Raw genomic sequence first — 72,089 nt, forward strand, 5'->3', positions numbered from 1 at the left:
TGCATGAATTATATGACAAATTGGATGATGCATGACTCATGACTTGGACTAGGACTTTGATGCACTTTGTTGCTTGATTTCAGGACAAAGGAAGCAAAGAAGAACCACGTTAGCAGTCACGTTAGTCCCACTAACGTGACCTCTAACCTGGAATGGGTGCTAACTTGCAAAGTTAATGAGAAAAGTAATCGCCAATAACCCCCTCGAAGCCATCATAAGCCCACATTAAGAGTCACGTTAACTAAGTTAACGTGAACTCTAACGTGGAAGAAGACAACAAGGCCAACGTTAGTGACACTCTCCTTTGTCACTAACGTTGGACCAAGCTCATAATTTGCCACGTTAGTTGCCACGTTAACTTAGTTAACGTGGACTCTAACGTTAAGAAGCAAAAGAGAAGCCAACGTTAGTGACATTCACCTTTGTCACTAATGTTGTCCAAGCCTCCATAAGCAACGTTAACTCCCACGTTAACTTAGTTAACGTGGAAGCTAACGTGGAGAGAGCAATTGATAGCCAACGTTAGTGACACTTACCTTTGTCACTAGCGTTGGGGTGCACCACCAAGAGCCACCATGAGCAACGTTAACTCCCACATTAATTGATGAGCGGATAATTTATACGCTTTTTGGCATTATTTTTAGTATGTTTTTAGTAGAATCTAGTTACTTTTAGGGATATTTTCATTAGTTTTTATGTTAAATTCACATTTCTGGACTTTACTATGAGTTTGTGTATTTTTCTGTGATTTCAGGTATTTTCTGGCTGAAATTGAGGGACTTGAGCAAAAATCAGATTCAGAGGTTGAAGAAGGACTGCTGATGCTGTTGGATCCTGACCTCCCTACACTCAAAGTGGATTTTCTGGAGCTAAAGAACTCAAAATGGCGCACTTCCGATTGCGTTGGAAAGTAGACATCCAGGGCTTTCCCGCAATGTATAATAGTTCATACTTTGAACGAGTTTAGATGACGTAAAAGGGCGTTGAACGCCAGTTCTACGCTGCTGTCTGGAGTTAGACGCCAGAAACACGTCACAAACCAGAGTTGAATGCCAGAAATACGTTACAACCTGGCGTTCAACTCCAGAAAGAACCTCTGCACGTGTAACATTTAAGCTCAGCCCAAGCACACACCAAGTGGGCCCCGGAAGTGGATTTATGCATCAATTACTTACTTCTGTAAACCCTAGTAGCTAGTTTATTATAAATAGGACTTTTTACTATTGTATTAGACATCTTTGGATGCCTGGTTCTTAGATCATGGGGGCTGGCCATTCGGCCATGCCTGGACCTTTCACTTATGTATTTTTAACGGTAGAGTTTCTACACTCCATATATTAAGGTGTGGAGCTCTGCTGTTCCTCAAAGATTAATGCAAAGTGCTACTGTTTTCTATTCAATTCAACTTATTCCGCTTCTAAAATATTCATTCACACTTCAACCTGAATGTGATGAACGTGACAATCATCATCATTCCCCATGAACGCGTGCCTGACAACGACTTCCGTTCTACCTTCGATTGAATGATTATCTCTTAGATCTCTTAATCAGAATCTTCGTGGTGTAAGCTAGATTGATGGCGGCATTCATGAGAATCCGGAAGGTCTAAACCTTGTCTGTGGTATTCTAAGTAGGATTCTGGGATTGAATGACTATGACGAGCTTCAAACTCGCGATTGCTGGGCGTAGTGACAGAAGCAAAAGGAGGGTGAATCCTATTCCAGCATGATCGGGAACCTCAGATGATTAGCCGTGCTGTGACAGAGCATTTGGACCATTTTCACAAGAGGAGGGGATGTAACCATTGACAACGGTGATGCCCTTGCATAAAGCCAGCCATGGAAAGGAGTAAGACTGATTGGATGAAGACAGCGGGAAAGCAGAGATTCAGAGGAACGAAAGCATCTCTACACGCTTATCTGAAATTCTCACCAATGAATTACATAAGTGTTTCTATCCCTATTTTCTGTTTAATTAGTATAATTTTCGAAAACTCCATAATCAATTATTATCCGTCTGACTGAGATTTACAAGGTGACCATAGCTTGCTTCATACCAACAATCTCTGTGGGATCGACCCTTACTCACGTAAGGTTTATTACTTGGACGACCCAGTGCACTTGCTGGTTAGTTGTATCGAAGTTGTGACAAATTATGAATTGAGATTAGAGCACCAAGTTTTTGGAGCCATTACCAGAGATCACAATTTCGTGCACCAAGTTTTTGGCACCGTTGTCGGGGATTGTTCGAGTTTGGACAACTGATGGTTCATCTTGTTGCTCAGATTAGGTAATTTTCTTTTTGTTTTATTTTCAAAAAATTTTCAAAAATCTTTCAAAAATTTCTCATCTATTTTTGAAAAAAAAAATATAATAAAAATGTTTTCAAAAATATATTTTTCTTCAGAATTTTTAAGAATGAATTCTAGTGCTTCATGAAGCATGTTGAAGCCTGGCTGGCTGTAAAGCCATGTCTAATTCTTTTGAATAGGGAATGTTAGGCGTGTCATGTCTGAGTTACATACTAAAGCTTGGCTAGCTATTAAGCCATGCCTGACCCTTTGATTGGAGCTTTAGACTAAAGAGCATAAGATTCCTGGAATTCATATTAAAAATTTTGGAATCCTTATTTTTCTTTTTTTCAAAATGATTTTCAAAAAAATTAAAAGAAAATACAAAAAAATCATAAAATCATAAAAATAAAAAAATATTTCATGTTTCTTGTTTGAGTCATGTGTCAATTGCATATTCATTTTGCATTTTTCGAAAATTCATGCATTCATAGTGTTCTTCATGATCTTCAAGTTGTTCTTGGTAAGTCTTCTTGTTTGATCTTGATGATTTCTTGTTTTGTGTCTTTTCTTGTTTTACATGTGCATTTTAGCATCCATAGAGTCTAAACATGAAAGATTTCTAAGTTTGGTGTCTTGCATGTTTTCTTTGCATATAAAAATTTTTCAAAAATAAGTTCTTGATGTTCATCTTGACATTCAAAGTGTTCTTGGTGTTCATCTTGACATTCATAGCATTCTTGCATGCATTCACGGTTTTGATCCATAAATTTCATTTTTCTTAGTTATTTTCGAAAATTATAAAAATATTTTTCAAAAATCTTTTTCTTAATTTTATATCATAATTTTCGAAAATAACATCATCAATTAATGTTTTGATTCAAAAATTTCAAGTTTGTTACTTGCTTGTTAAGAAAGATTCAAACTTTGAGTTCTAGAATCATATCTTATGATTTCTTGTGAATCAAGTCATTAATTGTGATTTTTAAAATCAAATCTTTTTCAAAATTAATTTCAATCATATCTTTTCAAAAATATATTCTTATCTTATCTTTTTCAAAAAATTTTATTTCAAAATATCTTTTCTAACTTCCTAACTTCTTATCTTTTCAAAATTTGTTTCAACTAACTAACTAACTTTTTGTTTGTTTCTTATCTTTTTCAAAACTACCTAACTAACTCTCCCTAATTTTCGAAAATATCTCTCCTCTTTTTCAAAATTTCTTTTTAAATTAACTAATTATTTTAACTTTTGATTTTAAAATTTCGAAAATTACTAACCTTTTTCAAAAACTATTTTCAAAAATCACTAACCCTTTTTCAAAAATAATTTTCGAAAATCCTTCTCCCTCATCTCCTTCTAATTATTTATTCATCTACTAACACTTCTCTTCATCTCACATCTCTGCTCTCCTCACCCTTGTGTTTCTTTCCTTACATTACATTCTTTGTCCCCTTCCTTTCTTCCACTCACACAGGGACTTCTATACTGTGGTATAAAGGATCCCTATTATTACTATTATTATTTTTTCTGTGCCCTCTTTTTTGTCATATGAGCAGGAGCAAGGACAAGAATATTCTTGTTGAAGCAGATCCAGAACCTGAAAGGACTCCGAAGAGGAAACTAAGAGAAGCTAAATTACAACAATCTAGAGAGAACCTTTCAGAAATTTTTGAACAGGAAGAGGAGATGGCAGCCGAAAATAATAATAATGCAAGGAGAATGCTTGGTGACTTTACTACACCTAATTCCAATTTACATGGAAGAAGCATCTCCATTCCTGCCATTGGAGTAAACAACTTTGAGCTGAAACCTCAGCTAGTTTCTCTGATGCAGCAGAACTGCAAGTTTCATGGACTTCCATCTGAAGATCCTTTTCAGTTCTTAACTGAATTCTTGCAGATATGTGATACTGTTAAGACTAATGGAGTAGATCCTGAAGTCTACAGGCTCATGCTTTTCCCTTTTGTTGTAAGAGACAGAGCTAGAGTATGGTTAGACTCTCAACCTAAGGATAGCCTGAACTATTGGGATAAGCTGGTCAAGGCTTTCTTAGCCAAGTTCTTTCCTCCTCAAAAGCTGAGTAAGCTTAGAGTGGATGTTCAGACCTTCAGACAGAAAGAAGGCGAATCCCTCTATGAAGCTTGGGAGAGATACAAAGGACTGACAAAAAAGTGTCCTTCTGACATGCTTTCAGAATGGACCATCCTGGATATATTCTATGATGGTCTATCTGAATTAGCTAAAATGTCAATGGACACCTCTGCAGGTGGATCCATTCACCTAAAGAAAACGCCTGCAGAAGCTCAAAAACTTGTTGACATGGTTGCTAATAACCAGTTTATGTACACTTCTGAGAGGAATCCTGTGAATAATGGGACGCCTATGAAGAAGGGAGTTCTTGAAATTGATACTCTGAATGCCATACTGGCTCAGAATAAAATATTCACTCAGCAAGTCAATATGATTTCTCAGAATCTGAATGGAATGCAAGCTGCATCCAACAGTACTCAAGAGGCATCTTCTGGAGAAGAAGCTTATGATCCTGAAAACCCTGCAATAGCAGAGGTGAATTACATGGGTGAACCATATGGAAACACCTATAATCTCTCATGGAGAAATCACCCAAATCTCTCATGGAAGGATCAATAAAAGCCTCAACAAGGCTTTAATAATGGTGGAAGAAACAGGTTTAGCAATAGCAAGCCTTTTCCATCATCCACTCAGCAACAGACAAAGAACTCTGAACAAAATACCTCTAATTTAGCAAACTTAGTCTCTGATCTATCTAAGGCCACTGTAAGTTTCATGAAAGAAACAAGGTCATCCATTAGAAATTTGGAGGCACAAGTGGGCCAGCTGAGTAAAAGAATCACTGAAATCCCTCCTAGTACTCTCCCAAGCAATACAGAAGAGAATCCAAAAGGAGAGTGCAAGGCCATTGAATTAATTACCATGGCCGAACCTGTGAAGGAAGGAGAGGACGTGAATCCCAAGGAGGAAGACCTCCTGGGACGTCTAGTGATCAATAAGGAGCTTCCCTTTGAGGAACCAAAGGAATCTGAGACTCATCTAGAGACCATAGAGATTCCATTGAACCTCCTTATGCCATTCATGAGCTCTGATGAGTATTCCTCTTCTGAAGAGAATGAGGATGTTACTGAAGAGCAAGTTACCAAATACCTTGGTGCAATCATGAAGCTAAATGCCAAATTATTTGGTGTTGAGACTTGGGAAGATGAACCTCCCTTGTTCACTAATGAACTAAGTGATCTGGATCAACTGACATTGCCTCAGAAGAAACAGGATCCTGGGAAGTTCCTACACCATGATCTTTGAAAAGGCTCTGTGTGACCTTGGGTCAGGGATAAACCTCATGTCCCTCTCTGTAATAGAGAAACTGGGAATCTATGTGGTGCAAGCTGCTAAAATCTCATTAGAGATGGCAGACAATTCAAGAAAACAGGCTTATGGACAAGTAGAGGACGTGTTAGTAAAGGTTGAAGGCCTTTACATCCCTGCTGATTTCATAGTCCTGGATACTGGGAAGTATGAGGATGAATTCATCATCCTTGGAAGACCCTTCCTAGCCACAGCAAGAGCTGTGATTGATATGGACAGAGGAGAATTGATCCTTCAAATAAATGAGGACAACCTTGTGTTTACAACTCAAGGATCTCTCTCTTCATCCATGGAGAGGAAGCATAAAAAGCTTCTCTAAGCAGAGTCAAACAAAGCCCCCACAGTCAAACTCTAAGTTTGGTGTTGGGAGGCCACAACTAAACTCTAAGTTTGGTGTCAAACCCCCATATCCAAACTCTAAGTTTGGTGTTGGGAGGTCTCAACAAAGCTCTGCACATCTGTGAGGCTCCATGAGAGCCCACTGTCAAGCTATTGACATTAAAGAAGCGCTTGTTGGGAGGCAACCCAATTTTTATTTAATTATATTTTTTATTAGTTATATGTCTTTATAGGTACATGATCATGTGGAGTCACAAAATAAATCAAAAATTTGAGAACGGAATCAAAAACAGCAGAAGAAAAATCACACCCTGGAGGAATACCTTACTGGTGTTTAAACGCCAGTAAGAAGCATGTTTTGGGCGTTCAACGCCAGAACAGAGCATGGTTCTGGTGCTGAACGCCAGAAATGGGCAGCATCTGGGCGTTTGAACGCCAGAAATGCACCCTGGAGAAGAGCTGGCACTGAACGCCCAGAACAAGCATGGTTCTGGCGTTCAACGCCAGAAATAGGCAACAAATGGGCGTTCAACACCCAAAACAAGCACCAATCTGGCGCTGAACGCCCAGAGTTGTGTGAAAGGGCATTTTGCATGCCTAATTTGGTGCAAGGTTGTAAATCCTTGAAAACCTCAGGATCTGTGGACCCCACAGGATCACCTCAGGATCTATGGACCCCACAGGATCCCCACCTACCTCCACTCACTTCTTCTCACCCCTCTTTCACACAATCCCATAAACACTCTTTCCCAAAACTATTCACCAATCACCTCAATCTCTCTTCCCTATCACCACTTCACCACTCACATCCATCCACTCTTCCCCATAAACCTACCTCATAAACACCACCTACCTTCAAAATTCAAAATCAATTTCCCTCCCAAACCCACCCTATATGGCTGAAAGCTAACCCCCCTCCCTTCCCTATATATAGCCCTCCATTCCTCCTCATTTTCCCACAACACAACCCTCTCTTCCCCTTCTTAGCCGAAACACATCTCCCTCTCCCTCTCCTCCATTTCTTCTTCTTCTTCACCCATTCTTTCTTTTCTTGCTCGAGGGCGAGCAAAATTCTAAGTTTGGTGTGTTAAAAGCATAAGCTTTTTGTTTTTCCATTACCATTGATGGCACCTAAGACTGGAGAATCCTCTAGAAAAGGGAAAGGGAAGACAAAAGCTTCCACCTTCGGGTCATGGGATATGGAAAGGTTCATCTCGAAAGCCCATCAAGACCACTTCTATGATGTTGTGGCCAAGAAGAAGGTGATCCCCGAGGTCCCTTTCAAACTCAAGAAAAATGAGTATCCGGAGATCCGACATGAAATCCAAAAAAGAGGTTGGGAAGTTCTAACAAACCCCATCCAACAAGTCGGCATCCTAATGGTTCAAGAGTTCTATGCCAATGCATGGATCACTAGGAACCATGATCAAAGTAAGAACCCGAATCCAAAGAATTATGTTACAATGGTTCGGGGGAAATACTTAGATTTTAGTCCGGAAAATTTGAGGTTGGCGTTTAACTTGCCTATGATGCAAGAAGATGCACGCCCCTACACTAGAAGGGTCAACTTTAATCAAAGGTTGGACCAAGTCCTCATGGACATATGTGTGGAAGGAGCTCAATGGAAGATTGACTCCAAAGGCAAGCCTATTCAACTAAGAAGACTGGACCTCAAGCCTGTAGCTAGAGGGTGGTTAGAGTTCATACAACGCTCCATCATCCCCACTAGCAACCGATCCGAAGTTACTGTGGATCGGGCCATCATGATTCATAGCATCATGATTGGAGAGGAAGTAGAAGTTCATGAAGTCATCTCCCTTGAACTCTACAAAATAGTCGAAAAGCCCTCCCCTGGGGCAAGGCTAGCTTTTCCTCATCTTATTTGCCATCTATGTTACTCAGCTGGAGCTTTCATAGAAGGAGACATTCACATTGAGGAAGAGAAGCCCATCACTAAGAAAAAGATGGAGCAAGCAAGAGAGCCCATTCATGGAGCTCAAGAGGCGCAGGAAGCTCATCAGCATGAGATCCCAGAGATGCCTCAAATGCATTTTCCTCCACAAAACTATTGGGAGCAAATCAACACCTCCCTAGGAGAATTAAGTTCCAACATGGGACAACTAAGGGTGGAACATCAAGAGCACTCCATCATCCTTCATGAAATTAGAGAAGATCAAAAAGCAATGAGGAAGGAGCAACAAAGACAAGGAAGAGACATAGAAGAGCTCAAGGACATCATTGGTTCCTCAAGAAGAAAACGCCACCATCACTAAGGTGGACTCATTCCTTGTTCTCACTTTCTGTTTTTCATTTTCTATGCTAAGTGCTTATCTATGTTTGTGTCTTCATCACATGATCATTAGTAGTTAGTAACTATGTCTTAAAGTTATGAATATCCTATGAATCCATCACCTATCATAAATGAAAACTGTTTTAATTCAAAAGAACAAGAAGTACATGAGTTTCGAATTTATCCTTGAACTTAGTTTAATTATATTGATGTGGTGACAATGCTTCTTGTTTTCTGAATGAATGCTTGAACAGTGCATATGTCTTTTGAAGTTGTTGTTTAAGAATGTTAAATATGTTGGCTCTTGAAAGAATGATGACTAGGAGACATGTTATTTGGTAATCTAAAAAATCATAAGAATGATTCTTGAAGCAAGAAAAAGCAGCAAAGAACAAAGCTTGCAGAAAAAAAAATATAGCGAAAAAAAATAGAAAAAAAAAGAAAAAGCAAGCAGAAAAAGCCAAAAGCTCTTAAAACCAAGAGGCAAGAGCAAAAAGCCAGTAACCCTTAAAACCAAAAGGCAAGGGCAATAAAAAAGATCCCAAGGCTTTGAGCATCAGTGGATAGGAGGGCCCCAAGGAATAAAATCCTGGCCTAAGCGGCTAAACCAAGCTGTCCCTAACCATGTGCTTGTGGCGTGAAGGTGTCAAGTGAAAACTTGAGACTGAGCGGTTAAAGTCAAGATCCAAAGCAAAAGAAGAGTGTGCTTAAGAACCTTGGACACCTCTAATTGGGGACTTTAGTAAAGCTAAGTCACAATCTGAAAAGGTTCACCCAATTATGTGTCTGTGGCATTTATACGCTTTTTGGCATTGTTTTTAGTATGTTTTTAGTAGAATCTAGTTACTTTTAGGGATGTTTTCATTAGTTTTTATGTTAAATTCACATTTCTGGACTTTACTATGAATTTGTGTTTTTTTCTGTGATTTCAGATATTTTTTGGCTGAAATTGAGGGACTTGAGCAAAAATCAGATTCAGAGGTTGAAGAAGGACTGCTGATGCTGTTGGATCCTGACCTCCCTGCACTCAAAGTGGATTTTCTGGAGCTATAGAACTCAAAATGGCGCGCTTCTAATTGCGTTGGAAAGTAGACATCCAGGGCTTTCCATCAGTGTATAATAGTTCATACTTTAAACGAGTTTAGACGACGTAAAAGGGTGTTGAACGGCAGTTCTACACTGCTGTCTGGAGTTAGACGCCAGAAACACGTCACAAACCAGAGTTGAACGCCAGAAATACGTTACAACCTGGCGTTCAACTCCAGAAAGAGCCTCTGCACGTGTAACATTTAAGCTCAGCCCAAGCACACACCAAGTGGGCCCCGGAAGTGGATTTATGCATCAATTACTTACTTCTGTAAACCCTAGTAGCTAGTTTATTATAAATAGGACTTTTTACTATTGTATTAGACATCTTTGGACGCCTGGTTCTTAGATCATGGGGGCTGGCCATTAGGCCATGCTTGGACCTTTCAATTATGTATTTTTAACGGTAGAGTTTCTACACTCCATAGATTAAGGTGTGGAGCTCTGCTGTTCCTCAAAGATTAATGCAAAGTACTACTGTTTTCTATTCAATTCAACTTATTCCGCTTCTAAGATATTCATTCGCACTTCAACTTGAATGTGATGAACGTGACAATCATCATCATTCTCCATGAACGCGTGTCTGACAACCACTTCCGTTCTACCTTCGATTGAATGATTATCTCTTAGATCTCTTAATCAGAATCTTCGTGGTGTAAACTAGATTGATGGCGGCATTCATGAGAATCCGGAAGGTCTAAACCTTGTCTGTGGTATTCTGAGTAGGATTCTGGGATTGAATGACTGTGACGAGCTTCAAACTCATGATTTCTGGGCATAGTGACAGACGCAAAAGGAGGGTGAATCCTATTCCAGCATGATCGGGAACCTCAGATGATTAGCCGTGCTGTGACAGAGCATTTGGACCATTTTCACAAGAGGAGGGGATGTAACCATTGACAACGGTGATGCCCTTGCATAAAGCCAGCCATGGAAAGGAGTAAGACTGATTGGATGAAGACAGCGGGAAAGCAGAGATTCAGAGGAACGAAAGCATCTCTACTCGCTTATCTGAAATTCTCACCAATGAATTACATAAGTGTTTCTATCCTTATTTTCTGTTTAATTAGTATAATTTTCGAAAACTCCATAATCAATTATTATCCGCCTGACTGAGATTTACAAGGTGACCATAGCTTGCTTCATACCAACAATCTCCGTGGGATCGACCCTTACTCACGTAAGGTTTATTACTTGGGCGACCCAGTGCACTTGCTGGTTAGTTGTATCGAAGTTGTGACAAATTATGAATTGAGATTAGAGCACCAAGTTTTTGGAGTCATTACCAAAGATGACAACTTCGTGCACCATTAACTTAGTTAACGTGGAAGCTAACATGGATAAAGAGATGATGAGCCAACGTTAGTGACACTCACCTTTGTCACTAACGTTGGAGATGGCTAGCATGACTACATTAGAAGCCACGTTAACTTAGTTAACGTGGACTCTAACGTGGGAAATAGGGCCACATTGGAACGTTAGTGACAAAGGTAAGTGTCACTGACGTTCTCGAAGGATTGGCATTACTACGTTAGAAGCCACGTTAACCTAGTTAACGTGGACTCTAATGTAGGGACAAGGGAGGACTTTCCACGTTATTGGGAAAGGTAAGTCCCAATAACGTGTGCGAAGGACTAAGAGGCAACGTTAGTGGTCACGTTAGTGCCACTAACGTTGAAGTCAACGTGATCATATTTGGGTTAGGAACATTAGTGAAAAAGGTGATTGTCACTAACGTTCTCGAACCCACACTTTCACTTAACGTTGACACCACTAACGTCCTGAGTCAAAGTCCCTACCTACTTCACCTTTTCTCTCTGCAAGCAAAGCTAAGCCCAATGAAAAGGATAACTGCTTCAAACTCAAGATTCAGAGGCCCATACCCAAGACTTGAAGAGCCAACTAGAAGATGAGAAGAGTAGTATATATAGGAGTAGCTTTGAATTAGTTAGGGAGTTGGAAACTTTAAGGAGCCTTTGGCATAGAACTACTCTCTGTATTTTACTTTCTCTGCACTTCTAGTTTTACTTTCATCATGTATTCTCCATCTTTGTTTTCATTTTCCAGAGCTATGAACAACTAAACCCCTTTCATTGGGTTAGGGAGCTCTGTTGTAACTTGATGGATCAATATTAGTTTTCATTCTCCTTCTTCTATCTTTTCTCTTGATTTTACTAGAAAGCTTTCGATCTTCATCCAATTGGGTAGTTATCTTGGAGAAGAAGCTATTCATACTTGGATCTCTTCTGAACCTTGAAAGAGGAATGAAGAGATCATGCTAGAAATGCTTTCTCATGCTGGACCAAATTGGGTTTTGATGGATATGTGACTATAATCCTACCAACACTTGATTTGGGAAATGCATGTGGTATAATCAGTGACCATACTTCATCTCTTCTCATGAGCAATTGACCAAGGAATTGGCTATTGATCAAGATTTGAGAGATTGAATTACCAAGAAATTGTAATTCGATCACTTAAGATTGCCAAGGAGATCAATGAATGCATTGATTGAGGAAGAGATGAAAATGAACTTGATCCGGAGAATGCAACATCTCCTCAAACCAATGAACTCCCCATTTCTGATCTTACCCAATCTCTTTAATTTCTGCCATTTACTTTTATGAGCAATTACCCCATTCCCATTTAAGATTCTGCAATTTACTTTCCGCCATTTACATTCAGCTCTTTAATTCTAGAATTTACTGTTTCTGCTATTTACTTTGCCGCCATTTAATTTTCTGCAAATATCAAATCAAGTTCTGGTGCGCTCAACTAGAACATTCCTCTAATTAAAGTTGCTTGATCAATCAATCTCTGTGGGATTCGACCTCACTCTATTGTGAGTTTTTACTGGATGACAAATTCGGTACACTTGCCGAAGAAAATTTGTTGAGAGACAAGTTTTGTGCGCATCAAGTTTATGGCGCCATTGCCGGGGATTGATTTTGTATCAAGAATGATTAAGTTGGAGGATCACTAGATTGAGCATTTGTTATTATGTTGATTTAAATTTATGTTTGAGCACTTTACTTTCGGTTTCAGTTGTTTTGTATTCCCATCCCTTTGACCCTTTTATTTCAGTTGTTTACACTCTGTTTCACTCACCCACTAACTGTTTGATATATTGCATCACTCACACTAACATCATTTTTTTAGAATAGTTTCTGGATCTATTTCCTTGCTTGTACCTTGTTGGTTGTATGATAGGGAGAAGAAACGAGGCTTCAACTTCCTTTGATTCTGAACCTGAGAGGACCTTCCTTACATTAAGGAGGGAAGCAAGAGGAAAGAGAGTAGTTGGTGCTAAGGAAGAGGAAGAGTACTTTGAACCAAATATGGAGGAGAATATGGAGAACCATCATGAAGAAGTGGCTCACAACCATGGCAGAGAAGGTCTAGCAAATCATGCTGGGCAAGAGAGAAGAGTTCCGGGTTCTTATATCAACCCAAACCCAGAAAACTGTGGAAGTAGCATCCAAAGGCCAACCATACATGCCAACAACTTTGAACTAAAGCCACAGCTCATCACCCTTGTTCAGAACAACTTTTCATTCGGAGGGAGTGTCCAAGAAGACCCCAATCAACATCTAACCACCTTCCTGAGGATATGTGATACTGTGAAGTCTAATGGTGTTCATCTTGGCACCTATAGACTACTTCTGTTCCCTTTCTCACTCAAGGACAAGGCATCTAAATGGCTGGAGTCCTTCCCAAAGGAGAGTTTAGCAACCTGGGAAGATGTGGTGAACAAATTCTTGGCAAGATTCTATCATCCTCAACGGATTAACAGACTGAGAGCTGAGGTGCAAACATTCAGGCAGCAGGATAGTGAGACTCTATATGAAGCATGGGAGAGGTTTAAGGACCTAACAAGGAGGTGTCCACCAGATATGTTCAATGAATGGGTGCAGCTACACATTTTCTATGAAGGTCTTTCTTATGAATCAAAGAAAGCAGTAGACCACTCATCCGGGGGATCTCTGAACAAGAAGAAGACCATTGAGGAGGCCATAGATGTCATTGAAACTGTAGCAGAGAATGACTACTTCTATGCCTCCGAAAGAGGGAACACTAGAGGAGTGATCGAGCTAAACAATGTAGATGCTCTGCTGGCCCAAAACAAGCTCATTACCAAGCAATTAGCTGACCTCACCAAGAAGAAGGAGAGGAACCAAGTAGCAGCAATCACCACCTCATCAACAACCCAAGAGGGAGTGAGTGCAGAGGCAGAGAGTGAGCTGGAGAAAGCCAACTACATTGGGAATTCACCTAGACAAAATCATGACCCATACTCCAAGTCCTACAACCCTGGTTGGAGGAATCACCCAAACTTTGGGTGGGGAAATCAACAAGACCAAGGCATAGATCAAAGACGTCCAAATCCCAACAATGCAGCTCACCAACAATTCACACAGATAACATATCAACACCACCATAACAACACCTCTCCACATCCATATCAAAACCAAAATAACACTCCTCATCCTTCTATCTCCAATCCCAATCTACCATCATCTGATGACAGACTCTCAAGGATTGAGAACCTGCTTGAAGGCATATGCAAAGAGATTCAAGACAACAAGGTGTTCAGGGAGACACCATCAAGAGGTTGGAATCTCAAGTGGGGTATCTCTCTAAGCAGATTCCCAAACCTACAGATGGATTCCCATGTGACACAGAAAAATCCGAGAGGTGAAACAAAGAAAGTAAAATGGAAAGATTGCAAGATGGTCACTACAAGTGATAAGGAGACTGAGGACAAGCCAAACAAGCTGCCAGAACAACCTGGAGATACCTCAGCAGAGAAGAAGGAAAAAGATCACCAAGAACTAAAAATCTCACAACAGGAGCTGCTGAGACTATATGCACCCTTTCCCCAACTACTCAATGGTGCTGTGGAGAAGAGAATATACTCAAGATTTCTAGACTTGTTTGCATCTCTGCATGTAAACATACCATTCATCAAGATCATCCAACAAATGCCTGCATACATCAAGTATATGAAGGAACTGCTTCCCAAGAAAAGCTCACTCAAGGGAGGCCAAACTATAGTGATGAACAAGGAGTGCAGCGCCCTCATTCAACCAGAGTTGCCTAAAAAAAGAAAGGACCCAAGGAGTTTCTACATTCCTTGTGCCATCGGAGAAACCATGTTTGATAAGGGACTCTGCGATTTGGGAGCAAGCATCAACTTAATGCCCTTATCCCTTATGACGAGGCTACAGATCAATGAGATAATGCCCACAGATGTAGTCATCAGGCTGGCTGATAAAACTCAAAAACAAGCAATAGGAGTGGTGGAAAATGTGTTGGTAAAGGTTGGGAAATACTTCCTCCCAACAGACTTTGTCATATTGGACATGGAAGAGAGTCACACTCACCTAATCATATTAGGAAGACCATTCCTAGCTACAGCCAGAGCACTCATAGATGTAGAGCGAGGGGAGCTAATCTTGAGGATCCATGATGAACAACTCAGCTTTAATGTCTTCAAACTCTCACAAGAAACAAATCAAGAGAATAAGGAACCAAGGAAGAATCACAGTGAGATACTAAAGGAAGAAATAAGCACTGGAGCACAACCAGCACATCTGGGAACTCCCTTGATTGATGAACAAGGCAAACAGCAATTGCCACAGCTCAAAAAAAATCAAGAGGAACCCAAACCACCAGAATTATATGAGACCAGTAATCACATTTCCTTAGAGGAGGAGGTCACAAAGAGTAAGACAACATCACAAGGAACAAAGAAGAAGGTACCAAGGAGGTGGAGGAACAAGAAGATCCCTACCGAGGACTTCTCTCCAGGGGATAAAGTGATCTCAGCTTACTTCCCAGATATCCCCCCTAATCTCCCCACTGTACCATCTCAGTTACCTAAGATCTTCACTATCAACAGAGTTCTCTCCTTGGAACATGTAGAGTTCTCTCCAGGGGATAAGTCAATATTCATGAATTCTAACCCAAACTTGACAAACACTTGGTGAAATCCTTATTATGCAATATATAGTGAAGAATAAGTGGTGTTCAAAGCATGCCAAGAAATGCATAAATGTAATTCAGAGCATGCTAGTCTTGGAGCCTTGAACAAAACTTTTTCATCACAGTGCTACAAACTAAGTTTGGTGTCACCCAAGGTGCCACCAATGTGCATATAAGGATACACAGTTAGTTAGTTAGTTGGTGTTCATGAATAAACAATCTAGTTCTTTTTCTTTATTATTCTAGCCATAAAGCTTAATTTCTCAATGATATTAATTTTTCTTATTTTATTTTTATAGAAAAAGGGAAAGGAGAATTGAAGGGGATTGATTGGACAATTAAATGAGGAAGGTTCGGATAACACAAAAGGAGAATATTTCACACGTGTCTCAAGGGGGAATGCATTGGGAATGGTTGCCATGCAACATTGGAAGAAGAACAAACTTGGAAACTGAACCAACCCCATCATAAAGTTGGTAATCCTTGTGCTTATTCCATACAAAACCCCATCCGTTCATCATACACCAACCCCATCAATCCACACCTTTCATCTCCTCCTCACTTCCCTATATAAGTGAATCCTACTCCGTACTTCCCCTTCACACCCAAAGTGCTATTTCTCACACTTGACACCTTTGGCATCCAAATTCCTTCATCACACCTTGTCCTAACCAACCAAATTCCTCATCTATCCGTACCTTCCACTCTCTTCACACAGTAACTCAAATTCATGGCAGCATTGATGAGCAGATATTTAATACATTTTTCGGGGTTAATTTCATATAGTTTTTAGTATGTTTTAGTTAGTTTTTAGTTTATTTTCATTAGTTTCTAGGCAAAATTCATATTTCTGGACTTTACTATGAGTTTGTGTGTTTTTCTATAATTTCAGGTATTTTCTGGCTGAAATTGAGGGAGCTGAGCAAAAATCTTATTCAGGCTGAAAAAGGACTGCTGATGCTGTTGGATCCTAACCTCTCTGCACTCGGAATGGAATTTCTGGAGCTACAGAAGTCCAATTGACGCGCTTCTAATTGCGTTGGAAAGTAGACATCGAGGGCTTTCCAGAAATATATAATAGTCCATACTTTGCTCAAGGATAGACAACGTAAAGTGGCGTTCAACGCTAGTTCCATATTGCAGTCTGGCGTCCAGCGCCAGAAACACGTTACAAGTTGGAGTTCAATGCCAGAAACAGGTTACAGCCTGGCGTTGAAATGCCCAAAACAGCCCAGGCACGTGAAAAGCTTTAGTCTCAGCCCCAGCACACACCAAGTGGGCCCCAAAAGTGGATTTCTGCACTATCTATCATAGTTTACTCATTTTCTGTAAACCTAGGTTACTAGTTTAGTATTTAAACAACTTTTAGAGACTTATTTTGTATCTCATGACATTTTAGATCTGAACTTTGTAATCTCTGACGGCATGAGTCTCTAAACTCCATTGTTGGGGGTGAGGAGCTCTGCTGTGTCCTGATGAATTAATGAAAGTATTTCTGTTTTCTATTCAAACATGTGTGTTCCTATCTAAGATATCCATTCACACTTCAACATGAATGTGATGAGCGTGACAATCATCATCATTCCCCCACGAATGCGTGCCTGACAACCACTTCCGTTCACCGTAGAATGAATGAATATCTCTTGGATCTCTTAATCAGAATCTTCGTGGTATAAGCTAGATTGATGGCAGCATTCAAGAGAATCCGGAAAGTCTAAACCTTGTCTGTGGTATTCCGAGTAGGATTAAGGGATTGAATGATTGTGACAAGCTTCAAACTCACGAGTGCTGGGCGTAGTGACAGACGCAAAAGGATAGTAAATCCTATTCCGGTACGATCGAGAACCTGTAGATGATTAGCCGTGCGGTGACAGCGCACCTGGACCCTTTTCACTGGAAGGATGGATGGTAGCCATTGACAATGGTGATCCACCAACACACAGCTTGCCATAGGAGGACGTGCGTGCGTGAATCAGAAAACAGAGGAAAGCAGAATTTCAGAAGACAAAGCATCTCCAAAACTCCAACATATTCTCCATTACTACATACAAGTATAATTTGTGTTCTGCCCTTCTTACTTTTTACAATTCAAATTAAGAATTATTATTGATATTATATCCTGACTAAGAGTTACGAGATAACCATAGCTTGCTTTAAGCCAACAATCTCCGTGGGATCGACCCTTACTCACGTAAGGTATTACTTGGACGACCCAGTGCACTTGCTGGTTAGTTGTGCGAAGTTGTAAAAGAGTAATGTGAACATTGACATTACAATTTCGTGCACCAAGTTTTTGGCGCCGTTGCTGGGGATTGTTTGAGTTTGAACAACTGACGGTGAATCCTGTTGCTTAGATTAGGAAAATTTTGTCTTTTGGGTCAGAGTCTTTTATATTCTTTTCAAAAAAAAATTTTATAAAAATAAAAATAAAAATAATATTTTTCTTATTTATTAAAAATATTTTTTCAAAACAAGTGTTACATTTACTGCCCATTTGGCTAGAGCGTTGGTCTGTGTTCTTGGTAAATTGGGTACCTTCTTTTTAAAATTCTTTTTCAAAAATAATTTTTACATTAAATCTTGTGCCAAACTTTAAGTTTGGTGTTTTCTTGTTGATTTTTCTTTGGTTTTCAAAAAAATTTTTAAGTTTGGTGTTCTTTCTTCATGTTCTTGTGTTCTTGTGATTCTTCAAGGTGTTCTTGAGTTTTTCTTGTGTCTTGATCTTAAAATTTTTAAGTTTGGTGTTCCTTGGTGTTTTCCCTCCAAAATTTTCGAAAACAAGGAGCATTAGATCTAAAAATTTTAAATCTTGTGCTATCTTATTGTTTTTCTCTCTCCTCTTTAAATTCAAAAATATCTTTTCTCTCTATTTTAAAGAAAATTTTCGAAATTTACCCTTAAAATTCAGATTTTTATTTCAAAATTTAAAACCTTTTTCAAAAATCACCATATCCTTTTCAAAACTTCCTAACCACTTTCTCTCTCCTCATTTTTTTGAAAATCTTCACCCATTTTTATTTATTTTATTTTAATTTATTTTATTTTCGAAATAAATAAATAAATAAATAAATAAAAATAATTTTTTATTACATCATCTCCCTTTCTCCATCATGGATCTAAGTGAAAATGAACAGTCCAGAAGGACTCTGGGGTCATATGCTAACCCCTCTACTGCTTCATATGGGAGTAGTATCTGCATACCCTCCATTGGAGTCAGTAGCTTTGAGTTGAATCCTCAGCTCATTATCATGGTGCAGTAAAGCTGCCAGTATTCCGGTCTTCCACAGGAAGAACCTACAGAGTTTCTGGCACAGTTTTTACAAATTGCTGACACAGTACATGATAAGGAAGTAGATAAGGATGTCTACAGATTATTACTGTTTCCATTTTCTGTAAAAGACCAAGCCAAGAGGTGGTTAAATAACCAACCTAAGGCTAGCATAAGGACATGGAAATAGCTGACAGAAAAATTCCTGAATCAATACTTTCCTCCAAAACGGATGACACAGCTAAGGCTGGACATCCAAGTCTTTAAACAAGGAGATAATGAATCTCTTTATGATGCCTGGGAGAGATACAGAGAGATGCTACGAAAATGCCCCTCTGAAATATTTTCAGAGTGGGTTCAGTTAGACATCTTCTATTATGGCTTACAGAAAGAGCTCAGATCTCTCTAGATTACTCAGCTGGTGGATCTATCCACATAAGAAAGACAATTGAAGAAGCTCAAGAGCTCATTGATACAGCTGCCAGAAATCAGCATCTGTACCTAAGCAGTGACCCTTCCATGAAAGAAGAGGCTAAAACAGTAACTGCTGAACTCAGTCCTGTAGAACAAGCTGCTGAATTCAATCAGCAATTGGACTTTCTAACACAACAGTTAGCCGAATTCAAAGATAGACTACAAGAGACAAGGATGGCTAATATAAATATGGAAGAACAATTGAAGCAAAAAAAATAGCAGCTGTCAAAACAAATAACAGAAGAATGCCAAGCAGTTCAATTAAGAAGTGGGAAAACATTAAATACCCCACCTCAAGGCAGCAGGAAGCCAAGAAATGAGCAAACCACCCAAAATCCATATGAGGATAGTAAGAGCCCAGAAAAAATAATTCTGGCGTTAAAACGCCAGAAATTGGGTGGAAGGCTGGCGCTGAACGCCCAGACCATGCTCAGGACTGGCGTTCAACGCCAGAAACAAGCAAGGAACTGGAGTTGAACGCCGAAAGGAAGCACAGTTTTGGCGTTCAGACGCCAGGAACAGATGAGGAATTGGCGTCTAACGTCACTCCAGCTTCTAACTCTGGCACTCAAATGCCAGAGAGGGATCAGACACACACAAGTGCTGATGACAACCCCTCTAAGAAGGCTTCTTCAACTATTTTATACGCTTTTCGGGGTTAATTTCATATAGTTTTTAGTATGATGTAGTTAGTTTTTATTATATTTGTATTAGTTTTTAAATAAAAATCATATTTCTGGACTTTACTATGAGTTTTTGTGTTTTTCTGTAATTTCAGGTATTTTCTGGCTGAAATTGAGGGAGCTGAGCAAAAATCTGATTCAGGCTGAAAAAGGACTGCAGATGCTGTTGGATTCTGATCTCCCTGCACTCGAAATGGATTTTCTGGAGCTACAAGAATCCAAATGGCGCGCTCTCAATTGCGTTGGAAAGTAGACATCCAGGGCTTTCCAGAAATATATAATAGTCCATACTTTGCTCAAGGATAAATGACGTAAACTGGCGTTCAACGCCAGTTCCATGTTGTAGTCTGGCGTCCAGCGCCAGAAACAGGTTACAGGTTGGAGTTCAACGCCAGAAACTGGTTACAGCCTGGCGTTGAACGCCCAAAACAGCCCAGGCACGTGAAAAGCTTTAGTCTCAGCCCCAGCACACACCAAGTGGGCCCCAGAAGTGGATTTCTGTACTATCTATCATAGTTTACTCATTTTCTGTAAACCTAGGTTACTAGTTTAGTATTTAAACAACTTTTAGAGACTTATTTTGTATCTCATGACATTTTAGATCTGAACTTTGTAATCTCTGACGGCATGAGTCTCTAAACTCCATTGTTGGGGGTGAGGAGCTCTGCTGTGTCCTGATGAATTAATGCAAGTATTTCTGTTTTCTATTCAAACATGTGTGTTCCTATCTAAGATATCCATTCGCACTTCAACATGAATGTGATGAGCATGACAATCATCATCATTCCCCCACAAACGCGTGCCTGACAACCACTTTCGTTCACCGTAGAATGAATGAATATCTCTTAGATCTCTTAATCAGAATCTTCGTGGTATAAGCTAGATTGATGGCAGCATTCAAGAGAATCCGGAAAGTCTAAACCTTGTCTGTGGTATTCCGAGTAGGATTCAGGGATTGAATGACTGTGACAAGCTTCAAACTCGCGAGTGCTGGGCGTAGTGATAGACGCAAAAGGATAGTAAATCCTATTCCGGAAGGATAGTAAACTCACGAGTGCTGGGCGCACCTGGACCCTTTTCACTGGAAGGATGGATGGTAGCCATTGACAACGGTGATCCACCAACACACAGCTTGCCATAGGAGGACGTGTGTGCGTGAATCAAAAAACAGAAGAAAGCAAAATTTCAGAAGACAAAGCATCTCGAAAACTCCAACATATTCTCCATTACTGCATACAAGTATAATTTGTGTTATGCCCTTCTTACTTTTTACAATTCAAATTAAGAATTATTATTGATATTATATCCTAACTAAGAGTTACGAGATAACCATAGCTTGCTTGAAGCCAATAATCTCTGTGGGATCGACCCTTACTCACGTAAGGTATTACTTGGACGACCCAGTGCACTTGCTGGTTAGTTGTGCGAAGTTTTAAGAGAGTAATGTGAACATTGACATTACAATTTTGGTGCACCAAGCATCAAGCTCCAAGAGGCAAAAGAGGAAGGAACCAATGGAGAGCATCCCTTTTGATTAGAAGAGATTCAAAACTGCGTTCCATGAGCTTGAATTTGAATGGATAAAGCTTAAGAAGATACTGCCTGAGTTAACATTCCAAATTGACGAGGATGAATGCCCACAGATTCGAGAGAAAATTGAACAAAGAGGGTGGCAAAGGCTCACGAACCCAGAAGGAAAGATCAATGCAAACCTCATCAAAGAGTTCTATGCAAACGTGGTTAGAGAAGATAAAACCAAAGCCCCAACCTTCAAAAGTTATGTAAGAGGAAAAGAGGTGGACTTCAGTCCAAATGCTATAACAAGAGCCCTTCAGCTGAAATCACCACATTTTGATGATCTTAGTTATCATGAAAGGATAAGGAAGAGCCCTGACAATGATGAACTCGAAGAAATAGTGACTGACATATGTGTCATAGGAGCTGACTGGGAAAGGTATGCAGATAAGAGACCCCGGTTCATCAAGAGGGGAGACCTTAGCTCAGAAGCCAAGGGATGGTTTGAACTGGTGAGGAGGTCTATCCTCCTAGCTGCAAATAATTCAGAGGTCAATATTAATCGAGCGATTATGGTACATTGCCTAGTACAGGGTGGAGAAATCAATGTGCATGAACTCATAGCTGAGGGCATTCAAGAGTCAGCTGAGAAGGTTGATTCGGGTGCCAGGCTTTGGTACCCCAGCACCATTCTCAGATTGTGCACAAAAGCCAAGGTAGTCTTCGAGGATAGCAATCCAAACTGGGTGAACCCTGGGAGGCTAGTTACACTCCAGCGTCTGATCTATACTATGCCCACCCAACAACAAAGAAGACCTCAAATAGGAAAGCAAAAACCAAAAGAAGGAGCCCATCAAGAAGAATCTCATCAAGAAGAATATCAACAAGAAGAACAGCATGACCCAACCAACTTGAATCTGAATCATCTTCTAAGAGCCATTGAAGACTTGGGGATGAGACATATGGAAGGACAAGAGCAAATACTAAACCTTCAGTCCAACTGGATGAGCCAACAAGAAGAGTGGCAGAAACAACAAATGGAGCAGCAACAGGAACACTACTCCTAGCTCACTCAAGCCATCAACCAAGTGACTGAAAGACAAGAGCGTCAAGATAAGCGCTTGCAAGAACTCAACCAGCGGCAGCTAGCTCAGATGAAAGCATTCAACGAGTTCAGTGTACTTAATGAAGGACGGCAACTACATAGGGAGGAGTTCAACGTAAACACTCAAGCCAAGTTGAACTACATGTCTAGTCATATGCATCATCTACACTATGCTATCCCCACATATGATGAGGTCCAAAAAGATTTTGTAGAACAAGAAGAAAGGAAGGTGAAGCAGCAGAAGGAAACACTAAAGAAGAAGATGGAAGATGGTGGTTTCTGGAAGAAGTTGATTGGAAAAAGCAAAGGGAGTGGGAGTACGAGCACTCAAGAGGGACACAAAGAGGACAAACAAGGAGGGGAGCATGGGCTTCCACATGAGTAAAAGGTGGTGGAGTTCCTTCTTTGGTCCATCTTTTTTTTCTATGCTTTAAGTAAGGAAGATCTTGTATGAAATAGAACATGCTTCCATGTTAGTTTGAACCTTTTTCAATTCTGTCTTTTAAACTTTTTGTTGATTAGGGCTGTGTTTTCTAGTTTGAATGTCATTACTGCATCATTTCCTTACTTAATTGTATGCTTGTCCTTTTGAATCAAATGAAAAGAGAATGAGTGTTTTATAAAAGACCAAAGTGGAGTTCATACTATGGAGTAAGTTCCTGAGTTTGTGGTGTGGTCATAAGTTAGCTAAGTTGGTTCAACCACAAGGTGGGAAGACAACTATCTGTCATGAATCATATGCTTGAACACACCCCATGAGACTAGATAAATAACAAGATCCTAATAAGAAAAAGGGAAAGAACAATCAAAGTTGAAGAATAAAAGAAAAATAGCAAGAAAAGAGGCTAGGCACCAAGGGTTTGAGTCTTGAGGGATGTGTCTGTGGTGTTCCTGTACCAAGGATCTGCTTGGATTATTAAGCTCTCAGGGGTGCTTTATCACCTGGTAACTTGGGTTAACTAACCCGGGATTATCAGCTGAAAGTCCACTATCAAGAGAAATCTTTGCTACAGAACATTTAGTAACCCAAAGAGGTGCTGGACACCAAGACCTCAAGGAAAGAAAATAAACAAACCATGTGCCTGTGGTGTGTATGTATGGGGGAGAGACTTGAGGAAGTAAGTCCTTAGGGGTGCTTCAACACCTAGCACCTTGAACCAACTGGTTCGGGAGTGTTGGCTGAAAGCTTATTCTAAAGAGTTGCCCCCTTACAGAGCACTTAGCCTAAGAATACAAATAAGCCCTGAAATGACAACAAAAGGATCAATGAATAAAAGTCTCATGGGATGCAATCAAGTGAGTATTCTAGAACATGATAAAGGTCTGAAAACCAGTGAAGGAATGAACCTAAGTTGCTATACATGAAACCACCATAAAACCAGGAACATGACTTCCACAAGAATGACTCATTTCTCTTGGCATTTCATTCATCATTCTCTTGTTCCAGTACTTGCTTAGGGACAAGAAAGCTTTAAGTTTGGTGTTGTGATGCCAGGGCATTTTAGCCAGTTTTACTGACCTTTTCTTTACTGTTTTTAAGGTAGTTTCATGCATTTTCTTAGAAAATAAGCTAGTTTTGGGTAGATATTCACTTACATCTTGATTCAAGCATACATTGTGCACTTTACATGATTTCATGAGAATTTTGCATGAATTATATGACAAATTAGATGATGCATGACTCATGACTTGGACTAGGACTTTGATACACTTTGTTGCTTGATTTCAGGACAAAGGAAGCAAAGAAGAACCACGTTAGCAGTCACGTTAGTCCCACTAATGTGACCTCTAACGTGGAATGGGTGCTAACTTGCAAAGTTAATGAGAAAGGTAATCGCCAATAACGCCCTCGAAGCCATCATAAGCCCACATTAAGAGTCACGTTAACTAAGTTAACGTGAACTCTAACGTGGAAGAAGACAACAAGGCCAACGTTAGTGACACTCTCCTTTGTCACTAATGTTGGACCAAGCTCATAATTGGCCACGTTAGTTGCCACGTTAACTTAGTTAACGTGGACTCTAACGTTAAGAAGCAAAAGAGAAGCCAACGTTAGTGACATTCACCTTTGTCACTAACGTTGGCCAAGCCTCCATAAGCCACGTTAACTCCCATGTTAACTTAGTTAACGTGGAAGCTAACGTGGAGAGAGCAATTGATAGCCAACGTTAGTGACACTTACCTTTGTCACTAACGTTGGGTTGCACCACCAAGAGCCACCATGAGCAACGTTAACTCCCACGTTAACTTAGTTAACGTGGAAGCTAACGTGGATAAAGAGATGATGAGCCAACGTTAGTGACACTCACCTTTGTCACTAACGTTGGAGATGGCTAGCATGACTACGTTAGAAGCCACGTTAACTTAGTTAATGTGCACTCTAACATGGGAAATAGGGGCACATTGGAACGTTAGTGACAAAGGTAAGTGTCACTAATGTTCTCGAAGGATTGGCATTACTACATTAGAAGCCACGTTAACCTAGTTAACGTGGACTCTAACGTAGGGACAAGGGAGGGCTCTCCACGTTATTGGGAAAGGTAAGTCCCAATAATGTGTGCGAAGGACTAAGAGGCAACGTTAGTGGTCACGTTAGTGCCACTAACGTTGAAGTCAACGTGATCATATTTGGTTTAGGAACGTTAGTGAAAAAGGTGATTGTCACTAACGTTCTCGAACCCACACTTTCACTTAACGTTGACACCACTAACGTCCTGAGTCAAAGTCCCTGCCTACTTCACATTTTCTCTCTGCAAGCAAAGCTAAGCCCAATGAAAAGGATAACTGCTTCAAACTCAAGATTCAGAGGCCCATACCCAAGACTTGAAGAGCCAACTAGAAGATGAGAAGAGTAGTATATATAGGAGTAGCTTTGAATTAGTTAGGGAGTTGGAAACTTTAGGGAGCCTTTGGCATAGAACTACTCTCTGTATTTTACTTTCTCTGCACTTCTAGTTTTACTTTCATCATGTATTCTCCATCTTTGTTTCATTTTCCAGAGCTATGAACAACTAAACCCCTTTCATTGGGTTAGGGAGCTCTGTTGTAATTTGATGGATCAATATTAGTTTTCATTCTCCTTCTTCTATCTTTTCTCTTGATTTTACTAGAAAGCTTTCAATCTTCATCCAATTGGGTAGTTATCTTGGAAAAGAAGCTATTCATGCTAGAAATGCTTTCTCATGCTGGACCAAATTGGGTTTGGATGGATATGTGACTATAATCCTACCAACACTTGATTTGGGAAATGCATGTGGTATAATCAGTGACCATACTTCATCTCTTCTCATGAGCAATTGACCAAAGAATTGGATATTGATCAAGATTTGAGAGATTGAATTACCAAGAAATTGGAATTCGATCACTTAAGATTGCCAAGGAGATCAATGAATGCATTGATTGAGGAAGAGATGAAAATGAACTTGATCCGGAGAATACAACATCTCCTCAGCCCAATGAACTCCCCATTTCTGATCTTACCTATTCTCTTTAATTTCTGCCATTTACTTTTATGAGCAATTACCCCATTCCCGTTTAAGATTCTGCAATTTACTTTCCGCCATTTACATTCTGCTCTTTAATTCTAGCATTTACTGTTTCTGCTATTTACTTTGCCGCCATTTAATTTTCTGCAAATCTCAAATCAAATTCTGGTACGCTCAACTAGAACATTCCTCTAATTAAAGTTGCTTGATCAATCAATCTCTGTGGGATTCGACCTCACTCTATTGTGAGTTTTTACTTGACGACAAATTCGGTACACTTGCCGAAGAAAATTTGTTGAGAGACAAGTTTTGTGCGTATCAGACTTAGCTTTTCCAATAATGTTGAGAATCCTCCCTTCCCCCTACGTTAGAGTTCACGTTAGTGTGGCTAACGTGACCTCTAACGTAGGCTTGCCAAATCTTCGAAAACGTTAGTGACACTTACCTTTGTCACTAACGTTTCAAAACGCCCCTACTTCCCATGTTAGAGTTCACGTTAACTAGGTTAACGTGGCTTCTAACGTGGGGGTGATAGCCATCTCCAACGTTAGTGACAAAGGTGAGTGTCACTAACGTTGGCTCATCATTCTTCAATCCACGTTAGCTTCCACGTTAACTAAGTTAACATGGGAGTTAACGTTGCTCATAGTGGCTCATTCCAACGTTAGTGACAAAGGTGAGTGTCACTAACGTTGGCGATTCTTGCTCCCTCCACGTTAACTAAGTTAACCTGGCAACTAACATGGCTCAAACTGGCTTAGTCCAACATTAGTGACAAAGGTGAGTGTCACTAACGTTGGCCATTCTTTTGTTTCCCCACGTTAAAGTCCACGTTAACTGAGTTAACGTGGCTCTTTAACGTGGCCAATATGAACTTGGTCCAGCGTTAGTGACAAAGGTGAGTGTCACTAACGTTGACTTCATTTTCTTCTTCCACGTTAGAGTTCACGTTAACTTAGTTAACCTGACTCTTAACGTGGGCTATGATGGCTTCGAGGACGTTATTGGGGATTACTTTTCTCATTAACGTTGCAAGCTAGCTCCCATTCCACGTTAGTGGTTACGTTAGTTAGACTAACGTGGCTGCTAACGTGGTTCTTTCTTGCTTCCTTTGTCCTGAAATCAAGCAATGGAGTGCCTCAAAGTTCTAATCCAAATGATGAGACATGCATAATCCAATTTGTCAATCAATTCTTGCATAATTCTCATGAAATCATGTAAAGTGCACAATGTTTGCTTGAATCAAGATGTAAGTGAAATTCTACCCAAAACTTGCTTATTTCCTAAGAAAATGCATGAAACAACCCTAAAACAGTAAAGAAAAGGTCAGTGAAACTGGCCAAAATGCCCTGGCATCAAGATATGGAGGTGATTGGTGAAGGGTATTTGGAGAAGAGTGTTATCAAAGGGTGTGAAGAAGAGAGAGTGAGTTGAGGTTGGTGGGGATCCTGTGGGGTCCACAGATCCTGAGAGGTCAAGGACTTAGCATCCCTACTCCATTTAGGCATGCAAAACGCCCTTAGAGTGTAATTCTGGCGTTAAACACCATGTTGCTGCTTGTTTCTGGTGTTTAACGCCAGCTTTTCTCCCCTTCTTGGCGTTTAACGCCAACTTGGTGCCCTGTTCTGGCGTTAAACGCCAGCCTGGTGCCAATTTCTGGCGTTAAACGCCCAGAATGGTACCAGACTGGGCGTTTAACGCCCATTCTACTACTCTTACTGGCGTTTAAATGCCAGTAAGCTCTTCTTCCAGGGTGAGCTGTTTTTAATACTGTTTTTCATTCTGTTTTTGATTTTTTAGTTGTTTTTGTGACTTCTCATGATCATCAACCTAAAGAAAACATCAAATGACAATGGAAAATAAATAGATATAATTAAATAACATTGGGTTGCCTCCCAATAAGCGCTTCTTCAATGTCAATAGCTTGACAGTGAGCTCTCATGGAGCCTCAAAGATAATCAGAGAAGGGTTGGGGCAATTCAACACCAAACTTAGAGTTTGGTTGTGTCCTCCCAACACCAAACTTAGAGTTTGAATGTGGGAGTTTTGTTTGACTCTGTATTAAGAGAAGCTTTTCATGCTTTCTCTCCATGGTTACAGAAGGAGAACCTTGAGTCTTGAATATAAGGTAGTCCTCATTCAACTGAACAACCAACTCTCCTCTGTCAACATCAATCACAGATTTTGCTATCGCTAGGAAGGTTCTACCAAGGATGATGGATTCATCCTCATCCTTTCCAGTGTCTAGGATTATGAAATCAGCAGGGATGTAACGGCCTTCAACCTTCACTAGCACGTCCTCTACTAGTCCATAAGCCTGTTTCAATGATTTGTCTGCCATCTCTAGTGAGATTCTTGTAGCTTGTACCTCAAAGATTCCCAGTTTCTCCATTACAGAGAGTGGCATGAGGTTTATCCCTGACCTTAGGTCACACAGAGCCTTCTCAAAGGTCATGGTGCCTATGGTACAAGGTATGAAGAATTTTCTGGGATCCGGTTTCTTCTGAGGTAATGTCTGCCTCATTAATACATTCAGTTCATTGGTGAACAAGGGGGTTCATCCTCCCAAGTCTCATTACCAAATAACTTGGCATTCAGCTTCATGATTGCTCCTAGATACTTAGCAACTTGCTCTTCAGTGATGTCTTCATCCTCTTCAGATGAAGAATATTCATCAGAGCTCATGAATGGCAGAAGAAAGTTCAATGGAATCTCTATAGTCTCTGTATGAGCCTCAGATTCCTTTGGTTCCTCAAAGGGAAACTCCTTTCTGTCCAGAGGATGTCCCATGAGGCTTTTCTCACTGGGACTCACGTCCTCCTAACTCTCTCGAGGTTCGGCCATGTTGGTCATGGTTATGGCCTTGCACCCTCTCTTGGGATTTTCTTCTATATTGCTTGGGAGAGTACTAGGAGTAATTTCAGTAATCTTCTTACTCAGCTGACCCACCTGTGCCTCCAAATTTCTAATGGAGGACCTTATTTCAGTCATGAAATTTAGTGTGGTCTTGGATAGATTAGAGACTATGGTTGCTAGGCCAGAATGGCTCTGTTCAGAATTCTCTGTCTGTTGCTGAAAAGATGCTGGAAAAGGTTTGCTATTGCTAAACCTATTTCTTCCACCATTATTGTTGAAGCCTTGTTGAGGCTTCTGTTGGTCCTTGGTGCACGAAATCATAATCACACTTTTGCAATTCCGTACAACTAACCAACAAGTGCACTGGGTCGTCCAAGTAATACCTTACGTGAGTAAGGGTCGATCCTTCGGAGATTGTCGGTTTGAAGCAAGCTATGGTTATCTTGTAATTCTTAGTCCGGATATCAATGAAAATTCCTAATTTCAATAGTAAAAAGTAAAAGAGCATCAAATAAATACTTGTTAGGAAGTAATTGAGAACAGATTGAGGTTTTGGAGATGCTTCGTCTTCTAGATCTCTGCTTTCCTCCCATCTTCTTCTTCACACACTCAAGGCTCCTTCCATGGCAAGCTGTATGTTGGTGGATCATCATTGTCAATGGCTACCATCCGTCCTCTCAATGAAAAGGGTCCATGTACATGGCTAATCATCTGTCGGTTCTCACTTGTGTTGGAATAAGATCCATTGATCCTTTTGCGTTTGTCACTACGCCCAATACTTGTGAGTTTGAAGCTCGTCACAGTCATCCCTTCCCGGATCCTACTCAGAATACCACAGACAAGGTTTAGATGTTCCGGATCTCAGAGATGCTGCCAATTGATTATAGCTTTTACCACAAAGACTCTGGATTAAGGGATTTAAACGCTCTGTTGTTAGGAGAGGCAATCAAACTCCTGAACTAGGAACACAAGAGATATATACTCAAGATATTACAGATAGAACGTAAGTGGTTGTCAGGCACGCAATCATAGGTTGAGAATGATGATGAGTGTCACGAATCATCACATTCTTCACGGGTAGGTACGAGTGAATATCTTAGAACAGAAACAAGCGTGTTGAATAGAAAATAGAAGTAATTGCATTAGTTCATCGAAACACAGCAGAGCTCCTCACCCCCAATCATGGAGTTTAGAGACTCATGCTGTAGAGATACAATGTAAAACGTGTAAATGTCATGAGATCCAAAATAAATCTCTAAAAGTAGTTTTTATACTAAGCTAGTGACCTAGGTTTACAGCAATTGAGTAGACTAAGATAGATAGTGCAGAAATCTACTTCCGGAGCCCACTTGGTGTGTGCTTGGGCTGAGCATTGAAGCTTTCATGTGTAGAGACTCTCTTTTGGAGTTAAACGCCAGGTTGTAGCCTGTTTCTGGCGTTTAACTCTGGTTTGAAACCTGTTTCTGGCGTTTAACACCAGAATAGGGTAAAGACTTGGGGTTAAACGCCAATTTGCGTCATCAAAGCTTGGGCAAAGTATGGACTATTATATATTGCTGAAAAGCCTTGGATGTCTACTTTCCAACGCAATTCAGAGCGTGCCAATTGGGCTTCTGTAGCTCCAAAAAATCCATTTCGAGTGCAGGGAGGTCAGAATCCAACAACATCTGCAGTCCTTTTTCAGCCTCTAAATCAGATTTTTGCTCAGGTCCCTCAATTTCAGCCAGAAAATACCTGAAATCACAGAAAAACACATAAACTCATAGTAAAGTCCAGAAATGTGATTTTTGCATAAAAAATATTAAAAATATACTAAAAAGTAGCTAGATCCTACTAAAAACTATATGAAAATACCCCCAAAAAGCATATAAAATGTCCGCTCATCACAACACCAAACTTAAACTATTTCTTGTCCTCAAGTAACTAGACAAATAAAACAGGATAGAAAGAAAATAAAGAGACAATAACATCTCAGAGTTTTACATGAAGCTCAAATTCTCATTAGATGAGCGGGACTAGTAGCTTTTTGCTTCTGAACAGTTTCGGTACCTCAATTTATCCTTTGAAGTTCAGAATGATTGGCATCTATAGGAACTCAAAATTCAGATAGTGTTATTGATTCTCTTAGTTTAGTATGTTGATTCTTGAACACAGCTACATTATGAGTCTTGGCCGTGGCCCTAAGCACTTTGTTTTCCAGTATTACCACCGGATACATAAATGCCACAGACATATAACTGGGTGAACCTTTTCAGATTGTAACTTAGCTTTGCTAAAGTCCCCAGTTAGAGGTGTCCAGAGTTCTTAAGCACACTCTTTTTTCTTTGGACCACGACTTTAACCACCCAGTCTCAAGTTTTTCACTTGACACCTTCACGCCACAAGCACATGGTTAGGGATAGCTTGGTTTAGCTGCTTAGGCCAGGATTTTATTCCTTTAGGCCCTCCTATCCATTAATGCTCAAAGCCTTGGATCCTTTTACCCTTGCCTTTTGGTTTAAAGAGCTTTTGGCTTTTTCTGCTTGCTTTATCTCTCTCTCTCTCTCTCTCTCTCTCTCTCTCTTTATTTTTATTTTTTTTTCGCAAGCCTTGTTCTTCACTACTTTTTCTTGCTTCAAGAATCAATTTTATGATTTTTCAGATTATCAATAACATTTCTCCTTTTTCATTATTCTTTCAAGAGCCAACAATTTTAACATTCAAAAATAACAAATTCAAAAGACATATGCACTGTTCAAGCATTCATTCAGAAGACAAAAAGTATTGCCACCACATATAAATAATGCGAATTTTTCTTATTAAGAACTTGAAAATAAAACTGCCTCCTTATTCTAAAAATCTGCTATTTTATTCATGTTTAATGATGATGAGAAAAATAAATTATAGCTTACTTGGAGATAATAAAATAAAAACTAAAAATAAAAATAAAGATATTAATTACTACTATTCAAGTGACTCCTAAGGTAGATCTCTAATAGCAAAAGTTATCACAGAGTTAAGATTAAGACCAACAACCTTTATTTTGGGAGGTGGATGCTCTTTTAATTTGTGGGGTGTTTGGCCCTTCCAGAGACAGCTTCTGACGCTTCAGCTCTTGTAGCTCACGCCCCTGCTCCACTTGTTCCTTCAGCAGTTTGCAGAGCATGCTATTTTGAACTTGCTTTTCTTCTTTCAGTTGATCCATAGCTTCTTGCAACTTCGTGATAGATGCTTCTAGGCGGTTCCAGTAGTTAATTTGAGGGATTTATGGGAGGAACTACTGTGCCCTCTTTTTGATGGAGTTATCCTGTACTTGTTGTCCCTCCATTAACTTTTTGGTGATTGGTTGCTCGACTGAGATATACTCATCCACTCCCATCTTCACCCCAGCATCTTTGCATAGCAGAGAGATTAGGTTTGGGTAAGCCAATTTGGCATCAGTGGAGTTCTTGTTTGCAACTATGTAGAGCTCACAAGAAATCAGATGATGAATCTCTACTTTATTTCCCAGCATAATGTAGTGGATCATCACTGCTCTTTTGATAGTGACTACAGAGCAGTTGCTGGTGGGCAATATAGAACGCCCAATGAAGTCCAGCCACCCCCTAGCAATTGGTTTGAGATCTCCTCTCTTGATTTGATTTGGGACACCTTTTGCATTGGTTATCCACTTGGCTCCAGGGATGCATATGTCCTCTAGAACTTGGTCTAAGCACTTATCAAATCTCACCATTCTCCTATTAAAGGATTCTGAATCATCTTGTAGTTGAGGCAGCTTGAAGACCTCTCTTATTTTGTCCTGGTGGAAGTACATAATCTTCCCTCTGACCAAGGTTCGAAAGGTATAGAAGGCGGCTCCAGTTAATCTCTGCTTATCTTCTTGCCACAGATTTGTGTAGAATTCTTGAACCATATTCCTACCCACCTTTGTCTCAGGATTAGCCAGAATTTCCCAGCCTCTATTTCGAATCTGCTCTTGGATCTCTGGATATTCGTCTCCTTTCAGATTGAATTTAACTTCCGGGATTACTAATCTTAGACCCATTATTTTGTAGTAATGGTCTGCATGTTCTTTAGTTAAGAACTTCTCTTGATTCCAAAGTGGTTTTGGAATATTCTCTTTCTTGCCTCTTGAAGTGGTTTGTTTTCCTTTAGGAGTCATGATCTTAGTGAGTCTTAGCTTAGTGATCACGAAAAGCACACCAAACTTAGAGGGTTGCTTGTCCTCAAGCAAAAGAAAGGAAAGAAGAGGAATAAAAGGAGAGACAAATTTGAATTGTGGAGGAGAGGGGGTGGCCGAATATGAATTTAAAGAGGATGGGGTGGGTTCAAAAATTTTGAAAAAGATATGCTAGAAGATATGATTTGTAAAAAGATAATTATGATATGCAAAAAATGTAGTTTTAAAATTGAAAAGATACGAGAGAGATTTGAAAAAGATAAATCTAATTTTTGAAAAGATAGTATGATGATTTAAAAAAGATTTGAAAAGAATTTAAAAAGATAGATGAGTTTTGAAAAAGATTTGAAAAGAAGTTGAAGAAGAGTGAAGAAAGAAATTTTTTTTTTTTGAAATTGAAATTGAAAGATGATAATTTGTGACATGTTTATGCAAGAAATTATAGATGAAATCATGAAAATTTGAAAAAAATTGAGTTGGAAAACAAAACTTCCTCTCCTCCACAATCCTGGCGTTAAACGCCCCATTATTGCTTGTTTTGGGCGTTTAACGCCCAGCTGACGCTGCCTTTGGGCGTTTAATGCCCAGCTGTTGCTTCTGGCTGGCGTTAAACGCCAGAAATCCTTTGTCACTGGGCGTTTTTCTAAACGCCCAGGATGCTGCAGTTCTGGCGTTAAACGCCCAGAATGGTACCCATTCTGGCGTCTAACGCCCAGAGAGGTATCCTTACTGGCGTTTTTGTGCCAGTGAGCTCCTTTTCTCTGCTTTATGCTCTGAATTCTTCTGTAACTTTGTGAACTCCTACAAATGTTAATTTAATCTTAAAGATAATTTATATCAAACTCATATAATTATTATTTGCATAATAAATAAACATTGCTAATGGCTGGGTTGCCTCCCAGCAAGCGCTTCTTTATTGTCTTTAGATGGACCTTACTGAGCTTTTAATCTAGTCTCAGCTTTGAGCATTCTTGCTCAAAATGACCTTCAAGATAATGCTTGATTCTCTGTCTATTAACAATGAACTTCTTATTAGAATCAATGTCTTGAAGCTCCACATAGCCATATGGTGACACACTTGTAATCACATATGGTCCCCTCCACCGGGATTTTAGTTTCCCGGGGAATAATCTGACCCTAGAGTTAAACAGCAGAACCTTTTGTCCTGGTTCAAATACTCTGGGTGACAGTTTCTTATCATGCCACCTTTTTGCTTTCTCCTTGTAAATTTTTGCATTCTCGAAAGCATTGAGTCTGAATTCCTCTAGCTCATTTAACTGGAGTAATCTCTTCTCTCCAGCTAACTTAGCATCCAGGTTTAGGAATCTGGTTGCCCAGTAGGCCTTATGTTCCAGTTCCATGGGCAGATGACAAGCCTTCCCATACACAAGCTAGTATGGAGAGGTTTCTATAGGAGTCTTGAATGCTGTTCTATATGGCCACAGAGCATCATCCAAGCTTTTTGCCCAATCCCTTCTACGGGTAATTACAGTCCGTTCCAGGATTTTTTTTAGTTCTCTATTAGAGACTTCATCTTGCCCATTTGTTTGTGGATGATATGGAGTTGCTACTTTGTGGCTAATTCCATATCAGACCATAGCAGAGTAAAGCTGTTTATTGCAGAAATGAGTGCCACCATCACTGATTAATGCTCTAGGGACACCAAACCTGCTGAAGATATGTTTTTGGAGAAACTTCAACACTGTCTTAGTATCATTAGTGGGTGTTGCAATTGCCTCTACCCATTTAGATACATAGTCTACTGCCACCAGAATATATGTGTTTGAGTATGATGGTGGGAAAGGCCCCATGAAGTCAATACCCCATACATCAAACAACTCAATCTCCAAGATCCCTTGTTGAGGCATGGTGTAACCATAAGGCAGATTACCAGCTCTCTGGCAACTGTCACAGTTATGTACGAACTCTCGGGAGTCTCTATAGAGAGTAGGCCAGTAGAAGCCACATTGGAGGACCTTGGTGGCTGTTCGCTCACCTCCGAAATGGCCTCCATATTATGACCCATGGCAATGCCATAAGATCTTCTGTGCATCTTCTTTGGGTATACATCTATGAATTATTCCGTTTGCACATCTCTTAAAGAGATATGATTCATCCCATAGATAGTACTTTGCATCAGAAATCAATTTCTTTATTTACTACCTACTGTACTGATGCACGGAAAACTTGTCTCGTAACAAATTTCCTTCGGCAAGTGTACCAAATTTTGTCGTCAAGTAAAAAGTCACAATAGAGTGAGGTCGAATCCCACAGAGATTGATTGATTAAGCAACTTTAATTAGAGGAATGTTCTAGTTTAGTGAATCAGAATTTGAGTTGAGAATTGCAGAAAATAAAATGGTGGGAAAGTAAATAACAGAAAAAGTAAATGCTAGAAATAAAGAGCTGAAAGTAAATGACGGAAAGTAATTTGCAGAATTGTAAATGGGAATGGGGTAACTTCTCATAAAAGTAAATGGCAGAAACTAAAGAGAATGGATAAGATCAGAAATGGGGAGTTCATTGGGCTCAGGAGATGTTGCATTCTCCGGATCAATTTCATTTTCATCTCTTCCTCAATCAATGCATTCATTGATCTCCTTGGCAATCTTAAGTGATCCAGTTACAATTCCTTGTAATTCAATCTATCAAATCTTGATCATTAGCCAATTCCTTGGTCAATTGCTCATGAGAAGAGATGAAGTATGGTCACTAATTATACCACATGCATTTCCCAAATCAAGTATTGAGAGGATTATAGTCACATATCCATCCAAACCCAATTTGGTCCAGCATGAGAAAGCATTTCTAGCATGATCTCTTCCTTCCTCTTTCAAGGTTCAGAAGAGATCCAAGTTTGAATAGCTTCTTTTCCAAGATAACTATCCAATTGGATGAAGATCAAAAGCTTTCAAGTAAAATCAAGAAAACAGATAGAAGAAGAATAATGAAAACTAGTATTGATCCATCAAATTACAACAGAGCTCCCTAACCCAATGAAAGGGGTTTAGTTGTTCATAGCTCTGGAAAATAAAAGCAAAGATGGAGAATACATCATGAAAACAAAACTAGAAGTGCAGAGAATCGCAAAATACAGAGAGTAGTTTTCCCCCAAATTCCAACTCCTATTTTAATTCAAAGCTACTCCTATATATACTACTCTTCTGATCTTCTAGTTGGCTCTTCAAGTCTTGGGTATGGGCCTTTGGATCTTGAGTTTGAAGCAGTTATCTTCTTCATTGGGCTTAGTTTTACTTGCAGAGAGAAAGTGTGAAGTGGGCAGAGACTTTAGCTCAGGACGTTAGTGGTGTTAACGTTTAAGTGGAAATGTGGGTTCGAGAACGTTAGTGACAATCACCTTTTTCACTAACGTTCCTCACCAAAGTAAGAGCCACGTTAACTCCAACGTTAGTGGCACAAACGTTGCTACTAACGTTGCCTCTTTGTCCTTCGCACACGTTATTGGGACTTACCTTTCCCAATAACGTTGAGAAGTCTCCCCCTTTCCTACGTTAGAGTCCACGTTAACTTAGTTAACATGGCTCTTTTAACGTAGGCTTGCCAACCTTCGAGAACGTTAGTGACACTTACCTTTGTCACTAACGTTCCAATGTGCCCCTATTTCTCACGTTAGAGTCCACGTTAACTAGGTTAACGTGAGTGTCACTAACGTTGGCTCATCATTCCCTTGTCCACATTAGCTTCCACGTTAACTAAGTTAACGTGGGAGTTAACGTGGCTCATAATGGCTTGTATGGGTTCATTCCAACGTTAGTGACAATGTTAGGTGTCACTAACGTTGGCGATTACATTCTTGCTTCACGTTAACTTCCACGTTAACTAAGTTATCGTGGGAGTTAATGTGGCTTATGGTGGCTTGGCCAACGTTAGTGACAAAGGTGAATGTCACTAACGTTGGTTTCTCTCTTGCTTCTTAACGTTAGAGCCCACGTTAACTAAGTTAACGTGGCTCTTAACGTGGCCACTTATGAGCTTGGTCCAACGTTAGTGACAAAGGTAAGTGTCACTAACGTTGGCTCCATTTCCTTTCCTCCACGTTAGAGTTCACGTTAACTTAGTTAACGTGACTCTTAACGTGGCAATGATGGCTTCGAGAGCGTTATTGGCGATTACTTTTCTCATTAACTTTGCAAGTTACTCCCATTCCACGTTAGGAGTTATGTTAATTAGATTAACGTGGCTGCTAACGTGGTTCTTCCTTGCTTCCTTTGTCCTGAAATCAAGCAATAGAGTGCATCAAAGTTCTAGTCCAAGTCATGGGAAGTACAACATCCAATTTGTCATTAAATTCATGCAAAATCCTCATGAAATCCTGTAAAGTGCACAATGTATGCTTGAATCAAGATGTAAGTGAATATCTACCTAAAACTAGCTTATTTTCTAAGGAAATGCATGAAACTACCCTAAAAACTATAAAGAAAAGGTCAGTGAAACTGGCCAAAATGCCCTAGCATCATGTACTCTTTGGGTATGAATCTTACAGCTTTATAGTTTGTAATATCTGCAAACCAAGGTGTTTCCTGAATGGAAAACAATTGCTCATCCGGAACGGTTTCAGAGATCTCAATAGAAGGGGGACGCCCCTTCTACTGGTTCTATCTGGGACAGATGATCTGCCACTTGATTCTCTTTCCCTTTTCTGTCTCTTATTTCTATATCAAACTCTTGCAGAAGCAACACCCATCTTATGAGCCTGGGTTTTGAATCCTGCTTTGTAAGTAGATATTTAAGAGCAGCATGGTCAGTGTACACAATCATTTTTAATCCTACTAAGTATGATCTAAACTTGTCAATGGCATGAACCACTGCAAGCAATTCTTTTTCTGTGGTTGTGTAATTTTTCTGGGCATCATTTAAAACACGGCTAGCATAATAAATGACATACAGAAGCTTGTTATGCCTAAGTCCCAGTACTGCACCAATGGCATGGTCACTAGCATCACACATTAGTTCAAATGGTAATGTCCAGTCCGGTGCAGAAATAACTGGTACTGTGACCAGCTTAGCTTTCAGGGTTTCAAACGCCTGCAGACACTCTGTGTCAAACACAAATAGCGTGTCAGCAGCTAGCAGATTGCTCAGAGGTTTTGCAATTTTTGAAAAATCCTTTATAAACCTCCTATAGAATCCTGCATGCCCAGAAAGCTTCTGATTGCCTTAACATTGGCAGGTGGTGGTAATTTTTCAATTACTTCCACTTTAGCTTGATCTACCTCTATTCCCTTGTTTGAAATTTTATGCCCAAGGACAATTCCTTCAGTCACCATAAAGTGACATTTTTGCCAGTTTAAAACTAGGTTGGTCTATTGGCATCTTTTCAGAACAAGTGCTAAATGGTCAAGCCAGGAGCTGAATGAGTCTCCAAACACTGAAAAGTCATCCATGAAGACTTCCAGAAATTTTTCTACCATATCAGAGAAAATAGAGAGCATGCACCTCTAAAAGGTTGCAGGTGCATTGCACAGACCAAAAGGCATCCTTCTGTAGGCAAACACTCCAGAAGGACATGTGAATGCTATTTTCTCTTAGTCCTGAGGATCTACTGCAATTTGGTTGTAACCTAAATAACCATCCAAAAAGCAGTAATATTCATGACCTGCTAGTCTTTCTAGCATCTGGTCTATGAATGGTAAATGAAAGTGATCCTTCCTGGTGGCTGTATTGAGCCTTCTGTAGTCAATACACATACGCCACCCTGTAACTGTTCTTGTAGGAACCAGTTCATTCTTTTCATTATGAACCACTGTCATGCCTCCCTTCTTGGGGACAACTTGGACAGGGCTCACCCAAGGGCTGTCAGAAATAGGATAAATAATCCCAGCCTCCAGTATCTTGGTGACCTCTTTCTGCACCACCTCCTTCATGGCTGGATTCGGCCGCCTCTGTGGTTGAACCATTGGCTTAGCATCGTCCTCCAATAGGATCTTGTGCATGCATCTTGCTGGGCTGATGCCCTTAAGTTCACTTATGGACCACCCAAGAGCTGTCTTGTGTGTCCTTAGCACTTGAAGTAGTGCTTTCTCTTCCTGTGGATTTAAAGCGGAGCTTATAATCACCGGAAAAGTGTCACCTTCTCCCAGAAATGCATATTTCAGGGATGGTGGTAGTGGTTTGAGCTCGGGTTTAGGAGGTTTCTCCTCTTCCTGAAGAATTTTCAGAGGATCTTTTATTTCCTCTGATTCCTCCAGATCAGGATGGAAATCTTTAAAGATGTCTTCTAGCTCTGATTCGAGACTCTCAGCCATGTTAATCTCCTCTACCAGGGAGTTAATAATATCAACACTCATGCAGTCTTTTGATGTGTCTGGATGCTTCATTGCCTCAACAGCATTCAGCTTGAACTCATCCTCATTGACTCTCAAGGTCACTTCCCCTTTTTGGACATCAATGAGGGTTCGTCCAGTTGCTAGGAAAGGTCTTCCTAGAATGAGAGTTACACTCTTATTCTCCTCTATTTCCAGCACTACAAAGTCAGTGGGAAAGGCAAATGGCCCAACCTTGACAATCATGTCCTCAATTATGCCTGATGGATATTTAATGGAACCATCAGTAAGTTGAAGACATATCTGGGTTGGTTTGACGTCTTCAGTCAAGCCAAGCTTTCTGATAGTGGATACAGCGATTAGATTGATACTTGCCCCAAGGTCACATAAAGCTGTCTTGGTGCAAGTACCCTCTAATGTGCATGGTATCATAAAGCTTCTGTGATCCTTAAGCTTTTCTGGTAAGCTTGTTAGGATGACTGCACTGCATTCTTCAGTGAGAAACACTTTTTCTGTTTCTCTCCAATCCTTCTTATGACTTAAGATCTCTTTCATGAACTTAGCATAAGAGGGTATTTGCTCAAGTGCCTCTGCAAACGGAATCTTTATTTCAAGAGTCCTGAGATATTCTAAAAAGCGGGCAAATTGTTTATCCTATTTCGCTTGGCGGAGTTTCTGAGGATAAGGCATTTTGGCTTTATATTTTTCAACCTTAGTTGCTGCAGGTTTATTTCCTACAGAGGCAGGTTGAGAAGCCTTCTTGAGGGAGTTATTATCAGCACTTGTAGGTGTCTGATCCCTCACTGGCGTTTGAACGCCAGGATTGGACGTGGATTGGGCATTTAACGCCAGATTCCTACCCTTTTCTGGCGTTTGAACGCCAGAACTAGACATGGATTGGGCGTTTAACGCCAGCTTTTCACCCTTTTCTGGTGTTTGAACGCCAGACTTATTCCTCTCTGGGCTCTTACTGTCCTCAGAGGGATTTTGGGGAGCAGGTTGCTCATCCTCTATCAGCTGTTCTTTTCTTGGCTTTCTGCTGCTTTGAGTTGAGGTATTTAACATTTTTCCACTTCTTAATTGAACTGCTTGGCATTCTTCTGTTATCTATTTTGATAACTGCTGTTTTGTCTGATTCAGTTGTAATTCCATATCCTTGTTAGCAATTTTGGTTTCTTATAGCATCTCCTTAAATTCTGCTAACTGCCTTGTTATAGAAGATAGTTGCTGATTGAGTTCAGCAACTTGTTCCTGAGGACTAAAGTCAGTTGATACTGCCTTAGCTTCTTCTTTCATGGAGGACTCATTACTTATGTACAGATGCTAATTTCTAGCAACTATATCAATAAGCTCTTGAGCCTCTTCAATAGTTTTCCTCATGTGTATAGATCCACCAGCTGAGCGGTCTAGAGATATCTGAGCTTTTTCTGTAAGCCTATAGTAGAAGATGTCTAACTGCACCCATTCTGAAAACATTTCAGATCGGCATTTCTTTAGCATCCCTTTGTACCTCTCCCAGGCATTATAAAGGGGTTCATTATCCTCTTGTTTAAAGCCTTGGATGTCCAGCCTTAGTTGTGTCATCCTTTTTGGAGGGAAATATTGATTCAGGAATTTGTCTGATAACTGTTTCTATGTTCTTATGCTTGCTATGGGTTGGTTATTTAACCACCTCTTAGCTTGATCTTTTACAGCGAACACAAACAGTAACAGCCTGTATACGTCCTGATCTACCTCCTTGTCATGCACTGTGTCAGCAATTTGCAAGAACTGCGCTAGAAACTCAGTAGGTACTTCCTGTGGAAGACTGGAATACTGGCAATTTTGCTGCACCATGACAATGAGCTGAGGATTTAGCTCAAAACTGCTTGCTTTGATGGGAGGTATGCAGATGCTACTCCCATATGCAACAGTAATGGGGTTAGCATATGACCCCAGAGTCCTTTTGGACTGTTTATTTCCAATTAGGTCCATGATGGATAAAATGGGATTGATATGAATTGCAAATAAAATATATTTTATTTTATTTTATTTTTTGTTTTTATTTTATTTAAGTAGAAATAAACCGAATAATTAAAAATAAATAAAAATAATAAAAAAAATAAAATAATTAGAAATTAAAATGTAAATTTCGAAAACTAAGAGAAAAATAAATCTGAAAACTAAAATAATTACTTGATTAAGAAGATTTGAAAAACTGTGGATATGATTTTTGAAAAAGATTTCGAATTTTGAAATTTCAAAACTAAGATAAGATAGAATATAAAGTTTTAAAATAGAAATCTGATTTTTTTAAAGGAAATTTTGAAAATCAATTAAAATAAAGAAAAAAGATATTTTTGAATTTAATGAAGAAAGAGAAAAACAATAAAAATGACACCAAACTTAAATTTTTAGATCAAAACAAAAGAAACAAACAGGAAAACCTTGAATATCACGATGAACGCTAAGAACAACTTTTGAAAAATTTTTAAGAAAACAGAAACACAAAGGACACCAAACTTAAAAATTTTTATATTATGAGCACTAATAATTCGAAAAAAAATTGAAAGAAAAATAAAATCATGCAATTGACACCAAACTTAAAATATGAAACTAAACTCAAACAGAAAAACTCAATTATTTGTTTATAAAAATTTTCGAAAAATTTAAAAAGAGAACATAAGGATTTTAAAAAAAAGTTTCAACCAAAAACAATAATAGAAGATGCAATTTTAGTGACTCTAAACTAAAAAGGATAATTTTTTCCTAATCTAAGCAACAAAATAAACCGTCAGTTGCCCAAACTCGAACAATTTCTGGGAACGGCGCCAAAAACTTGGTGCACGAAATCACAATCACACTTTTGCAATTCCGTACAACTAACCAGCAAGTGCACTGGGTCGTCCAAGTAATACCTTACGTGAGTAAGGGTCGATCCTACGGAGATTGCCGGTTTGAATCAAGCTATGGTTATCTTGTAATTCTTAGTTAGGATATAAATGATAATTCTTAACTTCAACAGTAAAAAGTAAAAGAGCATCAAATAAATACTTGTTATGCAGTAATTGAGAACAGATTGAGGTTTTGGAGATGCTTCGTCTTCTGGATCTCTGCTTTCCTCCCATCTTCTTCTTCACACACGCAAGGCTCCTTCCATGGCAAGCTGTATGTTGGTGGATCACCATTGTCAATGGCTACCATCCGTCCTCTCAGTGAAAAGGGTCCATATACATGGCTAATCATCTGTCGGTTCTCACTTGTGTTGGAATAAGATCCATTGATCCTTTTGCGTCTGTCACTACGCCCAATACTTGTGAGTTTGAAGCTCGTCACAGTCATCCCTTCCCGGATCCTACTCAGAATACCACAGTCAAGGTTTAGACATTCCGGATCTCAGAGATGCTGCCAATTGATTCTAGCTTTTACCACGAAGACTCTGGATTAAGGGATTTGAACGCTCTGTTGTCAGGAGAGGCAATCAAACTCCTGAACCAGGAACCCAAGAGATATACACTCAAGTTATTACAGATAGAACGTAAGTGCTTGTCAGGCACACGTTCATAGGTTGAGAATGATGATGAGTGTCACGGATCATCACATTCTTCACGGTTAGGTACGAGTGAATATCTTAGAACAGAAACAAGCGTGTTGAATAGAAAATAGAAGTAATTGCATTAATTCATCGAGACACAGTAGAGCTCCTCACCCCAACCATGGAGTTTAGAGATTCATGCTGTAGAGATACATTGTAAAATGTGTAAATGTCATGAGATCCAAAATAAATCTCTAAAAGTAGTTTTTATACTAAGCTAGTGACCTAGGTTTACAGCAATTGAGTAAACTAAGATAGATAGTGTAGAAATCCAGTTCCGGGGCCCACTTGGTGTGTGCTTGGGCTGAGCATTGAAGCTTTCATATGTAGAAGCTTTTTTGGAGTTAAACACCAGGTTGTAGCCTGTTTTTGGCGTTTAACTCTGGTTTGCAACCTGTTTCTGGCGTTTAACGCCAGAACATGGTAAAGACTTGGCGTTAAACGCCAATTTGCATCATCAAAGCTTGGGCAAAGTATGGACTATTATATATTGCTAGAAAGCCCTGGATGTCTACTTTCCAACGCAATTCAGAGCGCGCCAATTGGGCTTTTGAAGCTCCAGAAAATCCATTTTGAGTGCAGGGAGGTCAGAATCCAACAGCATCTGTAGTCCTTTCTCAGCCTCTGAATCAGATTTTTGCTCAGGTCCCTCAATTTCAGCCAGAAAATACCTGAAATCACAGAAAAATACACAAACTCATAGTAAAGTCTAGAAATGTGATTTTTGCATAAAAACTAATAAAAATATACTAAAAAGTAGCTAGATCCTTCTAAAAACTATATGAAAATACCCCCAAAAAGCATATAAAATATCCACTCATCAGTCATTCCATGAGAAATTTGGATGATTTCTCCATGAAGGATTATAGTTATTTCCATAGGGTTCTCCCATGTAATTCACCTCTGCCATTGCAGGGTTCTCAGGATCATAAGCTTCTTCTTCAGAAGATGCTTCTTTAGTACTGTTGGATGCAGCTTGCAATCCATTCAGACTCTGAGAAATCATATTGACTTACTGAGTCAATATTTTATTCTGAGCCAATATGGCATTTACTGAGTCAATTTCAAGAACTCCCTTCTTTTGAGGCATCCCATTATTCACAGGACTCCTCTCAAAGGTGTACCTGAACTGGTTATTTGCAACCATTTCAATGAGTTCCTGAGCTTCTGCAGGGGTTTTCAGATGAAGAGATCCTCCTGCAGAATGGTCCAATGACATTTTTGACAACTCAGACAGACCATTATAGAATATACATATGATGCTCCATTCTGGAAGCATGTCAGAAGGACACCTTTTGATCAATTGCTTATATCTTTCCCAAGCTTCATAGAGGGACTCACCTTCCTTCTGCCTGAAGGTTTGGATTTCCACTCTAAGCTTGCTCATCTTTTGAGGTGGAAAGAACTTGGCCAGGAAAGCACTGACCAGCTTTTCCCAAGAGTTCAGGCTTTCCTTAGGTTGTGAATCCAACCATGTTCTTGCTCTGTCTCTTACAGCAAAAGGGAAAAGCATAAGCTTGTAGACCTCGGGATCAACTCCAATGGTCTTGACAGTGTCACAGATTTGCAAGAATTTAGCTAAGAACTGATGGGGATTTTCTAATGGAAGTCCATGAAACTTGCAATTTTGTTGCATTAGAGAAACTAATTGAGGCTTAAGCTCAAAGTTGTTTGCTCCAATGGCAGGAATTGAGATGCTTCTTCCATAGAAGTTGGAAGAGGGTGCAATAAAGTCACCAAGCATCTTTCTTACATCTCCACCAATGTTTTTGGGTTCGTCCATGTCTCCTTCTTTTTCAAAAATTTCTGTCAGGTCCTCTCCAGAGGGTTGTGCTTTAGCTTCTCTTAGTTTCCTCTTAAGAATCCTTTCAGGTTCAAGATCAGCTTCAACAAGAATGTCTTTATCCCTGTTCCTTCTCATATGAAAAAGAAGAGAATAGAAAAGAAGAGGAATCCTCTATGTCACAGTATAGAGATTCCTTTATGTTAGTAGAAGAAGAGAAGAATAGAAGAAGGAGAAGAGAAAAATTCGAACACAGAGAAAAAGAGGGGGTTCGAATTATGAGTAGAAGAGGAGTGTTAGTAGATAAATAAATAAATAGAGAGATATGAGAGGGAGAGTTTTCGAAAATAATTAAAAAGAAAAGGAAAATATTTTTGTTTTTATTTAAAAATCAGTTATAATTCAAAAATTAAAAAGAGAAACAAAATAAAATTTGAAAACTAAATAAATTACTTAATTAAAAAGAATTTTGAGAAAGTGGTTAGTGATTTTCGAAAATCTGAGAGAGGAAAGTAGTTAGATGGTTTAAAAAAAGATAAGAATTTTTAAAATCAAACAAAAAGTTAGGTGGTTGGTATGCGAAATTGTTACTCTGAGGTTGTAAAATTAGTTGTTCGTTCTCTTCCTGGTAATGGCGCCAACAAACTGGTGCACAATACCATGGTCCAAGCATAACTTCACAACTTCGCACAACTAACTAGCAAGTGTACTGGGTCGTCCAAGTAATAAACCTTACGTGAGTAAGGGTCGATCCCACGGAGATTGTTGGTATGAAGCAAGCTATGGTCACCTTGTAAATCTCAGTCAGGCGGATATCAAATTGTTATAGAGTTTTCGAATAAAAATAATTAATAAACAGAAAATAAAGATAGAAATACTTATGCATATCATTGGTTAGAATTTCAGATAAGCGTATGGAGATGCTTTCGTTCCTCTGAATCTCTGCTTTCCCGCTGTCTTCATCCAATCAGTCCTACTCCTTTCCATGGCTGGCTTTATGTAAGGGCATCACCGTTGTCAATGGCTACTTTTCATCCTCTCTGTGAAAATGGTCCGATGCGCTGTCACTGCATGGCTAATCATCTGGAGGCATCACCGTTGTCAATGGCTACATCCCATCCTCTTGTGAAAATGGTCCAAATGCTCTGTCACGGCATGGCTAATCATCTGAGGTTCTCGATCATACTGGAATAGGATTCACCCTCCTTTTGCGTTTGTCACTACGCCCAGCACTTGCGAGTTTGAAGTTTGTCACAGTCATTCAATCCCAGAATCCTACTAGGAATACCACAGACAAGGTTTAGACTTTTCGGATTCTCATGAATGCCACCATCAATTTAGCTTATACCACGAAGATTCTGATTAAGAGATCCAAGAGATAATCATCCAATCTAAGGTGGAACGGAAGTGGTTGTCAGGCACGCGTTCGTGGGGGAATGATGATGATTGTCACGTTCATCACATTCATGTTGAAGTGCGAATGAATATCTTAGAAGCGGAATAAGTTGAATTGAATAGAAAAACAGGAGTACTTTGCATTAATTCATGAGGAACAGCAGAGCTCCACACCTTAATCTATGAAGTGCAAAAACTCTACCGTTTGAAAATACATAAGTGAAAGGTTCAGGCATGGCCGAATGGCCAGTCCCCATGATCTAAGAACCAGACGTCCCAAGATGTCTAATACAATAGTAAAAAGTCCTATTTATACTAAACTAGTTACTAGGGTTTACAGAAGTAAGTAATTGATGCATAAATCCACTTCAGGGGCCCACTTGGTGTGTGCTTGGGCTGAGCTTGAAGTTTACACATGGAGAGGTCATTCTTGGAGTTGAACGCCAGTTTGTAACGTGTTTCTGGCGTTCAACTCTGGCTTGTGACGTGTTTCTGGCGTTTAACTCCAGACTACAGTGTAAAACTAGCGTTCAACGCCCTTTTGCGTCGTCTAAACCCGGCCAAAGTATGGACTATTATATATTGCTGGAAATCCTTGGATGTCTACTTTCCAACGCAATTAGAAGCGCGCCATTTTGAGTTCTGTAGCTCCAGAAAATCCACTTTGAGTGCAGGGAGGCCAGAATCCAACACCATGAGCAGTCCTTCTTGAACCTCTGAATCTGATTTTTGCTCAAGTCCCTCAATTTCAGCCAGAAAATACCTGAAATCACAGAAAAACACACAAACTCATAGTAAAGTCCAGAAATGTGAATTTAACATAAAAACTACTAAAAACATCCCTAAAAGTAACTAGATCCTACTAAAAACATACTAAAAACAATGCCAAAAAGCGTATAAATTATCCGCTCATCACAACACCAAACTTAAATTGTTGCTTGTCCCCAAGCAACTGAAAATCAAATAGGATAAAAAGAAGAGAATATACTATAAATTCCAAACTATCAATGAAACATAGCTCCAATCAGATGAGCGGGACTTGTAGCTTTTTGCCTCTTGAATAGTTTTGCCTCTTGAATCTCCTAGCTCTGTATGTTGATTCTTGAACACAGCTACTTTAAGAGTCTTGGCCGTGGCCCTAAGCACTTTGTTTTCCAGTATTACCACCAGATACATAAATGCCACAGACACGTAACTGGGTGAACCTTTTCAGATTGTTACTCAGCTTTGCTAAAGTCCCCAATTAGAGGTGTCCAGGGTTCTTAAGCACACTCTTCTTTTGCTTTGGACCTTGACTTTAACCGCTCAGTCTCAAGTTTTCACTTGACACCTTCACGCCACAAGCACATGGTTAGGGACAGCTTGGTTTAGCCGCTTATGCCAGGATTTTATTCCTCTAGGCCCTCCTATCCACTGATGCTCAAAGCCTTGGGATCCTTTTTATTACCCTTGCCTTTTGGTTTTAAGGGTTACTGGCTTTTTGCTCTTGCCTTTTGGTTTTAAGAGCTTTTGGCTTTTTCTCTTTTTTTTTCTATTTTTTTCGCTATTTTTTTTCTGCAAGCTTTGTTCTTTGCTGCTTTTTCTTGCTTCAAGAATTATTTTTATGATTTTTCAGATTATCAAATAACATGTCTCCTTGTCATCATTCTTTCAAGAGCCAACATATTTAACATTCTTAAACAACAACTTCAAAAGACATATGCACTGTTCAAGCATTCATTCAGAAAACAAGAAGCATTGTCACTACATCAAAATAATTAAACTAAGTTCAAGGATAAATTCGAAACTCATGTACTTCTTGTTCTTTTGAATTAAAACATTTTTATTTAAGAGAGGTGATGGATTCATAGGACATTCATAACTTTAAGACATAGTTACTAAATACTAATGATCATGTAATAAGACACAAACATAGATAAGCATTTAACATAAAGAAAACGAAAAACAGAAAATTTAAGAACAAGGAATGAGTCCACCTTAGTGATGGTGGCATTTTCTTCTTGAGAAACCAATGATGTCCTTGAGCTCTTCTATGTCTCTTCCTTGTCTTTGTTGCTCCTTCCTCATTGCTTTTTGATCTTTTCTAATCTCATGGAGGATGATGGAGTGCTCTTGATGTTCCACCCTTAGTTGCTCCCAATAATTGTGTGGGGGAAAATGTATCCCCTGGGGTATCTCAGGGATCTCTTGATTTGTAGTCAAATGTTCTACCACTGAGCTATAGATCCTTTACATGAATCTCTCTATCTCCCATGACTTGGAGGTGGAAGCTTTTGTCTTCCCTTTTCTCTTCTCTCTCTCTTTTTTTTTTTTGAGGTTTCTCTGGCCTTGGGTGCCATCAATGGTTATGGAAAAGCAAAATAAGCAATGCTTTTACCACACCAAACTTAGAATGTTGCTCGCCCTCGAGCAGGAGAAGAAAGAATAGATGAAGAAGAAGATGTGGAAGAAACTAGGATTATGAGGAGGGAAGATGGGGATCCTGTGGGATCCACAGATCCTGAGATGATCCTGTGAGGTTCACAGATCTTGAGGTGTCAAGGATTTACATCCCTGCACCAATTAGGCATGTAAAATGCCTTTGCATGCAATTCTGGCGTTTAAACGCCGAACTGATGCTTGTTCTGGGCGTTCAACGCCCAGATGCAGCATATTTCTGGCGTTGAACGCCAACTTCATGCTTGTTTCTGGCGTTCAGCGCCAGCTCCATGCTCTGTTCTGGCGTTGAACGCCAGACAGATGCTCCTTACTAGCGTTTGAACGCCAGTGAACTCCTCCTCCAGGGTGTGCTGTTTTTTTATGCTGTTTTTGATTTTTCTTCAAATTTTTTTTAGTTGTTTTTGCAACTCCACATGATCATGAACCTATGAAGACATATAACTAATGAAAATATAATTAAATAAAAATTGGGTTGCCTCCCAACAAGCGCTTCTATAATGTCAATAGCTTGACAGTGGGCTCTCATGGAGCCTCACAGATGTTCAAAGCATTGTTGAGACTCCCCAACACCAAACTTAGAGTTTGGATATGGGAGTTCAACACCAAACTTAGAGTTTGGTTGTGGCCTCCCAACACCAAACTTAGAGTTTGACTGTGGGGGCTCTGGTTGACTCTGTTTTGAGAGAAGCTTACTGTGCCTCTTTTCCATGTTTACAGAAGGATGTCCTTGAGTTTTAAACTCAAGAGAGTCCTCATTCAATTGAAGGACTAGTTCACCTCTGTTAACATCAATCACAGCTCTTGCTGTGGCTAGGAAGGGTCTTCCAAGGATGATGGATTCATCCTCATCCTTCCCAGTATCTAGGATTATGAAATCAGCAGGGATGTAAAGGCCTTCAACCTTTACTAACATGTCCTCTACTTGTCCATAAGCCTATTTTCTGGAATTGTCTGCCATCTCTAATGAGATTTTAGCAGCTTGTACCTCAAAGATTCCCAGTTTCTCGATTACAGAGAGTGGCATGAGGTTTATTCCTGACCCGAGGTCACGTAGAGCCTTCTCAAAGGTCATGGTGCCTATGGTACAAGGTATTAGGAACTTTCCAGGATCCTGTTTCTTCTGAGGTAATCTCAGTTGATCCAATGCATTTAGTTCATTGGTGAACAGGGGAGGTTCATCTCCCCAAGTCTTATTACCAAATAAATTGGCATTCAGCTTCATGATTGCACCAAGGTACTTTGCAACTTGCTCTTCAGTGACATCCTCATTCTCTTCAGAAGAAGAATACTCATCAGAGCTCATGAAGGGCATAAGGAGGTTCAATGGAATCTCTATGGTCTCTAGATAAGTCTCAGATTCCTTTGGTTCCTCAGAGGGAAACTCCTTATTGATCATTGGACGTCCCAGGAGGTCTTCCTCCTTGGGATTCACGTCCTCCCTTTCCTTCTTGCATTCGGCCATGATGGTTATATCAATGGCCTTGCACTCTCTCTTTGGATTTTCTTCTGTATTGCTTGGGAGAGTACTAGGAGGGGTTTCAGTGATCTTCTTACTCAGCTGGCCCACTTGTGCCTCCAAATTTCTAATGGATGACCTTGTTTCATTCATGAAACTTAAAGTGGCCTTGGACAAATCAGAGACTAAGTTTGCTAAATTAGAAGTATTTTGTTCAGAATTCTCTGTTTGTTGCTGAGTAGAGGATAGAAAAGGTTTACTACTGTTAAACCTGTTTCTTCCACCATTATTAAAGCCTTGTTGAGGCTTTTGTTGATCCTTCCATGAGAAATTTGGATGATTTCTCCATGATGAGTTATAGGTGTTTCCATAAGGTTCACCTAAGTAATTTACCTCTGCTATTGCAGGGTTCTTAGGATCATAGGCCTCTTCTTCAGAAGGCGCCTCTTGAGTACTGTTGGATGCAGCTTGCATTCCATTCAGACTCTGAGAAATCATATTAACTTGCTGAGTCAATAGTTTGTTCTGAGCCAATATGGCATTCAGAGCATCAATTTTAAGAACTCCCTTCTTTTGAGGCGTCCCATTGCTTACAGGATTCCTCTCAGAAGTGTACATAAACTGGTTGTTAGCAACCATGTCAATAAGTTCTTGAGCTTCTGCAGGCGTTTTCTTTAGGTGAATGGATCCACCTGCAGAAGTATCCAATGACATCTTAGCTAATTCAGACAGACCATCATAGAATATATCCAGGATGTCCATTCTGAAAGCATGTCAGAAGGACACTTTTTGGTCAGTTGCTTATATCTCTCCCAAGCTTCATAGAGGGATTCACCTTCTTTCTGTCTGAAGGTTTGAACATCCACTCTAAGCTTACTAAGCTTTTGAGGAGGAAAGAAATTGGCTAAGAAAGCCGTGACCAGCTTATCCCATGAGTTCAGGCTATCTTTTGGTTGAGAGTCCAACCATATTCTAGCTCTGTCTCTTACAGCAAAAGGGAAAAGCATGAGCCTGTAGACTTCAGGATCTACTCTATTAGTCTTTACAGTATCACATATCTGCAAGAATTCAGTAAAGAACTGAAAAGGATCTTCAGATGGAAGTCCATGAAACTTGAAGTTTTGTTGCATTAGAGAAACTAGTTGAGGTTTCAACTCAAAATTGTTTGCTCCAATGGTAGGGATGGAGATGCTTCTTCCATGTAAATTGGAATTTGGTGCAGTAAAGTCACCAAGCATTCTCCTATCATTATTATTATTTTCGGCTGCCATCTCCTCTTTTTGTTCAAAAATTTCTGAAAGATTGTCTCTGGATTGTTGTATTTTAGCTTCTCTTAATTTCCTCTTCAGTGTCCTTTCAGGTTCAGGGTCTGCTTCAACAAGAATGTTCTTGTCCTTGCTCCTGCTCATATGAAAAAGAAGAAAACAGAAAAATAATAATAGGGATCCTTTTTGCCCAGGTACAGAGGTTCCCTTATGTGAGTAGAAGAAGAGGAAAAAGAAAGGAATTCGAACACAGATAGAAGAGGGGGTTCGAATTTAGGTGAGATGAAGTATTAGTAGATGAATAAATAAATAGAAGGAGATGAGAGAGAAGGAGGATTTTCGTAAATAAATTTTGAAAAGGGGTTAGTGATTTTCGAAAATTAGGAATGAAATCAAATTAAAATTAAAAATTGAAATAATTATCTAATTAAAAAGAATTTTTGAAAAAAAGGGAGATATTTTCGAAAATTAGAGAGATAGAGTTAGTTAGGTAGTTTTGAAAAAGATAAGAAACAAACAAAAAGTCAATTAGTTAGTTGAAAAAAGATTTTGAAAATCAATTTTGAAAAAATAAGAAGATAAGAAGTTAGAAAAGATATTTTAAAATCAAATTTTTGAAAAAGATAAGATAAAAAGATATTTTTGAAAAGATATGATTGAAATTAGTTTTGAAAAAGATTTGACTTTTAAAATCACAATTAATGACTTGATTCAAAAGAAATCACAAGATATGATTCTAGAATTTAAAGTTTGAATCTTTCTTAACAAGCAAGTAACAAACTTGAAATTTTTGAATCAAAACATTAATTGTTGATGATATTTTCGAAAATTATGAGATAAAATTGAGAAAAAGATTTTTGAAAAATATTTTTAGAATTTTCGAAAATAGATAAGAAAAATGGAAAATATTTTGAAAAGATAAGATTTTTAAATTGAAAATTTGATTTGACTAATATGAAACAATTGAATTTTAAAAATTTTTTAAAAAGTCAACTCAAATTTTCAAAAATTTATGAGAAAAAAAGGAGAAGATATTTTTTTGATTTTTGAATTTTTAATGATGAGAGAGAAAAACATGAAAATGATGCAATGCATGAAAATTTTGGATCAAAACAATGAATGCATGCAAGAATGCTATGAATGTCAAGATGAACACCAAGAACACTATGAAGATCATGATGAACATCAAGAAAATATTTTTGAAATATTTTTTTTAATGCAAAGAAAACATGCAAGACACCAAACTTAAAAATTTTTCATGTATAGACACTATGAATGCAAGAATGCATATGAAAAACAAGAAAAGACACAAAACTTGAAAATGCAAAGATCAAACAAGAAGATTTACCAAGAAAAACTTGAAGATCATGAAGAACACTATGAATGCATGAATTTTTCGAAAAATGCAAGATGAGCATGCAATTGACACCAAACTTAAAATCTGACTCAAGACTCAAACAAGAAACACAAAATATTTTTTATTTTTATGATTTTCTAATTTTTTTTGGATTTTTCGAAAATTAATGTGAAAAAGAAAAATAAGGATTCCAAAATTTTTAATATGAATTCCAGGAATCTTGCACTCTTAGTCTAAAGCTCCAATCTGAGGGTTAGACATGGCTTAATAGCCAGTCAAGCTTTAGCATGTAAATCAGGTGGATCTGGAACAGCAGCAGGTGAATTAGCAACAACTAGCTTGCTCTTGATAATGTTGGGTTGGAACCCCAGTCCTAATGAATTTAGGCATGGCTTTACAGCCAGCCAGGCTTCAACATGCTTCATGAAACACTAGAATTCATTCTTAAAAATTCTGAAGAAAAATATAATTTTTGAAAAGATTTATTTATTTATTTATTTTTCGAAAACAGATGAGAAATTTTTGAAAGATTTTTGAAAAATTTTTGAAAATAAAACAAAAATAAAATTACCTAATCTGAGCAACAAGATGAACCGTCAGTTGTCCAAACTCGAACAATCCCCGGCAATGGCGCCAAAAACTTGGTATGCGAAATTGTTACTCTGAGGTTGTAAAATTTGTTGTTCGTTCTCTCCCTGGTAATGGCGCCAACAAACTGGTGCACAATACCATGGTCCAAGCATAACTTCACAACTTCGCACAACTAACCAGCAAGTGCACTGGGTCGTCCAAGTAATAAACCTTACGTGAGTAAGGGTCGATCCCACGGAGATTGTTGGTATGAAGCAAGCTATGGTCACCTTGTAAATCTCAGTCAGGCGGATATCAAATGGTTATGGAGTTTTCGAATAAAAATAATAAATAAACAAAAAATAAAGATAGAAATACTTATGCATATCATTGGTGAGAATTTCAGATAAGCGTATAGAGATGCTTTCGTTCCTCTGAATCTCTGCTTTCCCGCTGTCTTCATCCAATCAGTCCTACTCCTTTCCGTGGCTGGCTTTATGTAAGGGCATCACCGTTGTCAATGGCTACTTTTTATCCTCTCTATGAAAATGGTTCGATGCGCTGTCACTGCATGGCTAATCATCTGGAGGCATCACCGTTGTCAATGGCTACATCCCATCCTCTTGTGAAAATGGTCCAAATGCTCTGTCACGGCATGGCTAATCATCTGAGGTTCTCGATCATACTGGAATTGGATTCACCCTCTTTTTGCGTCTGTCACTACGCCCAGCACTCACGAGTTTGAAGTTCGTCACAGTCATTCAATCCTAGAATCCTACTCGGAATACCACAGACAAGGTTTAGACTTTCCAGATTCTCATGAATGCCGCCATCAATCTAGCTTATACCACGAAGATTCTGATTAAGAGATCCAAGAGATAATCATCCAATCTAAGGTGGAACGGAAGTGGTTGTCAGGCACGCGTTCGTGGGGGAATGATGATGATTGTCACGTTCATCACATTCATGTTGAAGTGCGAATGAATATCTTAGAAGCGGAATAAGTTGAATTGAATAGAAAAACAGGAGTACTTTGCATTAATTCATAAGGAACAGCAGAGCTCCACACCTTAATCTATGGAGTGCAGAAACTCTACCGTTTGAAAATACATAAGTGAAAGGTTCAGGCATGGCCGAATGGCCAGTCCCCATGATCTAAGAACCAGACATCCCAAGATGTCTAATACAATAGTAAAAAGTCCTATTTATACTAAACTAGTTACTAGGGTTTACAGAAGTAAGTAATTGATGCATAAATCCACTTCAGGGGCCCACTTGGTGTGTGTTTCGGCTGAGCTTGAAGTTTACACGTGGAGAGGTCATTCTTGGAGTTGAACGCCAGTTTGTAACGTGTTTCTGGCGTTCAACTCTGGCTTGTGACGTGTTTCTGGCGTTTAACTCCAGACTGCAGCGCAGAACTGGCGTTCAACGCTCTTTTGTGTCATATAAACCCAGCCAAAGTATGAACTATTATATATTGATGGAAAACCTTGGATGTCTACTTTCCAACGCAATTGGAAGCGCGCCATTTTGAGTTCTGTAGCTCCAGAAAATCCACTTTGAGTGCAGGGAGGTCAGAATCCAACAACATCAGCAGTCCTTCTTCAACTCTGAATCTGATATTTGCTCAAGTCCCTCAATTTCAGCCAAAAAATACCTGAAATCACAGAAAAACACACAAACTCATAGTAAAGTCCAGAAATGTGAATTTAACATAAAAACTAATAAAAACATCCCTAAAAGTAACTAGATCCTACTAAAAACATACTAAAAACAATTCCAAAAAGCGTATAAATTATCCGCTCATCAGTGGTTAATTGAAAAGGATTTTGAAAATCAATTTTGAAAGGATTAGAAGTTAGAAAAGATTTTGAAATTAAGTTTTGAAAAAGATATGATTGAAATTTATTTTGAAAAAGATTTGAAAAAAAAGAAATTTAAAAAGATTTGATTTTTGAAATTAAAGTTAATTACTTGACTAACAAGAAAAAAAAGATATGATTCTAAAATTTATAGATTGAACCTTTCTTACTAGGCAAGTAATAACTTAAAATTTTGAATCAATCACATTAATTGTTAGTAAAGATTTTGGAAAATATGAAATAAAAATAAGAAAAAGATTTTGAAAATCAATTTTTAAAATTTTCGAAAAAAATGAAAGAAAAATGAAAAAGATTTGATTTTTGAAAAATTTTTGAAAAGATAGTATTTTTAAATTGAAAATTTGACTTGACTCATAAGAAACAACTAGATTTTTTAAAAATTTTTGACTAAGTCAATCCAAATTTTCAAAATTTATGAGAAGAATAAGGGAAAGATATTTTTTTGATTTTTGAATTTTTAATGAGGAGAGAGAAAAACATCAAAATGACTCAAAACATGAAAATTCAAGATCAAAACACATGATGCATGCAAGAACACTTTGAATGTCAAGATGAACACCAAGAACACTTTGAATGTCAAGATGAACACCAAGAACTTATTTTTGAAAATTTTTAAGAAAAGACACACATGCAAGACACCAAACTTAGAAATTTTCAATGTTTAGACACTAACAAATTGAAAATGCATATGAAAAACAAGAAAAGACACAAAACATAAAAATACAAAGATCAAACAAAGAAAATCATCAAGAACAACTTGAAGATTATGACGGTCACATGCATGAATTTTTGAAAATTTTTAGGAATTTGAAAAGATGCAATTGACACATGACTCAAACAAGAAACACAAAATTCTTTTCGATTTTATGATTTTATTAAATTTTTTTTGTATTTTTCGAAAATTATTTTGGAAAAGAAAATAAAGATTTCAAAATTTTTAATAAGAATTCCAGGAATCATGCAATGTTAGTCTAAAGCTCCGGTCCAGGAATTAGACATGATTTACTAGCTAGCCAAGCTTTCAGTGAAAGCTTCGGTCCAAAACACTAGACATGGCCAATGGCCAGCCAAGCTTTAGCAGATCATTACATTCAACAGCAAGATTGATAGAAATTAACAAGCTCTTGTGATGATAAGTTGAAACCTTGGTCCAAAAGATTAGACATGGCTTCACATCCAGCCAGACTTCAACAATTCATCATGAAACTCTAGAATTCATTCTTAAGAATTCTGAAGACAAAGAATAATTTATTTATTTCATATATTTTTTTTGAAAATTTTTCGAAAATAAAAAAAACATAAAAATAAAATAAAATTACCTAATCTGAGCAACAAGATGAACCGTCAGTTGTCCAAACTCGAACAATCCCGGCAACGGCGCCAGAAACTTGGTGCACGAAATTGTGATCTCAACGGCGCCAAAAACTTGGTACGCACGATTGTAATCTCAACTCCTTTTCACAACTCCGCACAACTAACCAGCAAGTGCATTGGGTCGTCCAAGTAATAAACCTTACGTGAGTAAAGGTCGATCCCACGGAGATTGTCGGCTTGAAGCAAGCTGTGGTCATCCTTGTAAATCTCAGTCAGGCGGATTCAAATGGCTATGAGGTTTTGATAATTAAAATGTAATTAAAACAGAAAATAAGATAGATATACTTATGTAATTCATTGGTGGGAATTTCAGATAAGCGTATAGAGATGCTTTGCTCCTTCTGAATCTCTGCTTTCCTACTGCCTTCATTCAATCATTCATACTCCTTTCTATGGCAAGCTGTATGTTGGGGGATCACCGTTGTCAATGGCTACCATCCGTCCTCTAAGTGAAAATGGTCAAAATGCGCTGTCACTGCACGGCTAATCATCTGTCGGTTCTCGCTCATGTTGGAATAGGATCCATTGATCCTTTTGCGTCTGTCACTACGCCCAACACTCGTGAGTTTGAAGCTCATCACAGTCATCCCATCCCAGATCCTACTCGGAATACCACAGACAAGGTTTAGACTTTTCGGATGTCAAGAATGCTGCCAATTGATTCTAGCTTATACCACGAAGACTCTGATCTCACGGAATGGAGGTCTCTGTTGTCAAGAGAGTCAACCATGCATCGTGAACCAGGAGGCCAAGAGATATGCATTCAAGCTAGCTTTCATGTAGAACGGAAGTGTTTGTCAGGCACGCGTTCATAAGTGAGAATGGTGATGAGTGTCACTTGATCATCACATTCATCATGTTCTTGGGTGCGAATGAATATCTTAGAATAAGAATAAGCTTGAATTGAATAGAAAAACAATAGTACTTTGCATTAATTCATGAGGAACAACAGAGCTCCACACCTTAATCTATGAGGTGTAGAAACTCCACCGTTGAAAGTACATAAGTGATGAAGGTCCAGGCATGGCCATGAGGCCAGCCTCCAAACGTGTACAATATGATCTACGATAGCATAAAACTGATCAAGGATGTAAAATAAATCACTAAAAGTAGTTTTTATACTAAACTAGTAGCTAGGGTTACAAAAAATAAGTAACTAAGTGCAGGTAGTGCAGAAATCCACTTCTGGGGCCCACTTGGTGTGTGCTTGGGCTGAGCATTGAAGCTTTCACATGTAGAGACTCTTCTTGGAGTTAAACGCCAGCTTTGGTACCAGTTTGAGCGTTTAATTCCAGCTTTTATGCCAGTTCTGGCGTTTAATGCCAGAATAGGGTAGAAAGTGGGCGTTCGAATGCCAGTTTGCGTTATAAAAACTCGGGAAAAGTATGGACTATTATATATTGCTGGAAAGCCCGGGATGTCTACTTTCCAATGCAATTGAGAGCGCACCAATTGGGGTTTTGTAGCTCCAGAAAATCCATTTCGAGTGCAGGGAGGTCAGAATCCAACAGCATCTGCAGTCATTTTTCAGCCTCTGAATCAGATTTTTGCTCATGTCCCTCAATTTCAGCCAGAAAATACATGAAATCACATAAAAACATACAAACTCATAGTAAAGTCCAGAAATGTGATTTTTGAATAAAACTAATAAAAACATAGTAAAAACTAACTAAAACATACTAAAAACTATGTAAAAACAGTGCCAAAAAGCGTATAAATTATCCGCTCATCAGGAGTGCAGTGCCATCATACAAAAGAAGCTTCCTTAGAAGATGAAAGACCCAGGGAGCTTCCAAATTTCCTGCATCATAGGTGATATCACCATTGAAAAAGCATTGTGTGACATAGGGGCTAGCATCAATCTCATGTCCTTGGCTATGATGAGAAGGATGAAGATCGAGAAAGCCAAACCAACAAGAATTGCACTCCAATTGGGTGACAGAACATTAAATTTTCCTCATGGTGTAGTGGAGGATTTGTTGGTGAAAGTGGGAGAGTTTTTTTTCCCAGCTGACTTCGTTGTGCTGGATATGGAAGAAGAGGTCAACACATCAATCATTCTAGGAAGACCATTCCTAGCTACTGCTGGAGCCATTATTGATGTTCAAAAAGGGGAACTAGTCTTGAGGTTACATAAAGAGAAGATGCTTTTCAATGTCTTCAAAGCAATGAGTTACCCCAAAGAATCCATTGGAGAATGCATGATGATAGATACCATAGAACAGATAGTTCAAGGGGTTTTAGAAGAAGAGCAATGTGAAGGAACTATGGAGTTGGAGCAACAAGCATCAGGTGGAGAATTACCACAAGGAACCATGGAGAATTCAATCATGCTGAACCACATAGGCAGCAAGAAAATGGAAGCACTAAAATTAGAGGTGAAGACCTTGCCTCCAAGCTTTAAGTATGCCTACTTGAGTGATAATAACACTTACCCAGTAATCATTAATTCAAGCTTGAGTGAGGAGCAAGAAGAGGAGCTTATCCAAGTGCTGAAGCAACACAAGGATGCCATAGGATAGACACTTGCAGACTTGAAGGGAATCAGTCCTTCAATGTGTATGCACAAAATCCTACTTCAAGAAGGTGCTAAGCCCTCAAGACAGTAACAAAGAAGGCTAAACCCAACCATGAATGAAGTAGTGCAAAAAGAGGTGTTGAAGTTGTGGAAAGCGGGGGTAATTTACCCATCTCAGACAGCCCTTGGGTAAGCCCTGTGCAAGTAGTTCCTAAGAACGGAGGGATCACTGTTGTACCAAATGAGAAGAATGAGCTAATAACAACAAGAACAGTGACTGGCTGGCGCATGTGCATCGATTATAGGAAGCTTAATGAAGCTACCAAGAAGGATCACTTCCCCCTACCTTTCATGGATCAGATGCTTGAAAGACTGGCCGGACATGAATATTATTGCTTTTTGGACTTTTATTCTGGCTACAACCAAATAGTTGTAGATCCCAAGGACCAGGAGAAAACCTCATTTACTTGTCCCTAAGGTGTCTTTCCTTATAAGAGAATGCCCTTTGGATTTTGCAATGCACCTGCAACATTCCAAAGGTGCATGCTCTCCATATTTTCAGACATGATTGAAAGATTCATTGAGGTGTTTATGGATGACTTTTCTGTATTTAGTGCTAAAGAGATGCCAAGAAACCAACCTTGTTTTGAATTGGGAGAAGTGCCATTTTATGGTTACAGAGAGGGTGGTTCTTGGTCATAAGATCTCAAAAAGAGGCATAGAGGTGGACAAGGCTAAGGTGGAGGCGATTGAAAAGCTACCCCCACCTTGCAAAGTCAAAGCAATTAGAAGTTTTCTAGGAAATGCTGGCTTTTTTAGAAGGTTCATTAAAGATTTTTCAAAAGTTGCCAAATCTTTGAGTAACTTGCTTGTCTCTAATGTACCTTTTATCTTTGATAAAGAATGCATGCTAGCCTTTGATGAGCTCAAAAACAGACTTTCCTCTGCACCTATCATAGCACCACCATGCTGGAATTTACCTTTTGAGTTGATGTGTGATGCATCTGACTTTGCTGTTGGTGCTGTTTTAGGACAGAGAAGGGACAAATTGGTGCATGTTATTTATTATGCCAGCAAAGTCCTTAATGAGAATCAAAGGAACTATACCACTACAGAGAAAGAATTACTTGCCATTGTCTTTGCTTTTGACAAATTTAGATCATATCTTATTGGCTCTAAATTAATTGTATTCACTGATCATGCAACACTCAAATATTTGCTTACCAAACAAGAGTCCATGCCCAGACTAGTAAGGTGGATCCTCCTACTCCAAGAGTTTGATATCGAAATTAAAGATAGGAGTGGAGCAAAAACTAAAGTGGCTGACCACCTATCAAGGATCCCACAAAACGAAGATGAGGCACACCAACTTGTAGTAAATGAGAGCTTCCCTGATGAGCAGTTGATGATGATCCAAGAAGCCCCTTGGTTTGCAGACATAGCCAATTTCAAGGCTATTGGGGAACTACCAATTAACATCAACAAACACATGAGGAGAAAGCTAATCAAAGATGCTAGTGCAAGAAATTGTGATCATCAACAATGGCCCCAAAGACTTGGAGCTCTCAAACGTGAATCACACTTTGTCACAATTCCGCACAACTAACCAGCAAGTGCACTGGGTCGTCCAAGTAATACCTTACGTAAGTAAGGGTCGATCCCACGGAGACTGTCGGCTTGAAGCAAGCTATGGTCATCTTGTAAATCTCAGTCAGGCAGATTCAAATGGTTATGGAGGATTGATAATTAAAGATAAATAAAACATAAAATAAAGATAGAGATAGAGATACTTATGTAATTCATTGGTAGGAATTTCAGATAAGCGTATGAAGATGCTCTGTTCCTCCTGAACCTCTGCTTTTCTATTGCCTTCTTCCAATCATTCATACTCCTTTCCATGGAAAGCTTTATATTGGGCAACACCGTTGTCAATGGCTACTTCCCGTCCTCTCAGTAAAAATGTTCTACGCACGCTGTCACCCCACGGCTAATCATCTGTCAGTTCTCGATCATGTTGGAATAGGATCTATTGATCCTTTTGCGTCTGTCACACGCCCAACACTCACGAGTTTGAAGCTCGTCACAGTCATCCCTTCCCAGATCCTACTCAGAATACCATAGACAAGGTTTAGACGTTCCGGATCTCAGGAATGGCCGCCAATAATTCTATCCTATACCACGAAGGTTCTAATCTTAGATTAGAAACCCAAGAAATACACATTCAAGCTTGTTTGCATGTAGAACGGAAGTGGTTGTCAGTCACACGTTCATAGTTGAGAATGGTAATGAGTGTCACATAATCATCACATTCATCATGTTCTTGGGTGCGAATGAATATCTTGGAGAAGAAATAGACTTGAGTTGAATAGAAAAACAATAGTACTTTGCATTAATTCATGAAGAACAGCAGAGCTCCACGCCTTAATCAATGGTGTGTAGAAACTCCACCGTTGAAAATACATAAGAACAAGGTCTAGGCATGGCCATGAGGCCAGCCTCCAAAAGCGTCTAAGATAGCAGAAGACTTATCAAAGATTTTTTTTTTAAAATACAATAGTAAAATGTCCTATTTATAGAGAACTAGTAGCCTAAGGTTTACAGAAATAAGTAATTAATGCAGAAATCTTCTTCCGGGCCCACTTGGTGTGTGCTTGGGCTGAGCATTGAAGCTTCCATGTGTAGAGACTTTTCTTGGAGTTAAACGCCAGCTTTTGTGCCAGTTTGGGCGTTTAACTCCAGCTTTTGTGCTAGTTCTGGCGTTTTGACGCCAGAATTCTTAAGCTGATTTAGAATGCCGGTTTGGGCCATGAAATCTTGGGCAAAGTATTGACTATTATATATTGCTGGAAAGCCCAGGATGTCTACTTTCCAACGCAATTGAGAACACGCCAATTGGGTTTTTGTAGCTCCAGAAAATCCACTTCGAGTGTAGGGAGGTCAGAATCCAACAGCATCTGCAGTCCTTTTTCAGCCTCTGAATCAGATTTTTGCTCAGGTCCCTCAATTTCAGCCAGAAAATACCTAAAATCATAGAAAGACATACAAACTCATAGTAAAGTCCAGAAATGTGATTTTTATTTAAAAACTAATAAAAACATAATAAAAACTAACTAAAATATACTAAAAACATACTAAAAATAATGCCAAAAAGCGTATAAATTATCCGCTCATCAGATGCTAAACACTACATTTGGGATGAGCCCTATTTGTTCAAAAAGTGTGCTGATGGGATCTTGAGAAGGTGTATTTCACAAGAGGAAGGGCAAGAAGTGCTTTGGCAATGTCATAGATCTGCATATGGAGGCCATTTTAGTAGGGAAAGAACTACAGCTAAGGTGCTACAATATGGGTTCTATTGGCTAACCATGTTCAAGGATGCAAAGGAATTGGTGTCAAGGTGAAATGAATGCTAAAGGGCTGGCAATCTACCCAAGAAAAATGAGATGCCACAGAGGTTTATAATGGAATTAGAATTGTTTGATGTGTGGGGAATTGATTTTATGGGACCCTTCCCATCCTCCTACTCAAACAATTATATATTGGTGGCTGTAGATTATGTGTCAAAGTAGGTAGAAGCCATAGCCACAACAATAAATGACAACAAGGTTGTGATAAGCTTCTTGAGAAGGAATATCTTAAGCCGATTTGGAGTTCCTAGAGCCCTTATTAGTGATGGAGGAACACACTTCTGCAACAAGCAACTTGAGACACTCCTACTCAAGTATGGAGTCAAGCACAAAGTGGCAACTCCATACCATCCACAGACCAACGGGCAAGCTGAGATTTCAAACAGGGAGCTCAAAAGAATTCTTGAAAAAATTGTTGAAAGCTCAAGAAAGGATTGGTCTAAGAAGCTGGATGATGCATTATAGGCCTACAGGACAACCTTCAAAACACCTATTGGGATGTCTCCATACCAATTGGTGTTTGGTAAGGCTTGCCACTTACCAGTTGAGCTTGAACATAGAACATTCATTCTGGGCTCTAAAAATATTGAATTTTGATGATCAAGCTACTGGAGAGAAGAGGCTAATGCAACTCAACAAGCTGGAAGAATTCAGAAATCAAGCTTATGAGAATGCAAAGATCTACAAGGAAAACACAAAGAGGTGGCATGATCAAAAGATAGCAAGGAGAGAGTTCACAGAGGGTCAGAAAGTGCTGCTGTACGATTCAAGACTCAAGTTCTTCCCAGAGAAGCTTAAGTCTCGACGGTCTGGACCCTTCACCATTGTCAAGGTGTTTCCCTATGGTCATGTAGAGCTTATGGAAGATAAAACACAAAGAACATTCACTGTGAATGGCCATAGACTCAAGCATTACTTGGGAGACTCACTAAATGAAAAGAGAATGAGCTACAACCTCAGCTAAAAAAGGAAGAACATAAAGCTAGTGACGATAAAGAAGCACTAGTTGGGAGGCACCTCAGCACTTTATATCCTTTTGATTTATTGCTGATGAGCGGATAATTTATACACTTTTTGGCATTGTTTTTAGTATGTTTTTAGTAGAATCTAGTTACTTTTAGGGATGTTTTCATTAGTTTTTATGTTAAATTCACATTTCTGGATATTACTATGAGTTTGTGTTTTTTTCTATGATTTCAGGTATTTTCTGGCTGAAATTGAGGGACTTGAGCAAAAATCAGATTCAGAGGTTGAAGAAGGACTGCTGATGCTGTTGGATTTTGACCTCCCTACATTCAAAGTGGATTTTCTGGATCTACAGAACTCAAAATTGTGGGCTTCCAATTGCGTTGGAAAGTAGACATCCAGGGCTTTCCAGCAATATATAATAGTCCATACTTTAGCCTAGTTTAGATGACATAAAAGGGCGTTGAACGCCAGTTCTACGCTGCTATCTGGAGTTAAACTCCAGAAACACGTCACAAGCCAGAGTTGAACGCCAGAAATACGTTACAAACTGGCGTTCAACTCCAAGATTGACCCCTACACGTGTAACATTCAAGCTCAGCCCAAGCACACACTAAGTGGGCCCCGGAAGTGGATTTATGCATCAATTACTTACTTCTGTAAACCCTAGTAACTAGTTTAGTATAAATAGGACTTTTTGCTATTGTATTAGACATCTTTGATCAGTTTTATGCTATCTTAGACTTTCATGGGAGCTGGCCATTCGGCCATGCCTGAACCATTATCACTTATGTATTTTCATACGGTAGAGTTTCTGCACTCCATAGATTAAGGTGTGGAGCTCTGCTGTTCCTCAAACATTAATGTAAAGTACTACTGTTTTTCTATTCAATTCAACTTATTCCGCTTCTAAGATATTCATTCGCACTTCAACCTGAATGTGATGAACGTGACAATCATCATCATTCCCCCACGAACGCGTGCCTGACAACCACTTCCGTTCCACCTTTGATTGAATGAGTATCTCTTGGATCTCTTAATCAGAATCTTCTTGGTATAAGCTAGATTGATGGCGGCATTCATGAGAGTCCGGAAAGTCTAAACCTTGTCTGTGGTATTCCGAGTAGGACTCTGAGATTGAATGACTGTGACGAACTTCAAACTCGCGAGTGCTGGGCGTAGTGACAGACGCAAAAGGAGGGTGAATCCTATTCCAGTATGATTGAGAACCTCAGATGATTAGCCGTGTTGTGACAGAGCATTTGGACCATTTTCACAAGAGGATGAGATGCAGCCATTGACAAGGGTGATGCCTCCAGACGATTAGCCATGCAGTGACAGCGCATCGAACCATTTTCCAGAGAGGATAAAAAGTAGCCATTGACAACGGTGATGTCCTTACATAAAGCCAGCCATGGAAAGGAGTAAGACTGATTGGATGAAGACAGCAGGAAAGCAGAAGTTCAGAGGAATGAACACATCTCCATACACTTATCTGAAATTCTCACCAATGATATACATAAGTATTTCTATCTTTATTTTCTGTTTATTTATTATTATTTTCGAAAACTCCATAACCATTTGATATCCGCCTGACTGAGATTTACAAGGTGACCATAGCTTGCTTCATACCAACAATCTCCGTGGGATCAACCCTTACTCACGTAAGGTTTATTACTTGGACGACCCAGTGCACTTGCTGGTTAGTTGTGTCGAAGTTGTGAATGAAAAACGATTTATTAAGACATGCGTACAGAGTTTCTGGCGCCTTTGCCTGAGATCACAATTTCGTGCACCAAGTTTTTTGCGCCGTTGCCGGGGATTGTTCGAGTTTGAACAACTGACGGTTAATCTTGTTGCTCAGATTAGGTAATTTTCTTTTTGTTTTATTTTCAAAAATTTTTCAAAAACCTTTCAGAAATTTCTCATCTGTTTTCGAAAAAAAATAAATTTTTTCAAAAATATATTTTTCTTCAGAATTTTTAAGAATGAATTCTAGAGTTTCATGAAGCATGTTGAAGCCTGGCTGGCTGTAAAGCCATGTCTAATTCTTTTGGATAGGGGCTTCCAACCATCAGCATAGAGGCAAGTTAATTGGAATGTCAGCCGTGGCATGTCTGAGTTACATACTAAAGCTTGGCTGGCTATTAAGCCATGCCTAACCCTCGGATTGGAGCTTTAGACTAAGAATAAAAGATTCCTGGAATTCATATTAAAAAAATTTTGAAATCCTTATTTTCTTTTTCCTATATGTTTTTTCGAAAAAAATATACAAAAATCCAAAAAAATAAAAAAATCATAAAAATAAAAAATATTTCATGTTTCTTGTTTGAGTCTTGAGTCAAGTTGAAAGTTTGGTGTCAATTGCATATTCATCTCGTATTTTTCGAAAAATTCATGCATTCATAATGTTCTTCATGATCTTCAAGTTGTTCTTGGTAAGTCTTCTTGTTTGATCTTGATGTTTTCATGTTTTGTGTCTTTTCTTGTTTTTCATATGCATTCTTGCATTCATAGTGTCTATACATGAAAAATTTTTAAGTTTGGTGTCTTGCATGTTTTCTTTGCATTAAAAATTTTTCAAAAATAAGTTCTTGATGTTCATCTTGACATTCAAAGTGTTCTTGGTGTTCATCTTGACATTCATAGCATTCTTGCATGCATTCATTGTTTTGATCCAAAATTTTCATGCATTGAGTCTTTTTCATGTTTTTCCCTCTCATCATTAAAAATTCAAAAATCAAAAAAATATCTTTCCCTCTTTCACTCATAAATTTCAAAAATTTGAGTTGACTTTTTCAAAACTTTTTAAAATCTAGTTGTTTTTATGAGTCAAATCAAATTTTCAATTTAAAAATCTTATCTTTTTCAAAATCTTTTTCAAAAATAAAATCTTTTTCATTTTTCTTATTTATTTTTGAAAATTTTAAAAATATTTTTCAAAAATCTTTTTCTTATCTTTATCTCCTAATTTTCGAAAATAACATCATCAATTAATGTTTTGATTCAAAAATTTCAAGTTTATTACTTGCTTGTTAAGAAAGATTCAAACTTTGAGTTCTAGAATCATATCTAGTGATTTCTTGTGAATCAAGTCATTAATTGTGATTTTAAAAATCAAATCTTTTTCAAAACCAATTTCAATCATATCTTTTCAAAAATATCTCTTTATCTTATCTTTTTCAAAATTTGATTTTAAAATATCCTTTCTAACTTCTTATCTTCTTATCTTTTCAAAATTGATTTTCAAATTTGTTTCAACTAACTAACTAACTTTTTGTTTGTTTCTTATCTTTTTCAAAACTACCTAACTAACTCTCTCTCTCTAATTTTCGAAAATATCTTCCCTCTTTTTCAAAATTTCTTTTTAATTAACTAATTATTTTAATTTTTGATTTTAATTTTCGAAAAATTACTAACCTTTTTCAAAAACTATTTTCGAAAATCACTAACTCTTTTTCAAAAATAATTTTCGAAAATTCTCCTTCTCTCTCATCTCCTTCTATTTATTTATTCATCTACTAACACCTCTCTTCATACCACATCTCTGCTCTCTTTACCCTTGTGTTTCTTTCTTTACATTACATCCTTTTCTTCTTCTACTCACACAGGGGAACCTCTATACCTGTGGTAAAAAGGATCCCTATTATTATTTTTCTGTTTCCATCTCCTTCATATGAGCAGGAGAAAGGACAAGAATATTCTTGTTGAAGCAGATCCAGAACCTGAAAGGACTCTGAGAGGAAACTAAGAGAAGCTAAATTACAATAATCCAGCAAGCACCTTTCAGAAATTTTCGAACAGGAAGAGGAGATGGCAGCTAAAAATAATAATAATGCAAGGAGGATGCTTGGTGACTTTACTGCACCTAATTCCAATTTACATGGAAGAAGCATCTCCATTCCTGCCATTGGAGCAAACAATTTTGAGCTGAAACCTCAATTAGTTTCTCTGATGTAGCAGAACTCCAAGTTTCATGGACTTCTATCTGAAGATCCTTTTCAGTTCTTAACTGAATTCTTGCAGATCTGTGATACTGTTAAGACTAATGGAGTAGATCCTGAAGTCTACAGGCTCATGCTTTTCCCTTTTGCTGTGAGAGACAGAGCTAGAATATGGTTGGACTCTCAACCTAAGGATAGCCTGAACTCTTGGGATAAGCTAGTCAAGGCTTTCTTAACCAAGTTCTTTCCTCCTCAAAAGCTGAGTAAGCTTAGAGTGGATGTTCAGACCTTCAGACAAAAAGAAGGTGAATCCCTCTATGAAGCTTGGGGGAGATACAAAGAACTGACCAAAAAGTGTCCTTCTGACATGCTTTCAGAATGGACCATCCTGGACATATTCTATGATGGTCTGTCTGAATTAGCTAAAATGTCCTTGGATACCTCTGCAGGTGGATCCATTCACTTAAAGAAAACGCCTGCAGAAGCTCAAGAACTCATTGACATGGTTGCTAATAACCAGTTCATGTACACTTCTGAGAGGAATCCTGTGAGTAATGGGACGCCTATGAAGAAGGGAGTTCTTGAAATTGATACTCTGAATGCCATATTGGCTCAGAATAAAATATTGACTCAGGAAGTCAATATGATTCTCAGAGTCTGAATGGAATGCAAGCTGCATCCAATAGTACTCAAGAGGCATCTTCTGAAGAAGAAGCTTTTGATCCTGAAAACCCTGTAATAGCAGAGGTGAATTACATGGGTGAACCTTATGGAAACACCTGTAACCCCTCATGGAGAAATCACCCAAATCTCTCATGGAAGGATCAACAAAAGCCTCAATAAGGCTTTAATAATGGTGGAAGAAATAGGTTTAACAATAGTAAACCTTTTCCATCATCCACTCAGCAACAGACAGAGAACTCTGAACAAAATACCTCTAATTTAGCAAACTTAGTCTCTGATCTATCTAAGGCCACTGTAAGTTTTATGAATGAAACAAGGTCCTCCATTAGAAATTTGGAGGCACAAGTGGGCCAGCTGAGTAAAAGGATCACTGAAATCCCTCCTAGTACTCTCCCAAGCAATACAGAAGAAAATCCAAAAGGAGAGTGCAAGGCCATTGATATAGTCAACACGGCCGAAACTGGAGAGGAAGGGGAGGACGTAAATCCCAGTGAGGAAGACCTCCTGGGAGGTCCAGTGATCCATAAGGAGTTTCCCTTTGATGAACCAAAGGAATCTGAGACTCATCTAGAGACCATGGAGATTCCATTGAACCTCCTTATGTCCTTCATGAGCTCTGACGAGCATTCATCTTCTGAAGAGAATGAGGATATTACTGAAGAGCAAGTTACCAAGTACCTTGGTGCAATCATGAAGTTGAATGACAAATTATTTGGTATTAAGACTTGGGAAGATGAACCTCCCTTGTTCACCAATGAACTTAGTGATCTGGATCAACTGACATTGCCTTAGAAGAAATAGGATCCTGGAAAGTTTGTAATACCTTATACCATAGGCAACATGATCTTTGAAAAGGCTCTGTGTGACCTTGGTTCAGGGATAAACCTCATGCCCCTCTCTATAATAGAGAAACTGGGAATCTATGGGGTGCAAGCTGCTAAAATCTCATTAGAGATGGCAGACAATTCAAGAAAACAGGCTTATGGACAAGTAGAGGACGTGTTAGTAAAGGTTGAAGGCCTTTACATCCCTGCTGATTTCATAATCCTTGATACTGGGAAGGATGAGGATGAATCCATCATCCTTGGAAGACCTTTCCTAGCCACAGCAAGAGCTGTGATTGATGTTAACAGAGGTGAATTAGTCCTTCAATTGAATGAGGACTCCCTTGTGTTTACAACTCAAGGTTACCCTTCTGTAAACATGGAAAAGAGGCACAGTAAGCTTCTCTCAAAACAGAGTCAACCAGAGCCCCCATAATCAAACTCTAAGTTTGGTGTTGGGAGGCCACAACCAAACTCTAAGTTTGGTGTTGAACTCCCATATCCAAACTCTAAGTTTGGTGTTGGGAAGTCTCAACAATGCTTTGAACATCTGTGAGGCTCCATGAGAGCCCACTGTCAAGCTATTGACATTAAAGAAGCGCTTGTTGGGAGGCAACCCAATTTTTATTTATCTAATTTTATTTTTCTTGTTCTTTCATGTTTTATTAGGTTCATGATCATGTGGAGTCACAAAATAAATATGAAAATTGAAAACGGAATCAAAAACAGCAGAAGAAAAATCACACCCTGGAGGAAGACCTTACTGGTGTTTAAACGCTAGTAAGAAGCATCTGGCTGGCGTTCAACGCCAGAACAGAGCATGGTTCTGTCGCTGAACGCCCAAAATGGGCAGCATCTGGGTGTTTGAACGCCAGAATTGCACCCTGGAGAAGAGCTGGCGCTGAACGCCCAAAACAAGCATGGTTCTGGCGTTCAACGCCAGAAATGGGCAACAAATGGGCATTCAACACCCAGAACAAGCCCCAATCTGGCGCTGAACGGCCAGAGTTGTGTGCAAGGGCATTTTGCATGCCTAATTTGGTGCAAGGTTGTAAATCCTTGAACACCTCAGGATCTGTAGACCCCACAGGATCACCTCAGGATCTGTGGACCCCACAGGATCCCCACCTACCTCCACTCACTTCTTCTCACCCCTCTTTCACACAATCCCATAAACATTCTTCCCCAAAATTCTTCACCAATCACCTCAATCTCTCTTCCCTATAACCACTTCACCACTCACATCCATCCACTCTTCCCCATAAACCTACCTCATAAACCGCACCTACCTTCAAAATTCAAAATCAATTTCCCCCCCAAAACCCACCCTTATGGCCGAACCTTACCCCCCTTCCCTATATAAAGCCCTCCATTCTTCTTCATTTTCACACAACACAACCCTCTCCTCCATATTTTCTTCTTCTTCATCATCTATTCTTTCTTCTCTTGCTCGAGGGCAAGCAATATTCTAAGTTTGGTGTGGTAAAAGCATAAGCTTTTTATTTTTCCATTACCATTGATGGCACCCAAGACCGGAGAATCCTCTAGAAAAGGGAAAGGGAAGACAAAAGCTTCCACCTCCGAGTCATGGGAGATGGAAAGATTCATCTCCAAAGCTCATCAAGACCACTTCTATGATATTGTGGTCAAGAAGAAGGTAATCCCCGAGGTCCCTTTCAAGCTCAAGAAGAATGAGTATCCGGAGATCCGACATGAAATTCAAAGAAGAGGTTGGGAAGTTCTAACAAACCCCATCCAACAAGTCGGCATCCTAATGGTTCAAGAGTTCTATGCCAATGCATGGATCACTAGGAACCATGATCAAAGTAAGAACCCAAATCCAAAGAATTATATTACAATGGTTCGGGGGAAATACTTAGCTTTTAGTCCGGAAAATGTGAGGTTGGCGTTTAACTTGCCTATGATGCAAGGAGATGCACGCCCCTACACTAGAAGGGTCATCTTTAATCAAAGGTTGGACCAAGTCCTCATGGACATATGTATGGAAGGAGCCCAATGGAAGATTGACTCCAAAGGCAAGCCGGTTCAATTAAGAAGACTGGACCTCAAGCTTGTGGCTAGAGGATGGTTGGAGTTCATCCAATGCTCCATCATCCCCACTAGCAACCGATCTAAAGTTACTGTGGATCGGGCCATCATGATTCATAGCATCATGATTGGAGAGGAAGTAGAAGTTCATGAAGTCATCTCCCTTGAATTCTACAAAATAGCCGAAAAGCCCTCTCCTGGGGAAAGGCTAGCTTTTTCTCATCTTATTTGCCATCTATGTTACTTAGCTGGAGCTTTCATAGAAGGAAACATTCCCATTGAGGAAGAGAAGCCCATCACTAAGAAAAGGATGGAGCAAGCAAGAGAGCCCATTCATGGATCTCAAGAGACACATGAAGCTCATCACCATGAGATCCCGGAGATGCCTCAAATGCATTTTCCTCCACAAAACTATTGGGAGCAAATCAACACCTTCCTAGGAGAATTAAGTTCCAACATGGGACAATTAAGGGTGGAACAACAAGAGCACTCCATCATCCTTCATGAAATAAGAGAAGATCAAAAAGCAATGAGGGAGGAGCAACAAAGACAAGGAAGAGACATAGAAGAGCTCAAGGACATCATTGGTTCCTCAAGAAGGAAACGCCACCATCACTAAGGTGGACTCATTCCTTGTTCTTACATTCTCTGTTTTTCGTTTTCTCTATGTTAAGTGCTTATCCATGTTTGTGTCTTCATTACATGATCATTAGTATTTAGTAACTTTGTCTTAAAGTTATGAATGTCCTATGAATCCATCACCTCTCTTAAATGAAAACTGTTTTAATTCAAAAGAACAAGAAGTACATGAGTTTCGAATTTATCCTTGAACTTAGTTTAATTATATTGATGTGGTGACAATGCTTCTTGTTTTCTGAATGAATGCTTGAACAGTGCATATGTCTTTTGAAGTTGTTGTTTAAGAATGTTAAATATGTCGGCTCTTGAAAGAATGATGATAAGGAGACATGTTATTTGATAATCTGAAAAATCATAAAAATGATTCTTGAAGCAAGAAAAAGCAGCAAAGAACAAAGCTTGCAGAAAAAAATAGCGAAAAAAATAGAAAGAAAAAAAAAGAGAAAAAGCAAGCAGAAAAAGCCAAAAGCTCTTAAAACCAAGAGGCAAGAGCAAAAAGCCAATAACCCTTAAAACCAAAAGGCAAGGGTAAATAAAAAGAATCCCAAGGCTTTGAGCATCAGTGGATAGGAGGGCCTAAAGGAATAAAATCCTAGCCTAAGCAGCTAAACCAAGCTGTCCCTAACCATGTGCTTGTGGCGTGAAGGTGTCAAGTGAAAACATGAGACTGAGCGGTTAAAGTCAAGGTCCAAAGCAAAAGAAGAGTGTGCTTAAGAACCCTGGACACCTCTAATTGGGGA

At 39.0% G+C, this 72,089-nt stretch overlaps 4 non-coding genes across 4 annotated transcripts; 2 read left to right on the top strand and 2 right to left on the bottom strand.

Moving 5' to 3' along the window:
- Nucleotides 1-4,376: 4,376 nt before the first annotated feature.
- Nucleotides 4,377-4,484, bottom strand: LOC148555691 (small nucleolar RNA R71). Its single transcript, XR_015887188.1, has one exon. It is a non-coding gene; the product is annotated as a small nucleolar RNA R71 (small nucleolar RNA).
- Nucleotides 4,485-44,069: 39,585 nt separating this feature from the next.
- Nucleotides 44,070-44,177, top strand: LOC148555692 (small nucleolar RNA R71). Its single transcript, XR_015887819.1, has one exon. It is a non-coding gene; the product is annotated as a small nucleolar RNA R71 (small nucleolar RNA).
- A 6,459-nt stretch (nt 44,178-50,636) lies between these two features.
- Nucleotides 50,637-50,744, top strand: LOC148555693 (small nucleolar RNA R71). The gene has a single exon (XR_015887588.1). It is a non-coding gene; the product is annotated as a small nucleolar RNA R71 (small nucleolar RNA).
- Nucleotides 50,745-67,418: 16,674 nt separating this feature from the next.
- LOC148555694 (small nucleolar RNA R71) lies at nt 67,419-67,526 on the bottom strand. The gene has a single exon (XR_015887898.1). It is a non-coding gene; the product is annotated as a small nucleolar RNA R71 (small nucleolar RNA).
- Between the last annotated feature and the right edge of the window lie 4,563 nt (nt 67,527-72,089).

The sequence above is a fragment of the Arachis ipaensis genome, chromosome B6, assembly GCF_059453495.1.
Source record: "Arachis ipaensis isolate K30076 ecotype BB chromosome B6, ASM5945349v1, whole genome shotgun sequence".
NCBI classification, from domain to species: Eukaryota; Viridiplantae; Streptophyta; class Magnoliopsida; order Fabales; family Fabaceae; genus Arachis; species Arachis ipaensis.